This window comes from Pelobates fuscus, chromosome 6 (genome assembly GCF_036172605.1).
Source record: "Pelobates fuscus isolate aPelFus1 chromosome 6, aPelFus1.pri, whole genome shotgun sequence".
NCBI lineage: Eukaryota > Metazoa > Chordata > Amphibia > Anura > Pelobatidae > Pelobates > Pelobates fuscus.
Window position 1 is genome coordinate 15,252,232 of NC_086322.1, and position 72,089 is coordinate 15,324,320.

At 42.3% G+C, this 72,089-nt stretch overlaps 2 protein-coding genes across 2 annotated transcripts in view; both read left to right on the top strand.

Moving 5' to 3' along the window:
• Nucleotides 1-6,998, top strand: part of LOC134565994 (vomeronasal type-2 receptor 26-like) — a 13,022-nt gene extending 6,024 nt beyond the window's left edge. The window contains exon 3 of the mRNA XM_063425707.1: nucleotides 6,091-6,998. Coding sequence (XP_063281777.1) covers nucleotides 6,091-6,998 — 908 coding nt within the window. The remainder of the gene's footprint in view (nucleotides 1-6,090) is intronic.
• Nucleotides 6,999-19,634: 12,636 nt separating this feature from the next.
• LOC134565995 (G-protein coupled receptor family C group 6 member A-like) lies at nucleotides 19,635-47,155 on the top strand. The gene is made up of 5 exons (XM_063425708.1): nucleotides 19,635-19,702; nucleotides 20,151-20,442; nucleotides 22,757-23,551; nucleotides 34,585-34,708; nucleotides 46,248-47,155. Exons 1-5 carry the CDS (start codon nucleotides 19,635-19,637, stop codon nucleotides 47,153-47,155), a joined length of 2,187 nt encoding a protein of 728 aa, XP_063281778.1.
• The last annotated feature ends 24,934 nt before the right edge of the window (nucleotides 47,156-72,089 follow it).

Here is a 72,089-nt window from a genome sequence, read left to right on the forward strand (position 1 = left end):
CTGGGATGCCTGTTGTGGTTGGTCTTCCTCCTCCTCCTCAAAGCCACATTCCTCCTCTGACTCCTCTTTCTCACAATCCTCTTCCAGCGTTGCCGCAGGTCCAGCAAGCGATGCTGATAAGGCTGTTTCTGGTGGTGATGGTGACCACAACTCTTCCTCTTCACGCTCATCTATGGCCTGATCCAGCACTCTTCGCAGGGCACGCTCCAGGAAGAAAACAAATGGTATGATGTCGCTGATGGTGCCTTTGGTGCGACAGACTAGGTTTGTCACCTCCTCAAATGGACGCATGAGCCTACAGGCATTGCGCATGAGCGTCCAGTAACGTGGCAAAAAAATTCCCAGCTCCCCAGAGGCTGTCCTAGCACCCCGGTCATACAAATATTTATTAACGGCTTTTTCTTGTTGGAGCAGGCGGTCGAACATTAGGAGTGTTGAATCCCAACGAGCCGGGCTGTCGCAAATCAAGCGCCTCACTGGCATGTTGTTTCGCCACTGAATATCGGCAAAGTGCGCCATGGCCGTGTAGGAACGCCTGAATAGGCCACACACCTTCCTGGCCTGCTTCAGGACGTCCTGTAAGCCTGTGTACTTATGCACAAAGCGTTGTACGATCAGATTACACACATGTGCCATGCACGGCACATGTGTCAACTTGCCCAACTTCAATGCTGCCAACAAATTTTTTCCGTTGTCACAAACCACTTTGCCGATATCCAGTTGCTGCGGAGTCAGCCACTTTTCCACCTGTGCGTTCAGGGCAGACAGGAGTGCTTGTCCGGTGTGGCTCTCTGCTTTCAAGCAAGTCAAACCCAAGACGGCGTGACACTGCCGTATCCGGGATGTGGAATAGTACCTGGGGAGCTGGGGGGGTGCCGTTGATGTGGAGCAAGACGCAGCAGCAGAAGAGGACTCAGCCGAGGAGGTTATGGAAGAGGATGGAGTAGGAGGAGTAGAGGAGGTGGCAGCAGGCCTGCCTGCAAGTCGTGGCGGTGTCACCAACTCCTCTGCAGAGCCACGCATTGCATGCTTGGCAGCCATCAGCAGGTTTACCCAATGCGCAGTGTAGGTGATATACCTGCCCTGACCATGCTTTGCAGACCAGGTATCAGTGGTCAGATGGACCCTTGCCCCAACACTGTTTGCCAGACATGCCATTACTTCCTTTTGCACAATCTAGTACAGGTTGGGGATTGCCTTTTGTGAAAAGAAATTTCGGCTGGGTACCTTCCACTGCGGTGTCCCAATAGCTACACATTTTTTGAACGCCTCAGACTCCACCAGCTTGTATGGTAAAAGCTGGCGGGCTAATAGTTCGGACAAGCCAGCTGTCAGACGCTGGGCAAGGGGGTGACATTCTGACATTGGCTTCTTACGCTCAAACATGTCCTTGACAGACACATGACTGTGGGCAGATGAGCGGGAACTGCTCAAGGCGGGAGACGGAGTGGCGGATGGTTGAGAGGGGGCAAGGAGGACAGCAGTGGTAGACATGGCTGAAGATGCTGGACCAGGAGGAGGATGGCGGCTTAGAGTTTGCGTGCTGCTTGTACTCATGTGTTGATCCCATAGGCGTTTGTGATGTGCGATCATGTGCCTACGCAAAGCAGTTGTACCTAGGTGGGTGTTGGACTTCCCACCACTCAGTTTCTTTTGGCACAGGTTGCAAATGGCATCGCTGTTGTCAGAGGCAGACACACAAAAAAAATTCCACACTGCTGAGCTCTGCAATGACGGCATTCTGGTGGTGGACACAGCATGCGTTGATTGGCGTGCTGTCAGGGCTGACCCCGGGTGCCGATGCATGCTGTCTGACTGTGCCACTAGCTCCTTGCGACGACCTCCCCCTGCTTCCAACTCGTCTCTTCCTCCTCTCTGTCATCCCATCTGAACTTTCATCCTGTTCTTCTTCTTGCCGAGCGGGCACCCACGTGACATCCATGGACGCATCGTCATCATCAACTGCTTCACTTGTATCTGACAACTCAGCAAAGGAAGCAGCAGCGGGTACAACATCATCATCATCATCACACCGTACGTCCATGTGTGTAATGCTGCCTACCTGAGACATATCCCTGTTATCTACATCCTCATGCAATAATGGTTGCGCATCACTCATTTCTTCAAACGGATGAGTGAATAACTCCTCTGACATACCAAGTGAAGCGGCTGTGGTGCTAGTTTTGGTGGTGGCGGCAGGCGGGTGAGGCTGGAGGAGGATGGTGCGTCAAGGTTCCAAGCAGAAGATGTAGAAGATTGGGTGTCCTGTGTTAGCCAGTCAACTATGTCCTCAGAACTTTTCAAGTTCAGCATACGTGGCCTCTGAAAACTGGGCATTATTCTAGGGCCAAAGGGAATCACAGCACCAGGATCACGATGGCCCATGCGGGGTGGCCTGCCTCTGCCTTTCATTTTTTTTGGATTAGTGGTACTATGAGTGCAAGCTACTGTGAGACCAGATATGAGTGGCACTGTGCACAGTGGCACATTTTTTTCTTTTTAAATGTCAAGCTTAAGCTATTGTGACACCAGATATGAGTCGTGGCACTGGGCAAGTGGGCACAGTATCTACTGTGAGCCTGACAAAGAAGCTGGCAGACAACTAACTGCTATTCAATCTCTTACAGTGAAAAAAATATATATTTTTAAATGTCAAGCTTAAGCTATTGTGACACCAGATATGAGTCGTGGCACTGGGCAAGTGGGCACAGTATCCACTGTGAGCCTGACACAGAAGCTGGCCGACAACTAACTGCTATTCAATCTCTTACAGTGACATTTTTTTTTTCTTTTTAAATGTCAAGCTTAAGCTATTGTGACACCAGATATGAGTGGTGGCACTGGGCAAATGGGCACAGTATCCACTGTGAGCCTGGCACGGAAGCTGGCAGGCAACTAACTGATATTCAATCTATTACAGTGAAAAAAAAATATTTTTAAATGTCAAGCTTAAGCTAAAGTGACACCAGATATGAGTGAAAAAAAAAGCAGACTGATGTTCTAGTCCTACAAAGGGCTTTTTGGGGTGCTGTCCTTACAGCAGAGATCAGATGAGTCCTTCAGGACTGTAGTGGACACTGAATACCCTAGCCTAGCTATGCATTTCCCTATCTAATGAGCAGCAGCTACACTTTCCCTCCTCTCACTAAGAATGCAGCTTCAGAATGAATCTAAAATGGATGCTGTGAGAGAGGTGGGAGGGTCTGGAAGGGAGGGTCTGCTGCTAATATGCTGGAATGTGTCTGCTGACCGTGAGGCACAGGGTCAAAGTTTGCTCAATGATGACGAATAGGGGGCGGATCGAACCGCGCATGTGTTCGCCCGCGGCAGCGAACGCGAACACGCTATGTTCGCTAGGAACTATTCGCCAGCGAACAGTTCGGTACATCACTATTGACTATGTTTGGTAGTTTGTTCATTTTTAAACTACCAAACTAGACTGACCGCAAGCCCTGATTATCTGGAACTGCTTTGAGCATGGGTAGGTCAAATTATGACTTCCAGGAAATTCCTGAACACCTGAACAGATCTGGGTGATTTTTGGAGATGTTGGTCAACCAGATCAGGGCTATCTGCGGATGTAAATTTTTTTTACATATTTGTATGTATTTTAAGGTACTTTTGGGGTGTTTGGGAAATGTGGTTTTTTTCGTGCTTGGAGATAATTGAGTTTAATACAGTGTTTGACTCATTTATTTCCCAGGCACAGGGGAGGGATTGTTTTGTTTTGCATGGAAGTGTACTGGACCTAAGAAACAACGTAATCATGTGTATTTTTTTTTACTGTAGTCTACTCTCAGGTCCAGTTGGGAGTGCCTATTGCATGGGGACCTGCATATAAGGCCAGTTGTGGCTGCCGTTAAACATATTCCAGCTTGTACTCCCAGAACTATGTGTTATCTGGTTACTGATAGGGGAAAGGGCTATTCTTTAATCACTGTTCCAGTGTGGAGGATTCAACGGGGAAAGTCCTTTTAAGGACTAGAGCTCCCAGGACTGATGTCATCCAGTGCCTGGGGGTGTCTAGAGCGAATTCCCCATTCGACTCCAGGAGGGAGCGGTTCCAGGGCCCCAGTCAAGCCGAGGTGTCTGTGGGCAGAAGTGCTGCAGTTTGTCCTCTTTTCCAGCTAGCAAGTGGTTTATGGCAGAGGTACCCAGCCAGGGGTACAGGGAGCTCCGTTATTGCTATAAAACATTCCAAAAACATAATAAAACAGTACAGGAACCCCACAATCCCTGAATAGCCTGAGTGCACAACATATCCAAAAAGTGCTCAGATTGTTTATTTGTAACAAGATCGCTATTTCGGAGAAGATTTCACCGGCTGGCCATGAGGTGATGTCCCAAAAGAATTCCAGAGAATCTAAGGCTGAAGCCGGTCTTGGTTCGGAAGTTCCTGCACGAACACCGACAAATGCTCCCCCTGGCTCTTAGTTAGCGAATGCTCTCCCCAGTGAGTAGATTATATCTTCCGAACGTGGTTTGTGTAGTTGTTTGGGAAAGTATACAGGCAGCAGTACCATCTTGACCGGGGTTCGCAGGAACGTGTAGCCAAAATTAGTTCAGCGCACTCGCTGCCTGCGTTCGGGAGACAAAATGGCCTGAAACACGTGCATTTAGTTATATGAACAGCGGACACCCTTCAAAAGCACTAAAGTACTCCTTAATTGCGGTTAACAGCCAGGGGTGGTCGGTGTTCTAAGTCAATAACAGGGGGGACCACACAAGTTCTGTTCGGTTCTCGAACAGGGGGTTACAGATCTGCTCACAAGAACTCAATATGGGTTTCAGCAACCCCATGGACTGATGCCAGGTCTGCCACATACCGCAACTGCTTAATGACAGGATGGGATTATTAATCAAAAAAAAAAAATAATAATAATAACTTCTATGTCAATGGATGGAACCTGTGGCAGATTCCACTTATTCAAAAATATTTTCTTTCTAATAAACCCCAATAAATTATCATTAAACACTATGTTTCCTGTCCAATCAAGATATGGGAAAAAAAAGATGATTGAGAACTGCCATTGTTCACCCTCAACTTTCCCCTGTTAGTCACTACATGGTTTACCTTAAAGGACCACTATAGGAACCCAGACCACTTCAGCTTAATGAAGTGGTCTGGGTGCCAGGTCCAGCTAGGTTTAACCCTTTTTGCTGTAAACATAGCAGTTTCAGAGAAACTGCTATGTTTACCTATGAGTTAATCCAGCCTCTAGTGGCTGTCTCATTGACAGCCACTAGAGGCGCTTCTGCGCTTCTCACTGTGATTTTGACAGTGAGAAGACGCCAGCATCCATAGGAAAGCATTGAGAATGCTTTCCTATGGACTGGCTGAATGCTCGCACGGCTCTTGCCGCGCATGCGCATTCAGCCAGGGACGTCAGAAGAGGGAGGAGAGTCCCAGCACCGAGGGAGCCCGGTGCTGGAAAAAAGGTAAGGGATTACCCCCTTCCTCCCCCTTCAGCGCCACGGGAGTGGGACCCTGAGGGTGGGGGAACCCTCAGGGCACTATGGTGCCAGGAAAACGAGTATGTTTTCCTGGCACTATAGTGGTCCTTTAATGCAAATAGTTGGGATTTTAAAAAATGAATCCAGAATCCAGTATGCAAAATACAGACATTGTTAAATAGTGTGAACAATGTCTAAACTTTGACCTGTACAGAACTAACATGGAATCACCAATTTACAGTTTGACAAATCTAGCCATGTGTTTGTAGAAAGAAAAGGGAGTGTGTTATTCAGCTAAAAAATAAAATGTCCTCTTCCCTAGCTTCTGCCACAGTGGCAATCACTGACCAAATCCTAGTCACATTTGGCTTTAGTAAATATGAGAATTGTTAATGCGATTGGAATAAGCAACCTGAGGTAGCCAGAAATAGGCATTTACAGCTAATTCCAGCAGGTATCTTTATCAGCAAGAATTTAGTTTCCATTTCAATAGTCATTAGGAAACAGATGTAAATGTATAATATAATAATGCATGGTTAAATAGCTAGAATACATAATTCTTCATTCATTACTTTATATCAATTAATGTTGATTCATTGCTAACATCCTACATTCTTGATTTTTATTTTCTTGCAGAAAGCGATAATTGCCAGAAATGTCCAGATAATGAATGGGCTGACCAAAGAAAAGTAACCTGTATTCCCAAAATGTATGATTTCTTATCATATGAAAAGGAAATTATGGGTCCACTTTTTGCTTCCATATCTTCATTATGTTCATTTGTTACAATCGTTGTATTGAGAATCTTTTTTGTATTCCGTAATACCCCTATTGTGAAAGCTAATAACAGGAGCCTTAGCTTCATCCTCCTGGTCTCCATCATACTAAGCTTCCTCTGTGTGTTTTTGTTCCTCGGTAATCCTGTGGATATAACCTGCATGCTGCGCCAGACCTGTTTAGGAGTTATCTTCTCAGTAGCTGTGTCTTCTATACTCGGAAAGACAATCATGGTTTGCATTGCTTTCAAAGCCACAAAACCGGGAAGCTCCTGGAGAAAGTGGGTTGGAGTTAAAGTATCAAGTTATGTAGTCCTGATGTGCACCTCTGTCCAAGTTCTGATTAATGTTAGTTGGTTGTCTATTTCTCCCCCTTTCCAGGAGTTTGACATGCACTCTTACCCTGGGATTATCATCATTCAATGTAATGAAGGATCAGGTCTTGCTTTCTATTGTGTGTTGGGTTACATGGGAATAATGGCCTCTATGAGTTTTGTTCTGGCTTTCATGGTGAGGACATTACCAGACAGTTTTAATGAAGCCAAATACATCACCTTCAGCATGCTGGTGTTCTGCAGTGTTTGGATTGCAATGATCCCGGCCTATCTGAGCACCAAAGGGAAATACATGGTGGCTGTAGAAATCTTTGCCATATTGGCTTCCAGCGCTGGGATACTGAGCTGTATATATTTCCCCAAATGTTACATTTTGCTAAGAAAACCAGAGAATAATACTAGAAAGCACATATTAGACAAACATAATTCCTAATATCATTGTATATGACTTGCATAAATGTTTGATGTTATAAATTCATCATTAATAAATGCAAAGGTTGCTTGGGAAGATTGATGTATTATATAGCCAATTTTGTAATTTAAACTATTTCATCAATAATGTAGCACCCATTTTTTTTAAATAACTTGTAATTACATTGCAACGTGTTTTGTAGAAAAAAAAGAAGCATTGGAAATGTGAAAATGTAATGGTCTACTGGGTCCTATTTACCTATCTCACCAAAGTAAAGATAATGGAATGCCCAATCACCTGCTCCATGTGTATTTTATGGCCAGGTTTTCCACAAGCACCATGGCTCTAGTAACTTGACATCTCAAAATAAAAGTGGAGATAGTGATGTCCATTAATGGTAAACATAAGTTATACCTTTGGAGACTGCTTTTGAGGAGTGGGATATCTCCAAAAGCAGAAGATGGGAAGTGAGGGTGTAACTAGAAAAAGAGGCTCGTGGTGCTAATTACTTGTTAGAATTTGTACTACAGTACAGCGTAGGTATTTAATTGTCAAGGGTAGGATACTTAATTGGAGATTTTAAGTACCCAGACATAAATTGGGACAGAGGGACTAGTAGCTCAGCAAAAGGAATTAGGTTTTTGAACTTGTTAAATGACACCTTCATGTCACAACTTGTACAAGCACCAACAAGAAAGGACTCTTGTCTGGACCTGGTTCTAACAAACAACGTTGATCTTTTGACCAACATTCAAGTAGGTGAGCACTTGGGAAATAGTGATCATAATATAGTGTCCTTAATATAGTGTCCTTTGAAATAAACTAAAAACAAAAAAACAAAAGCACATGGGGTATACTAAAACTTATAATTTTGAAAAGGCCAATCTCTATAAGTTAAGGGCAGCTTTACAATATATTGACTGGCATAAACTCTTGTGAAAAGAACACTGAGGATAAATGGAACATCTTCCAATAAATATTAGAAAGGCACATTTCTCAGTATGTATGTACTTTTAACTGGAACAGATTCGAACATGTGTCGGCGGCCATCTTAAAGTGTTTTGTCGTTGAGTGTATGGAACTATTTTGGCATGTGACCATGTGCACAGTAAGGCAAAAATAAGACTTCCAGGAAATTCCTTAACCCCTGAACCGATCTGGGTGATTTTTGGATCTGTTGTTCACCCAGATCGGGGCTATCAGGGTATGAGGGGGTATGTTGTATTTTGGGGTACTTTTGAGGGTTTGTAAAAATGTATGTTTTTTTTTCTGCTTAGAGTTAATTAAGTTAGTCCATTGTCTTTGTTAATTGTATCACAGACAGAGGGGAGGGTTTGTGTACATTATCTGGGAGTGTTTAACTGTACCATACTGTTTTGATTGGCTTTGTGACTTTATGTACTGTGCTCCACAAGGTCCAACTGGGTGGTAACCTTGTGGGGAAAACTGTATAAAAGACAATAAACCCTCAGATCTGCTGAGTTCCTGTTTTACCCTCAACATAGAGCCTCGTCTTATGTGAGGGGGAAAAGGCTGCATCTACACTGGGGATTGCTTTACGCTGTATACTCCCGTGGCTATAATTATTAAGCTCTTTTAAGAGCTTGTTCCTGCTTCGCTCTCTGAAGGAAGAGAGGTTCACCCACTGGAGCCTGGAGCCTTGTTGTAGGTACAGGGTGGGTAGGAGACAGCAAGACCCCAACCAAGCTGAGGCAGTTAGTGGGGTCTGCAGTGCTTATGGTGTCTGGTGCAGTGCTGATAGTCTTTGGTAAGCACTAGGATCATTGATTGACGGAGGGTCTGTTACATAAGTGAACCTCTGTTTTTAATCGTTCAAGATTCTTTTCTTTCAGGGTTAACCGTAACAACCACAATGTTAAAGAGGGCAGAAAGGTTAACGAGCAGCACGCTCCCCTGCTGGGTGGCCTGCCATTCGGTAGTTCATTCGTATGTAGGTGAATGAAACGTAGAACCGTACGAACAAGGGGCAAAGTTAAATAGTAATACTCCCGAAACAGAGAGGTCTGTCACAAGAATATAATCTTTCACTGTAGGGTAATAACTGCTTGATCCAAGGATAAATCTGACTGCCATTCTGGGGTCAAGAAGGAATTTTGTCCCTAGCTTGTTGCAAAATTGGAAGTGCTTCAAACTGTTTTTTTGCCTTCTTTTGGATAAACAGCAAAAAACAAATGTGAGGAAGGCTGAACTTGATGAACTCTTTTCAGCTATGTAACAAGATGGGGGTCTGCACCTGCCTTTGCAGTGATTGTCGCCTCCCCCCAGGTGGTCACTGGGTTTCCTGGCGATGAGTTTGGCCCATGGATAATTTTAGCCCTCCTGGGGAGCTCAAGGGCTCTCCTGGGCTCAGGAGTGCCAGTGTGGCCTCGTGGGTCTAATGGTCCACGTCCGCAAGGCCTTTTTCACCTACCCCGCAGGCTACCGTGGCTACTCAAAAGGTGAGTCAGTCCACCGCAGCCAGACCCCGGTTCCATTCTCCTTCACTTGCCCCTCGTAGCAGGAGCCGCAGTCCAATATCGTTGGCCAGCTGGTCCACGGCTGTGCAGGTGTGTGTAGCTCCTGCGCAGCATGAATCTCCCTTACTGGGCACCACCTTCCTCCACAGTCCACCTATGATGTTCCTCCTGTTCAGGGTCTGGGCTGGAGGGGTATGAACTTACCTGTGTTATCTTCCCAGGTGGCTCCAGACAGGGCTATGATCCGGGCGTCCTTGGATTTGGTCCTTCCCTCTGGTTGCTGCAGCTCTGGCCCAGCCTTCCATTGGCTTGGTGCTGCTGCTCCAGTCGACTCCTGAATTGTCCGGTGAATCTGGTTCTGCTGATAGAGATGGGCGGGTTGGGGCTGGGGGTGGCACTGGCTTGTGCTGCAGCCTGAATGGGGGCCTTTGGTTAGTTGTATGTGGGGGTTCATAGATCAGTGGGAGCATAGCTTGGGGGTTGTGTCACTGTGCCCCCCTTCTCTGGATGTGCAGGTTCGTGCAGGGTGGAATGCCGCCCCATTTCTACTGCTGGGAGGAGCAGGGTATCCGGTCAGAGGGGATGTCTATGGCCCCAGCTCCAGTCGAAAACACTGCGTCGGAGTCAGTGGCAGGGTCGTCTTCCGTCAAGTCAGGTTTGGTGGTGGCACAGGCCATGGTGTGGCTTATGTGTGTTGGTCTGCAGTTGTGCCAGGACATCTGGGAGAAAATATGGAAGAGGGATTTCTGGAAATCATTTCTTTGCTGCCTTGGAGAATTTGAATATAATAGAGTAAAGAAAGGTATTGTAATTTTTAACCTTTTGAAGCGGGGGTGGTTAACCTCTAGTGAGACTAGTTACTATGGATGAAATGAGAAAAAAGAGAGAACTGCCAGGAGAGAGTGATAAATAATAACTGTATCGCTGGTGGTGTGGCAAATATCAGCCGATTAAGCTAGGTATTTCTGATGAACCAGATTGGTGAAACGTGCGTCAGGGGTTCTGATAAGCACACTTCATAGCCACTGTATCACGTGTGAGCTCACGTTTGGCTTACAATGGTGTTAACAGAAATTTACTAATACTTATCCCCGTATATTGGAGGAAAAAACGGCTATCATTACAATCTCCAGCTTTCTTTCATTATATCTATTCTAGGGGTGGGAGGAATTTCTTATACATCCATCTAGGAGTAACAGGCATTTGGGTAAAGGGGTGGTCTCGAAGGCACAGAATTAGTATTTACTTTTCCTCTCCCTGCCATCACTCCTATTGCTACAGACATGTTTTGGCTACATTGTTTGGCAGCGACTATTGGCTAATACAATTTTGCTTTTTTGTTCCCACTACATTGCTGGACTTTTTTTAGTTGCAATGTCTCTTGCAAGACCATGTAATCTGTATTACAAGCATTTTCTGATATCTTAGTATTCCTATTACAGCACTGCACATTATTATGTACTACTTTTTTTTTTTTTTTTTTTTTTAAAGGGAGGGAGACGTCCCCTTATCCCTTTGTTTGGAGTTTGTTTGAAAGTAGACTATTTAAAGTAGTCTCTTTTAAGTAGGAGTTGAAACAGGAGTTTAAACTATTAGCGAGTTTAAACCAAGAGGGTAAATATTGTTTTGCTCACTTGTGCTTTTTTTGGTAACTGGGGATGAGTGCTAGCAAGATTGCCAGTTTACTCAGTGCACATCTTGATGCATGTATGCATGCCTGGATAAATCTGTCCAGGGTCCATACCTCTGTGGCGGCTGTGAGCGAGTGGCTTTTTTGGAAGCTCAGATTGGAAATCTGGAGAGGCAAATTGCAACACTGAGGGAGATTGACAATCTTGAGAGGAATCTACTGCTCACTGAGCAGAGTTTAGTGGGGAGAGGTAGTGGAGGAGATGAGACAATTGGTGAACAGGCACATAGCTTGGTAACAGTGGGGCGAGGAAGCAGGGGAGGAGGGAAAATAAACAGCCGTGGGAACCCGGCTAACAGCCGTGGGAACAGCCCCTCTAGTACGGGTGGCGATGAGAGTGCAAGGAAGGCTAGACAGGTTGTGGTGGTAGGGAACTCTATTATTAAGAGAGTTGATAGGGTAATCTGCCACTCTGATCGCTTCAACTGGACAGTTTGCTGTCTCCCATGTACCAATGACAAAGTCAGAGGAAAATGGAAGGTCCTAAAGAATTAGTTCAGGGAACTAGGAAGTAAGATTAAGAAAAGGATCTCCAAGGTAATATTTTAAGAAATATTACCTGTGCCGCACGCTAGAGCAGAAAGGCAGCGGGAGATTAAGATTAGAGAGGTCAATGCATGGCTGAAGTCTTGGTGCAGGAAAGAGGGTTTGGGTTTTTTAGAGCACTGGGCCAATTTTGCGCTTGTTTACAATCTGTATAGCCATGATGGATTGCACCTAAACGTAAAAGGGTGTGCTGTGCTGGGGAATAGGATGGCTTGAAGGAGATTTTAAACTAGTAGTGGAGGGGGGGCAGGGGGTCATAGTAATCTAAAAAGTGGAGATCGGAAATAAAGGAGATGGGCTTTAGCTCAGTATAAGGGAGCGGAGACGGGGGAGGGGCAAGCGAAGAACAGAAGAGGTATGTAATATTGCTAAACATGTACAAAAAGTACAAATGACTCATGATAACATTAAATGTATGCTTACTAATGCAAGGAGCCTATATAACATCATGGGGGAACTAGAGGCAATAGCATATACTATGTTCGTGCAGGGTGGAATGCCGCCCCATTTCTACTGCTGGGAGGAGCAGGATATCGGGTTCAGAGGGGATGTCTATGGCCCCAGCTCCTGTCGAATACACTGCGTTGGAGTCAGTGGCAGGGTCGTCTACCGCCAAGTCAGAGGAAGAGCATACACTAAACAATATGACATAATAGGCATAACAGAAACATGGTGGGATGAGGCACATGACTGGACAGTTAACTTAAATGGGCACAGGTTATTTATGAAGGTTATGAAAAACAAAAAGGGTGGTGGGGTATGTTTCTATGTCAACCACGAGTTAAAGTCAAATCTTAGGCATGTGGAGTGTGACAAGGAAAATGTGGAAGCTTTATGGGTAGATCTCTGCTTGGGGCAAATGAAGGGGAATCAATTATTGGTTGGAATATGTTATAAACCACCTAATGTAAATATTAATGAGGAAGAACAGCTGCTAGAGCAAATTGGGAAAGCTGCAAATCGGGGTAACACGTTAATTATTGGAGATTTTAATTACCCGGACATAAATTGGGATAAAGGGACTCTCTGACACTTCTTAACACTCCTGATGATCCCGGTGACTGTTGCCGGGTGAAACGTGCGTTGAGTGCAGACTCTGGCATTCCTCGAGCTGTTCCTCTATTTTTAGTTGAGTTATACTCCTCCGCTCAGGACTCCATTTAGACTTTTAATTTATCTACTTAGTTTCTTCATTATTGATACAAAGTTAAGGAGGGGTAACTGGTGTACTATTATGTTATACTCTTTTGGATATCTCTTTCCAGTTTGGGTCAGTGACATGGAGGGAATGTGTGCCGACTGTCAAATATGCAGGGACTAGATATCATTTTGGTTAACGAATACTATTACAGGGACCAGCCGACACAAGCACCCTTCCTGTGATCCCACACATTAAGTGACAGTCTATAGACTGCTGGTTTGAACTACATACCTGCTCACTAATGTATACATATTTGCATATTTGTTTATAGTAGACTCCTAGTCCACCCGGTACATTATACATGTCTCATATTATTTCGTTACGGGGTGTTGGTATGTGGTATTCAGGAACACTTGGCGGCAGTTAGATTCATTGCCACATACTATTTACACTAAACAACTTGCTTCTGGTTGCCACTTCCTAACTATTTACTGCCATTAACTGGATATTTTTGTAATAAATATATTTTTCTCATAATTTCTCCCAACTCACTCATTGGGAGAAATTTGTTGGAACTCGGCCCCTAGGATTTTTTCCTTGGGTTTCCCTATGGAGTTTTCACTCTGAGTCCCAGCTTGGTTTTTTTCCTGTCGCAGGACAAGATATTTTATTTCTCAATTGTACTCTTAAGTTTCATATACCTAATATTCTCACTTATTATTTTACTTTATTCCTCCTATTATGAGTACATAAATGTTATATTTATATATCCATCTTTTGGATATGTTTTTACTAGCTTCAATTAAAGGTTTTTTTATTATACTATGGTGTTTCACCACATTCTATTTACCTTGCCCTGATATATACAATGGATTTTGGACACACATTGCTTTGGTACATAACATACCACCTGAGTGCTGTGAATTGAGCAAAATCTTATTTTTGCTCCTCAGTTGTGAGTACCTCTCCAAAATAATTTTACCAACTTATATATTATCAGTGAGCACTATATGTTTATTTCTGTTTTTATTTATATACTTAAAAACTGTCAGACACCTGCAAGACCCCATTGTGTGGTGTTTACCATTCTGATCTACTGTACCTGGCTGAAGGTTCCATGCACTAAGCACTTTATCAAAATAAGACACCAGTTATCCCTAGATGGGGACCATACCACCCAAGAGCTTCATAGCTATTCAAAGGTCTATAATCTGTAAGTGCACATTTTTTTCTATAGAATCTACCTGCATGAGACACACTACATTATAATTTGTTGTTTTCATCTCTTTGTGCATACCCAACTGTGGTGGAATCTCGGTAAAAATAAATTTAGTAGGCCGAGATTACCACGTGGCATGTGTACGTGCATATACTGGTGTATCGGTCGGTTGGTTGCACGTGGCAAAGATACAATCAGTAGTGTACGGAGCATGTGCGAGAATACAGGATGTAGTATTCCCCTCCTCCATTGTACTGGGCAAGCCATGTGGTCAAACAGGAAGTTAGTTCTTGTTCGTTTGATTGGGTAAGAGTATGTGTGGGTGGAGCTTATTATGGGAGGAGTTACATGCCTATATAAGGAGCCTACACTATTGTTCGGGGCTCAGATCTTGTTGTATTTAGTGACATTAGTCCCTCTGAGTCCCGGTCGGTGAATCGAATAAAGAATCTCTTCCTTCCTGAAGAAACCTGTGTCCATCTCTCTGTGCTTGGCTTCCGTCAGTTCTCCGGTATCACAACTACTAAGGACATATTTGCTTCAGAAAATAAAACAACGTGGTATGCCCTCATCTCATTGCACATATCTTCTATTGGACAGCCCAAATATTTAAGTTGAAAGTGCTAGAAACCTACTATCCAGAAATTGTACAAACAACACAAGGCACAAATGACTTCCTGTAAGCTATACCCATACCCTACAGAATCATAACTTTTTTTTTTTGCATTGTGAAATAAATTAGAAGCAGGTCTTTTCAAGACAGAAAAATTTTCACTGTAGGCTGCAGTAGTTATGGTGTTTGGATTTGTAGCGGAGTGCAATATTAGAATCCACGATCTCCGCTGGTATAAAAGGTAAATCCACAATCAGCGCTGAAAAGTAAGGCAATATCCCCAATCCTCCCAATAACCGGACGAAACACAGTCTGGGAGTCAACTACCAGCTTTATTCAGAACTTCCAGTATTTATGCAAGTCCCCATGCCAGGGGTTTCCTTACTGACAAAGCAGGGGTGATACAGTAAGGGACTACATGGGGGACTTAACATTTGGTACATTTTTCCCATCAGGCACCGCTGCACGAGAGGGATACTCCCACTGAAATATACTGTTAAGTGGATTATCCCCTCGTGCAGCAGAACCGGCATTTCACATTAAAATCTGTAACTTGAACAATATTCATCTATTTTGCACGAACAGCCGTTTGGTAGATAGCTGGGGTCTGCGGGTACATTTCGTGGGAATACCGCTCAGATCCCAGCTAAACTAACCGAACGCCGCACGAAATACATTCATCTATTGAATTTGTTTAGAAAGTACCGAACACCAATGGGTCCCCCAATAGAAGAAGACCGGAGCTCCCGAACAAACTGGAAGTACAGCGGTGTTCGTGCCGTCGAGTAGCCGTTTTTAGTTCCATGCACTCGACGACCAAACACCGCTGGGGGAGACAAAGGATCCAAGATGGCCGACCGCCGCGTGATCGGTAGCCGAACGACGGCCACCTATGAATCCACTTAATTACCAATTGCAACAATGTTGCAATCGGGTAATTGGTGCCACATGCCTCTAAGTGTGTGGGCTTGCGTTCGGTACCTAATTCGTTTCACGAACAGCCGGTAAAGTTGCTGTTCGTGAAACGACCATGTAAATGCTAGCGGCTTTCGGCTCCTAGCATACGAATACCATAGGAATACATGCAACCATACATTTACAGGCAGAATACAAAGTACATTCAATTACAACATATTAGCAGTGTGTAGGGCAACCTTTAGGGAACTAGTTCCATAGTCTGAAGTGGCTAGGTTTGCCACAGGATTGTTTCTTTAAATGCTATTAGAAAAGCTCTTATGATTTCATGACTAATATCAAATTCACTATTAAATAACAAGACTATTTTTGTGAGGTGGATCATTGGGTATAGTTTTGCTATTTTGTTTGGGGAATTGAAGTTGTGGTGTATAAAAAAGCATCATCATAACAAGACAGCATAAAATATTTAAATACTTTGAGAACATTCCCAGGAAATAAAAGAGAGAGAGAGTCCTAAACACAGTTAGTCACAGCACTTTGAAGGACAGAGTCTCAGGGTTTAATACAGAGAGAGTCCTGAACACAGATACACAGAGAGCCTGCAGAGCTGCCGCTAATCACAGCACTGAGAAGGACAGAGTCTCAGGGTTTAATACAGAGAGAGCCCTGAACACAGATACACAGAGAGCCTGCAGAGCTGCCGCTAATCACAGCACCGAGAAGGACTGAGTCTCAGGGTTTAATACAGAGAGAGCCCTGAACACAGATACACAGAGAGCCTGCAGAGCTGTCACTAATCACAGCACCGAAAAGGACAGAGTCTCAGGGTTTAATACAGAGAGAGCCCTGAACACAGATACACAGAGAGCCTGCAGAGCTGCCGCTAATCACAGCACTGAGAAGGACAGAGTCTCAGGGTTTAATACAGAGAGAGCCCTGAACACAGATACACAGAGAGCCTGCAGAGCTGCCGCTAATCACAGCACCGAGAAGGACTGAGTCTCAGGGTTTAATACAGAGAGAGCCCTGAACACAGATACACAGAGAGCCTGCAGAGCTGCCGCTAATCACAGCACCGAGAAGGACTGAGTCTCAGGGTTTAATACAGAGAGAGCCCTGAACACAGATACACAGAGAGCCTGCAGAGCTGTCACTAATCACAGCACCGAAAAGGACAGAGTCTCAGGGTTTAATACAGAGAGAGCCCTGAACACAGATACACAGAGAGCCTGCAGAGCTGCCGCTAATCACAGCACTGAGAAGGACAGAGTCTCAGGGTTTAATACAGAGAGAGCCCTGAACACAGATACACAGAGAGCCTGCAGAGCTGCCGCTAATCACAGCACTGAGAAGGACAGAGTCTCAGGGTTTAATACAGAGAGAGCCCTGAACACAGATACACAGAGAGCCTGCAGAGCTGCCGCTAATCACAGCACTGAGAAGGACAGAGTCTCAGGGTTTAATACAGAGAGAGCCCTGAACACAGATACACAGAGAGCCTGCAGAGCTGCCGCTAATCACAGCACTGAGAAGGACAGAGTCTCAGGGTTTAATACAGAGAGAGCCCTGAACACAGATACACAGAGAGCCTGCAGAGCTGCCGCTAATCACAGCACTGAGAAGGACAGAGTCTCAGGGTTTAATACAGAGAGAGCCCTGAACACAGATACACAGAGAGCCTGCAGAGCTGCCGCTAATCACAGCACCGAGAAGGACAGAGTCTCAGGGTTTAATACAGAGAGAGCCCTGAACACAGATACACAGAGAGCCTGCAGAGCTGCCCCTAATCACAGCACTGAGAAGGACAGAGTCTCAGGGTTTAATACAGAGAGAGCCCTGAACACAGATACACAGAGAGCCTGCAGAGCTGCCGCTAATCACAGCACTGAGAAGGACAGAGTTTCAGGGTTTAATACAGAGAGAGCCCTGAACACAGATACACAGAGAGCCTGCAGAGCTGCCGCTAATCACAGCACTGAGAAGGACAGAGTCTCAGGGTTTAATACAGAGAGAGCCCTGAACACAGATACACAGAGAGCCTGCAGAGCTGTCACTAATCACAGCACTGAGAAGGACAGAGTCTCAGGGTTTAATACAGAGAGAGCCCTGAACACAGATACACAGAGAGCCTGCAGAGCTGCCGCTAATCACAGCACTGAGAAGGACAGAGTCTCAGGGTTTAATACAGAGAGAGCCCTGAACACAGATAAACAGAGAGCCTGCAGAGCTGTCACTAATCACAGCACCAAGAAGGACAATCTCAGCAATGAAGCAGTTTCTGTCCCGACTGATTTCTCGTGTGTTTGCCATGATTTTCTGCCTGATCATCTTGCAGGTAATATCTCAAGTATCTGCCATTCAGAAATGTCATCTGATTACGTGTGATTTTAGATTTGAATATAAATATTATCAGGAAGGAGACATCATGATCGGAGGACTGTTTACTGTGAATACTGGAATAAAAAGATATATGTCTGAAAAATTACACTACACAGAGTGGCTTATATGTTCCTAGTAAGTGTATATCATTTTCTTCATACATACGCTATTGGTAATGTTCCTGTGATACTTTGTACAACAGGCATGATATAACATTGCACATATTGCTCTCTCTATTTTATCATGGACACAGACAGTTTAATTGAAAATATAGACTATGCTTTCTAATTAACCTCTTATGTGAAAAATGATTTCAGAACACTGTACTTCCTTCTAGAGTACGTCACATTAACTGCAGAAAACAACTCAGTTTTTTGACATGCCATAGCAAAATGTTTGCAATATGGATTTCTGAGAAGAAAACATTGTAGCCAGGACAAGTCTTAGGGGTGTGAGAAAGCTACAATTGCACAGGGTGCACAATAAGAGGGGGCACCATCACATTGTCCTGATCAGTGTTCTGTTTAGACAAGCACTAGCCCTTCTGTGTTAATTGTGATCTTTGATTGGCTTTCAGCTCGACATTCTCCACTGATTGGCTGGTGAGTCTGAGCGGGAATGTGCATACAGCGCATTCCTCTTGTCGTGACTCAGGAGAGGAGGCTGCGTGTGAGAGGAGAGGTGGATATGTAACCTCCAGTACCTCTGTCAAACCATCAAGTTACTGGTTCACATGGATGCAGGGTTCCTCAGCACTTGCAGTCTGGCCCACAATAGCTGTATTGTGAAGATAGATATTATCTCCATCTAATAACATACCAGGCAGCGAAGATGTTAATTGTGTTGATCCAAAATTACACATTAAGGAGTTTTTTAGACCCGGAGTGTCAGCAACCTCTTTTAAGCAATTGCTGCCTACTCTCACTGGTACTCTGTAGGCATCATACCTGTCATTGCGGGCCGGGTTGCCAGCACTATGTGACCCTGCATCTCTGTGAAATAGTAAACAAATGGTTCAATAGGAATACAGGAGATGGTAAATGAAGACTCCAGGTACCATAACTATGTCAATTAGTTGAAAGAATTGTAATATGTACAGTGTCCCTTAAAATGAGACCATTCTATTTGTTCATTTTCTGGGACAAGATAAGACTTTGTTTTTCTGTATTTTGCATTCTTAACAGTTTTCAACCAATTAAACCATCTGCTATAGTGATCATGAGTTGAAATGACGTGTTTGTTTTTTCTTGACTATTTATTAAAGGGACCCACACATGTTGAACACCTCATTGGTCTGCCTTAGTTAGGAGGACAAACCTAATATTTTTAATGTGAATTTAGCTGATAGCAAGGTTCTTAAAGTCAGAAAAGAGCACAAAGTACAATTCTGGTATTTTGATTTGGCATGGATAAAAATCAGCCAGTTCTAGTCTTGGTTGTAAACTGTCAATCAATGCACTAAATCTCATTTGGTCGCACTCCACCAGCAGATGCTTAGGGTGACATAAAGCTTTGTGAGCAGCTTGTCTGCCTACAAACTAGGATACTGGATCTCTGTGTAGTTACGGAGAGTTGCTGACCCCTTGGAGCATTTATTCTCTCTGTCTCTTTTTCTCCATTTCAACTGTGCAAACAACCACCAGTCTCTCCAGAACCTTTGCATGTCCTGGAAATATGTCAGCTTCCTCCTTAAATGACATTCTCAAAGTCTTAAGGGCCATATTTGGTATCTGCGGCTACCTGTAAGTCAATCTAATGCCTCTTGCTCATTTTATGTATTTATATATGTTATGAGGGTGACCTGGGCACACAATATTAGCTATTGAGCCTAGTGGATGCAACTTCCTTGACAGACACACCAATAGTCACTAGCCTCACGGAGATTGGAAGAAAGCATTTCCTATTCTGATATGTTTATTGAGTTTAAAGAAGGCAAGGCAATTACATAAATGATTGAGCTATTTAAATCTTTGCTCTTCCTATTACAGTCTAATTCAGAAAATATTGGGCTCATATTAGCATCATATCGGAAATTTGGGACTTACTTATCATTTCATACAAAGTCTCATATATGTCACATGTCTTATAAATAATGCAATACTATGATACGTATTAGTTTTAATACAAAACAGAATAAAACAAAATAAATAATATAATGTTTGGTTAATTTAGATGTTTGGTTTCCTTTAGTATTGATCATTTAGAATACAGAATACTACTGACATTTATCTTTGCTATTAATGAGATAAATGGAGATCCGGGCATTTTACCCAATGTCACTCTGGGTTACCATGTGTACGATTCTTGTGGAGATATAATGAAAGCCATAGATGATATTCTTAAAATTCTATCTGGAAACAAGAGGGATGTTCCGAATTATTCCTGCTGGGAACAAGGTAAAGTGGCTGGATTTATAGGTGATCGTCAGTCCATCACAACCCTTCCAGTGGCACAAATTCTTGGACTATATGGATATACACAAGTAAGGGACAGCTATTAAACATGTTTATAAATAAAGGATAAAGGTTATTGCTTGCAATGTATGTTTTACAAGAACAAAAGTAGTTTTCTTGAAATATTTTTTTGCTCAATGTGCTATGGCTTGTTTAATCTAAAATTAGTGATACGTAAATTTTAATTAAATAAAAAGTCATAATATATATATACACACTGAACAAAATTATAAACGCAACACTTTTGTTTTTGCCCCCCATTTTTCATGAGCTGAACTCAAAGATCTAAGACTTTTTCTATGTACACAAAAGGCCTATTTCTCTCAAATATTGTTCGCAAATCTGTCTAAATCTGCGTTAGTGAGCACTTCTCCTTTGCCGAGATAATCCATCCACCCCACAGGTGTGGCATATCAAGATGCTGATTAGACAGCATGATTATTGCACAGGTGTGACTTAGACTGGCCACAATAAAAGCCCATTTTAACGTGTGTGATAATCATTTTTATACATCTACCTAATTTTGGAGTTTCTGCTTCCAGTTATTCAGCACCTCCTGGGACCCCAACAGCTAGAGGCATTTATTTATATGCTCCATAAGTCCAGAGCCAACTTTAATGGGCTCAGAAAATTGTGCGTGTTCTGAATTCTAAATCTTACTCACGATGTATCCTGACAGATTACACTATGTTGTGTTCTATTACTGTTTTTATATAGGATTAATATATATAATTCAAAGTTGAGAAGAGACTACCGTATATACTCGAGTATAAGCCGAGTTTTTCAGCACATTTTTGTGCTGAAAAACCCCAACTCGGCTTATACTCAAGTTAATGTCTGTATTATGGCAATTTACATTGTCATAATACAGACTGGGGGCTGTGGGGGCTGCAAAGCTCTTACTTACCTTTCCTGCAGCTCCTGTCAGCTCCCTTCTCCTCCGCGGCGGTCCGTTCAGCACCTCGGTCAGCTCCCAGTGTAAGTCTCTCGAGAGCCGCGGGGTCATAGTGCGGCTCTTGCGAGACTTACAGTGTGAGCTGACAGAGGAGCTGCACGGACCGGTGCGGAGGAGAAGGGTGCTGACAGGAGCTGCAGGAGAGGTAAGTGCTCTCAGCCAGCCCCCCTCCCCCCCACTGAACTGCCAATGCCACTGGACCACCAGGGAAGGAGAGCTCCCCTCCCTGCCATGTATCAAGCAGGGAGGGGGGACGAAAAAAAATAAAATATAAATAATAATAATAATAATAATAAAAATAATACAAAAATAGAAAATGATTTAACCAAAAATAAATTATTAAAATAATAATAAAAAAATAAATAATAAAAATGCCCACCCCCCCCACCAAGGCTCTGCAACACACACACACACACACTGCATCACACACACTGCACTCATACACACTGCAATCATACACACACACACACACTGCATTCATGCACACACTGCACTCATACACACTGCATTCATACACACACTGCACTCATACACACTGCATTCATACACACACTGCACTCATACACACTGCATTCATACACACACTGCACTCATACACACTGCATTCATACACACACTGCACTCATACACACTGCATTCATACACACACACACTGCATTCATACACACACACTGCACCCATACACACACTGCATTCATTATATACACACACTGCATTCATTATATACACACTGCAAATAAATATTCAATTCATATAACTTTTTTAGGATTTTATTTAGAAATTTACCAGTAGCTGCTGCATTTCCCACCCTAGTCTTATACTCGAGTCAATAAGTTTTCCCAGTTTTTTGGGGTAAAATTAAGGGCCTCGGCTTATATTCGGGTCGGCTTATACTCAAGTATATACGGTATATGTGAGGTAATTGATGATCTTAATGTGTGCACACTTATCACCTTGTTTGGTTTTATACCAGTCTAATAGACATTGCTCTGCCAAAGAGCAGTTAACTTAAATAGCTTAATATTTATTATTTTAACACTGGTATGCTAGCAATCATTAGATATTTTTATGTATTTCACTTTCAAAATCCCTGCAAATGAACATTTTGTAAATTGTCAAAATATGACAAAAATTGGGGGAATATTACTGTCAGTTTGGTGTTTGATAAATGTCTGAATTATTATAGTTAGGACATTTTTGGTGACTGGCTCAGAAAATAAATGAATATCCAAATGGCAATTTCTAGTGAAATTCCAGAATTTTCTCTGAGATTTCAATGTTTTGACCATTCATACTTGTTAAAATGTTTGTACTAGTCAGTGCTTTGTGTTTTTTTTTTTTATCAATAATTAATTAGTAAAATGTAAATATATTACAACTTTCTCTAGATCAGTTATGGAGCAACTGACCCACTACTCAGTGACAGAGTACTTTATCCATACTTCTTTCGGACAGTTCAGGATGATCATATCCGATATACAGCTATTTTAAAGTTGCTGCAATATTTTGGTTGGAACTGGGTCGGAATAATAACATCAGATGATGAAAGTGGAGAGAAAGAGCTTCGAGAGCTGAGCCAGAAGATCACCAGACATGGCATCTGTATTGAGTTTGTCATTAAGATATCTTCCAGACAAAAACATAGTGAACATTATTTGGCTTCTATTGAGAAATCAACCTCTCAAGTTCTAATAACCTGTGGAACATGCTCTGCACATTGTGTTCGTTTTGTTTTAACTTCTGAATCAATATTCCAAAATATAACAATTATCCTTAAAACTTCATGGACGTATGTTTTATATTTAGATCTGAAAACAGTGAAACCGTTCAATAACAGTTTGAGTTTTGTATCTCCTACAAATCAAGTCCCTGGTGTGAACAATTTAATGCATAGTTTCCATCCTTCTAATCGCCCAAATGATTCATTACTTGAAGATATTTGGCTAATTAGATTACGCTGTTTATCACCAAACCTATATAAAAATAAAGTATTTCAATATCTGTTTAATTTTACTGCCATGAATTGCACTGGGAAAGAACGCAGTTTAGATTACATTGACAATTCTCAAAGTCTTGTGTACAATGCGGTCTATATCTTGGCCCATGCTTTACACAATATGCATGCATTTTTGGAAAACAAGTATCCTGAAATTGACCCATTAAGATATGATTACAAAAATAAGGTGAATATTTTGAACATATTTTGAAATTGAATACATTCAAACAATGTCTTAAAGTTGTATTGTACAATATTTAATATCAGTTCACAGGGTTGTTATAACATCATTCTTGTGTTAGAAAAAGTCCCTGATATTATTTGGGCATCACACTAGGCTACCATATATTTATAAACAGAGAACATTTGTGTGACGGTCCGTTTCAGCAGACAAGGGGTTAAAATCCGTTTAGGCGATATGCCCCTTTCTGAGAGACAGGCACAGCTACTGCAGAACACAAATGTCCCAAACTGGATACAAAATAGCACTCCGAACTGGAACCTCACGAATAGCTGCTAGCAGACGGATAGGAAAAGCAGACAATCAGCTTACACTCCTAGCAATCAGTCTCCAACAGCATACAGTGAATCCCCCCAAGAACGAGACAAGGCTCCGTGTTGAGGGTCAAGCAGTGGTCTGAGGTCTGGAACACCCAGCCTGCTTTTTATTACAGTTGTGCACATACAGGACACACCCAGGGGGAGGCATAAAACAACCAATCAAGTAACAGTACAACCCACACATCCCCTCCCCTCAGATAAGCAATTAACATAATTATTACATACAGTAAAAATACAGTTTCCACAAATACTCGGTAACTTTAAAACCATACATCACATTCACATAAAAATACATATCCACAATCAATCCATTCAGGGGAACAACATATTAAAAAATGGCATGAATCAGACCAGGGGTTCAAAAGTTAGTAAAGTATCTTTTAAAACCCCTGTCAGCATGGCTTACAGTTTAGACAGGTTTTACAGAGTCTTCTCTCCTGGAGACACAATGGAGAAGTAATCCAATTACCTCCCAGTACAGAGACAGACTCCATTGAGCACATGGGGAAACAAAGACAGTAAAACACGTTAAAATACATAAAGTCCCCTTTTACACATAACACACAGACATTTCACATATCCCCAGATAGCTGGGATCTGGGCGCACAAAACTACCGAATAGTGCGCAGATCCTATTCACACAGTTCAATTGCCATGGAGCTAAAATCTTTCCCATAGTCTTTCATTATATGAATAGGCTCCATGGCATAGCTATCTGGGGTATCACCGCTCACACAGGGCAAGTACCGAATGGCCCCACTGTATTTAAAGGGCCAGAATGAGTGACATGCACTCTGTTAGGGCCGAATACTGTTTTTAAAGGGCCCAATCTCCCAGGGACCATAATCACATGGCAAGAGGCTGGCAAGCAGTCCTCTCCAGGCCCAAGTGGCGAAGGGCACTTCGTCACAATTTGTTCTGTCCTTTTCCCGAAAAAAGCGTGCAGTGAAGGATGTAATGTTCGAGGTGATATATCAGTACAGTTGTTTAGTTCTGAATTTGTAACCAAATTGGATAAACAAAAAAAATATATATGCATATTTGAATAAAATGTACACATTTTGCTGGGAACACTTCAGTTTCTGCAAAAAAATATAATAAACTTGGAGAAAAAGATAACAAACAGTTCCACAGGAAGAAAAAGTATATCAGCAGTGATATAAAACTCCACTTTAATGTATTCATTAAAAATAAATAATTAACCCCACTTTTGACAGTCATGGTATTTTCATGGTACAAACAACAGGTAGCCAACAATATTGCATTAGATGCTTTACGCATATCTCACCTGCTGATCCTTATTAATAAGTAGTAAAACACTTAGTTCAATTATATTAAATAGACATTATCACCCACATTTGTCCATTAATGTTTGTCCAAATTGCTATTTATCCATAACTTGAATGATCAGTGGGTCATCCGAATTCCATAACTCTAAAAAGCCGAATAACCGAATCTTAAAGCAACAGAACTGGGCAATGGATGATCTGGTTCAGTTGTTTAACAATTCAGTGTTATGAATGAACACTTAACAATTCACAACTGAATGAGTAAGTGAACATTCTAAAAACCCATATTATGGTATAATACAGTCAGAATTTCATTAGAATTCTGGGGAGCAAATTTCAACTGGAGTTTTATATATATATATTATATTTGATCAAGTCCACTATAAGACTGACTTGTTGAACTTGTTGCTGTGACACGAAATCTGCTTCAATAAAGGCAGCTATATTCACCTGAAATCCGTCCTGTAAATGCTCTCTTCATTTGTTTAGTTATCGGACAGAGCAGTACCCAGGTATTGTGGTTAGTGATTTTAGATGAATTTGTTTGTGCAATTCAAAGGGTTTCACAATAACTACTGTGTTCAACTTTCAGGTAGCTGAAAACTGTGCTTCAAAGAGCATTACGATGGCCACCAGTCATGATTCCTGGTGTAACCTAGTTACACTATCAATAGACATCACTTAATTAGACTAACAATAGTGTTAATGGAAGCCCAGACAAGTTGACAAGTTGACAAGTTGACAAACCAGACAAGGTGGACACACAGGAACATAGGGGTTGATGGCCCTGCTCAATGAGCTTACATGCTAGAGCTTGGGTGGAGGACGATGAGACCTCAACCAAGCTGCGGCAATTCGTGGGTTCTACAGTGCTTTCGGGGCCTGGTGGAGTGCTTGGAGCCCTCTGTGAGCACTAGGATCATCAATTGACGGAGGCACCCAGTCGGGGTGGCAGGCGGTCTGTCACATTGTGTATTAGGGAGGATAGATAGGTGGGAGCAGCATTATGTAGAGATTTGAAAGCAAGAACCAGAATTTTAAATTGAGCCCTATATCTTACATGAAGCCAATGTAGGGACTGACAGGTGTGGGAGGTGCTCACAGACAGGAAGATGAGCCTCGCCGCCGCATACATTATGGACTGTAATGGCACAAGTTGGGAGCACGTAAGACAACTGAGAAGCGGATTACAGTAGTCAAGGCGAGAAAGGACAGTGGAATGGACCAGCACCTTAGTCGCATCTGGCGTTAAGTAGGGTCGGATGCGTGCAATGTTTTTGAGATGGAAGTGGCAAGATTTGACGATAGACTAAACATGAGGCGTTAAGGAGAGGTCAGAGTCCAAGAGAACACCTAGGCAGCAAGCATGCATGGTGGAGCTGATGGTAGCACCGTTGACTTGGAGGGAGACAGACAGGAGTAGCAACACTTACAGTTGAGTCTGGGAGTGTGAGAGAATTGTAGCGCACCAAAACTTAAAGAGGCAGTGCTATCGGAGGGGGACAGCCAGGTCTCTGTAAGTGCAAGTAATGTGAGTGAGTTTGATTTAATGTAATAGATATATGTTTTTTATGATATATTTAGATCAGATCTAAAAAAAAATTACCTTTTTTTTTTTGTTTCCATGTACTCAATTAATTGAGTTGTGTATGTATATTGCCATGGAAAAATCCAAGGCATGGACTCCTTTAGGGACTTTTTCCTCGGGACGTCGGCTGAAACACATGACAGGAAGACGCCCAGCAGAAACACATCGCAGGAAGTTTCCCCAATGCCCTTTTACACAGTGGCTAAAATGCAGAAAGACAAACCAAGCATTCTGCCCTATGTATATTGTTTGTATGTGTTTGTAACGGACCGTTTCACTCACAAGAGGATAAAAATCGTTTAGGCGATAATCCCCCTTTCCCATAGACCAGCAGCTACTGCAAGCACCAATCTCCCGAACTGCAAACTGTACGAATTCGCCAACTCCCGAACTAGAAACACACGAACCCTGGAATCAGCCGAACAGGAAAAGCATACAATCCGCTTACACTCCTGGCAGTCAGCATACAATCCAATTCCCCCAAAAACGAGACGACACATCGGTTTGAGGGTCAAGCAGAATCTGATTTACTGAGGGCTACCTGCCCAGTATTTATGCAGGTCTCCCACCTGGTGGATCCTCCCCTAAGGGACCAAATGGGAGACAGAAACAGCAGACAGACACGTATCATTTTAGTACCTACAGCCACAATACTTTCCCACAATGCATCCTGGCTTCCTCCCCCTGTCCTGGAGATAATTAGAGAAGCAATTCAATTATCTCCCAGGACAGAGGCAAGACTCCATTATGCACGTGGTGATACAAATACAGTATATCACTTTAAAATATACAACAGGACAAATGGTACAGAGAATATACACATTTAACATATCCCCAGATAGCTCAGGTCTGAGTGCACATTATTAGGTGAATGGCACTCAGACCACACGAATACAGTTTAATTGCCATGGAGCTAAAGTCTTTAATTACACGAACAGGCTCCATGGCATGGCTATCTGGGTTAAAACATTCACATAAAATAAACTACCGAATTAACATGCATTCGCTCAATCCATACGAATTAGAACCAGGGGCTGGAGGTTCAGCGGTGCCTGCACGTAACAGTGTCCGGGTTTGGTGCATGAAAGCCAGGCAGAACAGCGCTGGCTGCCCGGGGAGCTCCAGAACACAGCCATCGTGTGGCGGCTAAGTGTAACCGCGACCACCCAGTAACAATCAATTAAGCTGCGGTTAACCGCAGCTACTGGGTAATCAATTGCCGGCACACGCTTGTTAAGCCGCGGTTAACCGCGACTACAGGGAGGTAGATGGGAGGCACACGCCAGCCTCTGGGTGGCCCATTAACAACGCCGGCCGGCTTCCCACAGCTCTGGGGAGGTTGGTAAACGGCTGTTTGTTCGGTAGATGGAATCTACCGAACTGCTGTGCAGAAAGGGAGAAATAAATCCTTCTGCACAGTGAAATTAACCCTTTAGCTGCCGGTCTATAATCTAAAGGCAGCAGGCGGGCAAACAGGCTCCTCCAGTTCACAGTGGCGAGGTTGTTTTCGCCACACTTCTCCCCTTTACCAATTAGACTAACAGGGTACCTGACCTCCTGCCGGTCAGTGCCCTGTTTAGTCCAGCAACCCACCCACAAAACAGACACAGCAGTACAGCCCACCCACAATAACTGGTTACTACACCTGGGTAGAGGAGAACTGTGTCCAGGTCCAGGTGTCTCATCACGGCTGTGTGGGGGACTGGTAGTCTGCCTTGGTGGGTTGCTGAGTGGGCAGAGACCAGCGGTACTCTGCCCTGGTGCCAGTACTACCGTGGAATTAGCCTGGTTGGAGCCTGGTTGTGGGAGGGAGAGACCGACTGTCTCCCCTCTGGATACACCGCTCTGTGGCTGGGGAACAGGACCGACCATCCCTACCCCTTGTGTGGTAAGCGCAGAGACTACGGTCCCATCTGCACTGTTGTGGGGCTTAACATCTCCCCTTGGTGGGTTAGGCTGCCGCTGGAGAGAGGGTGTAATAAGCCCCTCTCTCTGGACGGTAAACTGCCGCTGGGGAGGGGGGTTAACAGGCTCCTCTCCCTGACACTCTCTCTGCTGGTGGAGAGGGGAACCAGCTGTCTCCCCTTTCATTATTTTGTCCTGCTGCTGGGGTGTGAGACTGACGGTCTCTGCTCCCTGCAGGACACTCTGCTGCTGGGTAGGAAGGATAGCACCTTCTGCTCCCTGGGGTACACACTGCCGCTGGGGAGGAAGGATGGCACCTTCTGCTCCCTGGGGTAAACACTGCCGCTGGGAAGGAAGGATGGCACCTTCTGCTCCCTGGGATACACACTGCCGCTGGGGAGGAAGGACTGCACCTTCAGCTCCCTGGGGTACACACTGCCGCTGGGGAGGAAGGACAACACCTTCAGCTCCCTGGGATACAATCTGCCGCTGGGGCAGAATGACGGCACCTTCAGCTCCCTGGGACTTACTCTGCCGCTGGGGAGGAAGGGCGACACCTTCAGCTCCCTGGGATACAATCTGCCGTTTGGGAGGAAGGACTGCACCTTCAGCTCCCTGGGATACAATCTGCCGCTGGGGAGGAAGGACTGCACCTTCAGCTCCCTGGGATACAATCTGCCTCTGGGGATCCTCGCAGGACCCGTCTAGGAGGTCCACTACCTCAGGTACCGCTGGTTGCTGTTGGGAAAGAGGACCGGTTGTCTCTTCCTGGGCCTCATTGATGAGTCGCAGGTAATCCCCCTCCAGGTTCCATTCCTTGGCGACCAAATACCATAGGTCTGCCTCGAGGTCAATAGCGCTAGGGAGACCCAGCATGTCTTCTCGGTCGTAACACAGGTCCCAAAAACGAGAGTCGGTAGCTTTCCCAAAGTCCTCATCGTCAATATTATCCCAAAATAGGCCAGGGCCAGCGTAATCTCCGCCTTCTGGGAACTCATACTCTGCTCTCTCGGGGACACACTGAGCTGTATACCACTGTATCGCCTGGTATGCGTCGTCGAGCGCCAGTTCTGCATATACTAGAATCTCGAGTCTAGTCACCCACGCTTCTTCGGTCTGTTTTCTCAGGAGGGCCATCCGCTCTGCCATTCGAGCCAGGATTCGCTGCCTTCTGCTGTGGCGCCGATCCCCTCGCGAATACTGTACTTCCTCTAGGGCTTCGTCCCACAACCCGGCTCTGGCAGACTCTCTGTACATAAACATGTCCTCCTCTGACACTGCTTCAGACCCCAGGGATACGTAACTGTACAATCTATCTTGCGACTTCTCCTCCATTTTCTGAGTTCCTTTGTAGATAGGGTCACTGTACAGGTACTAGCGTTGCCCTCAATTGTAATCCAGGAATGGTGTTGTCTGTAGCTGTCCCTCTGGTTGTAGGAACGATCCTGCCGCTTGCCACCAATTGTAACGGACCGTTTCACTCACAAGAGGATAAAAATTGTTTAGGCGATAATCCCCCTTTCCCTTAGACCAGCAGCTACTGCAAGCACCAATCTCCCGAACTGCAAACTGTACGAATCTTCCAACTTCTGAACTGGAAACACACAAACCCTGGAATCAGCCGAACAGGAAAAGCATACAATCCGCTTACACTCCTGGCAGTCAGCATACAATCCAATTCCCCCCAAAACGAGACGACACATCGGTTTGAGGGTCAAGCAGAATCTGATTTACTGAGGGCTACCTGCCCAGTATTTATTCCACCTGGTGGACACTCCCCTAAGGGACCAAATGGGAGACTGAAACAGCAGACAGACATGTATCATTTTAGTACAAACAGCCACAATACTTTCCCACAATGCATCCTGGCTTCCTCCCCTCTGGAAGAAGTAATTCAATTATCTCCCAGGGCAGAGGCAAGACTCCATTATGCATGTGGTTATACAAATACAGTATATCACTTTAAAATATACAATAGGACAAATGGTACAGAGAATATACACATTTAACATATCCCCAGATAGATCAGATCTGAGTGCACATTATTAGGTGAATGGCACTAAGACCACACAAATACAGTTTAATTGCCATGGAGCTAAAGTCTTTAATTACACGAACAGGCTCCATGGCATGGCTATCTGGGTTAAAACATTCACATAAAATAAACTACCGAATAAACATGCATTCGCTCAATCCATACGAATTAGAACCAGGGGCTGGAGGTTCAGCGGTGCCTGCACGTAACAGTGTCCGGGTTTGGTGTATGAAAGCCGGGCAGAACAGCGCTGGCTGCCCAGGGAGCTCCAGAGCACCGCCATCGTGTGGCGGCTAAGTGTAACCGCGACCACCCAGTAACAATCAATTAAGCTGCGGTTAACCGCAGCTACTGGGTGGTCAATTGCCGGCACACGCTTGTTAAGCCGCGGTTAACCGCGGCTTCAGGGAGGTAGATGGGAGGCACACGCCAGCCTCTGAGTGGCCCATTAACAACGCCGGACGGCTTCCCACGGCTCTGGGGAGTTTGGTAAACGGCTGTTTGTTCGGTAGATGGAATCTACCGAACTGCTGTGCAGAAAGGGAGAAATAAATCCTTCTGCACAGTGAAATTAACCCTTTAGCTGCCGGTCCATAATCTAAAGGCAGCAGGCGGGCAACCAGGCTCCTCCAGTTCACAGTGGCGAGGTTGTTTTCGCCACAGTGTTCATGTGTTTGGGTCATAGCCGGAAGTTCCGCCATGTTAGAGATGGCGTAAGGTACATCCGGCTTGGACCATATATGGGAAGAAGGGGAGGGCTCTTATCTCACATGTATCTAGTTCCAGGGTAATTTAGAGGGGTATATATTCTCCCAAGTGACCGGACACACATAACACCTTATGAAGACCTACTGAGAGGTCAAAACGTGTTTTGTTTTAAGGAATCTGTGGCTGAAGGCTGTGTATTTCTATGTAACATTTTACTGTTCTTTCGTTTAATATATTTCATATTTTCATCTAATCTAATGCCTTACCATTTACATATGTTGAGAGAGAGGCTATTTGTTGGAGTGAACATCGGATAACCATCACCACTTCAAAAAATGCTTTTACCTGAGCCAGTTTCTAACAGGCTCTAAAAATGTGAGTGCGAGGTGAACATATAATCTTATACATAAGTATATGAGATATTTGTTCCTTGACTATACTGCTCTATGTCAAGTACATTTCTTACAGCCATTTACTAAGAAAACAAACCTGATTAGGTATTAATTTATTCTGCACTTGCACTTTTGTTTGCATGTTGAGTGTGCCACCTATTGAATTTCTGAATTGGGTGATTAATTCACACTTTGGTTTTTGGCGGCACCTTCATAGCGTCAATTATTGCACATTCTTTGTTTTTTTTTCTGCACAGAACACTTAAATACACAGGCACACACACAGAAATAAGCACACACAGTTCATAGACATACAAAGAGAGAGACGCTGCAAAAATAATGTATTTTGGTTGTGAGTTATGCAGGGATTCTACGGTTAGGTGGTGTACATTTTTGCATGGCCAGTGGCTACATGTTTCTCCTTCTATAGCATGTGCATAGTGAGAGCAAAAAGGAAGTAAGTCACTGACCTTGTACTTCTAGCCCCCAAATTTCTGGTCTACTGTGCTACTCTCTCTGCCTGGTCTCCTTGTTGTATTTTAGCCATGAGCAAAAGCAACACAGTAATAGTGGTGTGGGAATGTGATTGAATGTCATATTCTCTGTGTCACTATCTAAACTGTGTTAGTGAACTGCTTCTGCCCCCGGCAAAAACTACAAAAGGAGGCAAGGGAAAGCAACATGGCAGCAATAGCACTTTGATAACATAGAGATCTGCGTTCGGCCCCCCTTGCTAAGAGATTGGAGATACAGAATTTCATATTTGCGCCTTAACCCCCTAAGCCCCACTTAGTGATTCCCCTGTATCTATGCATGCTTCTCATTTCATGTGTGCAATAATTTTGTCATTTAAAGCTTCATCACTATGTAAGAAGACTGAATTACACCGATTTCTCAGGAAAGGAAATTTTCTTTAATGAGAGAGGAGAGGTTCCGGGTAAATATTATCTACTGAACGTCAGGCTCATAGACAGGAAGGAAAGTTATGGTGTAATTAAACAAAGTGTGGGCTCCATAGAGACATCACATATTGAGGCTCAGACACTCAATATTAAACAACATAAAATACTATGGAAAAACGGCAGAGTAAGTCATTTAATAAATATTTGCAATGTATAATAATCTGATAAGCTATATAAACAAATGCAATTTCTGTTGAATAACTAAACTAATAAGAATATTTACAATTAGAATGGAGTTTGTTCTTTGTAACTGTTTTGATGATCCATGGAAAAGAAAACTCAGTAAAACAAACCTTGTATTAATAAAGCCGCTGAGGAGTTAAATCATGTGGTATACATTCGCAAACTAATGTTTGCTTGCTTTTAAGCATACAAACGATCATTTTAAGTACTATTTACTCAGTGGCAGTGCTAACATCCAATGGTGATGGTCTGCAAAGTGAGGGATCTGTGAAATTGTATGCTATGTCATCTATTAGACTGCATGCGAAAATGTCCTACGCTATGTAATATCAGTAAGAGTGCTCTGATTGGTTGGCTTATAAAATTACATAGCGTGGGATATGTTCTCACACAATGCAACACTAGGTCCTTCTCCTTTAATGCTAGAATTAGGGCCCCCACCCACTGCCAATGGGTTGGAGTGGGTGGACTCTAGACCCTATCCATTATATTATAATATCCCCCACACACTGGCTATAGGTTGGGTCAAGGTGGTGGACAGTGTTCTGTTCACTCCTCATTATTTATTTTAAAGTTCCCCACGCAATGCCCACAAGTGAAGACTTGGGGTTGACTATTCCTGAAGACTTGGGGTTGACTATTCCTCCCCCTTACCTGTTATTTGACCTTTCTAGCAACTAGGCAGCAATAGTTTTAAATATTTAGTAGATATGCCCCCACCAGCCACATTGCAAATGCAAGCATGGGGGTGTGAGGGGTTAAACTTACTTTATAGTTATATAAGAGTCTTTATGATCCACATAGACACTTCAGCCATCCGTCAACATTTGATCAAGCTGAAATTGAGATGAAATTCAGTCCTATTCAGGGCATAAATTGGAAAATCCAGACTTTGTAAAATAGTGTGAACAATGTGCAGTCCAAATGGCCCCAAATGCAGGTAAATGGTTTTGCACCTTTCAGACTTTATTGAACAACCTTGTTACTGTAGTTCCCTTATTAATCATACTCTGGTTTTTAATACTAATCCAATTTCTGGTAAATAAAAAAGTTGGGATCCAAATCCTTTTCTGCAAGGTTAAATTAGCATGTATATAAAAAAAATATTATCTCAATTGCTGGCCTTATATAGTCAAGTGTTTCATTCACTGTGCTACATAGTTTTAATATTGAATGTCTTGTTGTATTTTGGTAAAAAATAATCGAAACACAAAGTAAGTAACCAAATTCTAAGCACGTTTCAATTGTTCTTGAAAATAGGGAATTAATATTTCTTGATTGGATAATTTGTAGGTCAGATTTATTTTTGGACCAATAAGCTGTCATCCTACATATTAACTATAACATCCTTAAATAAGAAAAAAAATACAATTCGGACCATTTTTGTTGGTTTAAGAACATGATAACACCAATAAAACTACATTTTAGGCACATATGTATTATTCTTGCTATAAAGAATACTTTCCATTGTCTCAGGCAAATTGTCTTTTCTTCATTTCTCATAGAACGATCTTTGTTCCTTTGAAACATTTTGTTAATAAATAGATAATTGAAAGGTTGTTTATATCCATCATGTTATCTGTGATACCTATTCCAGATTCCCAGAGCAAGATGTAATGACTATTGCCTTCCTGGATTCAGAAAAGCCTGGATTGGAGCACATCACACCTGCTGCTATGACTGCCTCCCATGTTCACAGGGAGAAATTTCCAGTATAACAGGTATTATTAATTATACAAAGCTGTTTAGTGGGTATGATGGTATTTCCAGAAGATTAATTTCCTACCTTATAACTCCCTCAATCCCACCTTTGTCCTGTGACTGAAGCCCAAACTGTAATAGCACAAAGGTCATTTCTCTGAATGTTGCCTTCTTACTTCTTCCCAACCTCTGTCTGCTGAAACTTCTGGCAGAAACTTCCTGAGTTCTAATATGTCCCAATGACTGAGCTCAGACTGTTTTGATGATCCATGGAAAAGAAAACTCATTAAAACAAGAGGGTCCTGCTCAAACGAGCTTACTGTCTATAGGAGGTGGGGCGTAAAACACAACAGGACTGGAGGAGAGAATAGAGTGCTGCCCTTTAGGAGAGAGCAAGGGACAGGTACGTGAGGTAGAGGTTACTCTGGGAGGCCATAAGCTTTCCTAAGGAGATGGGTTTTGAGGAACTTTTAAATGACTGAATCGTAGGGGAGAGCTTGATGGTCATAGGCAGACTATTCCAAAGGAAAGGAGTCACCCGCGAAAAGTCCTGCAAGCGTGAGTTGGCCGTACGGGTGCGAGCAGTGTATAGGAGAAGGTCATGGGCAGAGCAAAGAGACCAAGAAGGGACATACCTGCGGATCAGTCAAGATATATATGAGGGGCTAGAATTGGTCAGTGCTTTATAGGTGTGGATTAGTACCTTGAATTGACTCCTATAGGATACAGGAAGCCAATGTAATGACTGACAGAGGGGAGAGGTGTGAGAGAAGCGACAGGAGATGAAAAACAGTCTAGCTGCAGCTTTCATTACAGACTGTAGCAGGGCAATATGACTTCTGAGAAGACCTTTTAGGAGAGAGTTTCAATAATCATGTGGGAGATTACTAGAGCAGTGACAAGCTCCTTAGTAGCATCTTGCGTAAGAAAGTGGCGGATGCAGACTATGTTTTTAAGGTTGAACCTACAGGATTTGGTAAGGCTGGATGTAAGGCTCAAATGTGAGGTCAGAATCAAATATTTTTTTTTTATAATACATCTTTATTAAGATAAATTTTTCCATAGACAAACAAATACTAAAAATAAATTGTATATATTGTGTCAATATAAATAATTAAGAAATATCAATATCTGTACAGCAAAATTATAATGCACCGAAAAGTCAATGGTATTGGACATACACATCACAAGACATTAACTTAACAAGACAACCCAACACCCTATCAGAGCAGGAGAATTTCCTTTTATGTCATAGCAACTTTATTATCTGTAGGAATTACAAGGATTTATTTTCCATTGCCACCATTTGTAATCTATACCACCCCATTTATCTCTAATGAGTATATATACACTTATTAATCACTGTACTGACTAGCCTGATTAAATTCTCTAGCGTAATTGTATCTGGAGATAAAGGTTAGTCATATATTTGAGAATTTTTTTGTAATAATTTGGAATAGATATCTTCTTTCTTTTTAGAGCAAATTCCTATATTATTTATTAAGCCTTTTTCCATTGTCAACTGGAATCTAATTTGCTTAATTAAAAGGCATTTTTGGAACGAGATAGATGATCTCCAGTTTCTGGCAATTATAATTTTTACAGCCACTAAGCAGTGGGTGGCTATGGAAGAATCTTTTAGAGATTTAAAGTTCCAATTTAAGTGCAAAAGCGCTGTTCCGGGTTTTGTTCTAGTCTACTATCAGACAGTTTTTGAAAAATATCAAAGGCCCATGACCACAAGGGTCGGACTACTGGGCAGGACCACCAAATGTGTATATAAGACCCTGTAAAACTACCACATCTCCAGCATGTGGGATCGTAATTCTCATACATTTTGGCTATTCTTACTGGGGTGAAATACCATTGGTAAAGAACTTAAATGACATTCTACCAAATTTAAACAATCAATATGTTTACTAATATGTGTTAATGAAATACATCAGTCCTCCTCAGAAATCCCAACTTCTAACTCTTGTTCCCATGTTTTAATGAGTTTATGGGGAATAATAGTTAGGAGATCTACCAAACGGTTTGCGGCCGAAGTAACCTTGTATAGGGACCTATAATTAAAAATATATTCTAAATGCATAGCAAATGGAGAAGAGCTTTTGATAACATTCTTATCAATATCATTTTTAATTCGAAGATAAGTAAAAATTTCCCTAGATGGAATATGAAAAGTTTCAGCAATCTGTTGAAAAGGCATTAAGCTATCGCCAAACATAAGATCAGAGATCCTTAATTTGTCAGTATCTGCCCAGTGCCTTAAAGAGAGGTCATCAATATTTATCTCTAATATCTTAAGACTACACGACCTTGGTATAAATTGTAGATTATGCTAGCTTTAGTGTACCTATAATCTTAATTTTATTAATGACAGGAGGCGAATATTTGTAAGTCTCTCTTTACTATAACTCCACAGCAGCAAAAAAACACAAGAGTAAACAACCAATCAGAAAATATAACTCCCTTCCCAACATTCCTCCTCTTTCAAGCTGCGACAACTAACACAGTCAGGGAAAAACATAACACAATATAACAATAACGGTCCATCTTGACGGGAATAACGATTCACGTAGAAACTGTTCAACCGAATCGAAGACGTGGACTTGATCTCATCTTAAGAACTTTAGACTGAAACGAGAGAAACAGAGTCGAAAAGAGTGATTAGCCAATTAAATGTACGTCTAAAGTCATGTAGCCACCCAACATCACTTTATTTAGGAGAAAGACCACCAAGTCTATCGGGCCCGCCCCAGGAATAGAAAATACCGAATAAATAATCACTAGAGAAACTGACTAATATTATAAATCTTTATTCAAATACACATATAATACAAACGAAAAAACAAGGGACGGGACACGAAAAAGGGTGGGAAATATTCGCCTCCTGTCATTAATAAAATTAAGATTATAGGTACACTAAAGCTAGCATAATCTACAATTTTATAACGTGACAGGAGGCTTCATATTTGCTGTTTCAACGCTCATTCAGTAGAGCTAATGATGCATGTTCCGCTGGTCTGAAATAGAATCTCCGGAAGGTGTCCTCTCGAGACCAGTCTGCTGAACGTAGAATATCGGATAGGGAAGCACCCGCTATCAGTGCGCCTGGCGCCACTGCAACCCTAACCGAGTGAGCACTGAACGATGATCCCACGCCGGCCAACGATAGTAGCCATTGGATCCAGCGAGTCAGGGTAACGGTCGAAACCGGTCTGTGAGGGCGGACGTAGGAAATCAACAACTGCCCCGATTGAGATGGTCGAAGCGGTTTGGTAATAGCCACATAACGAGACAGGGTAGAAACTACACAGAGTCTAGGTGCTTCTTGAAAAAAAGTGTAGAAGACTGCAGAGGAGTCATATTTGGTACGCCTCGATACCGAAAAAGTCACCCCATCAGGAGAAAAGGAGAAGGCGTTAACGTCAAAAGCCCTAACGTCGGAGACCCGACGAAATTACACCAAACACAACAGAAGTGCCGACAGTTGTGATAGAGAGAGATCCTGATTCTCCGGCCAAGACTGAATGAAATCCAAGACCCGGTGTACGTCCCAGAGCGATGTATATTTAGGAGCCGGAGGGCACGACAGTCTGATCCCCCTCAACAATCTACAAACCAAAGGATTCTGTCCAATCGGCGTCCCTTGAAGAGGAACATGAGCCGCTGATATGGCCGACCTGGCCACGTTCACCGAACGATACGATTTTCCTTGATCAAATAGGTGTGAAAGGAAATTCAGGACGTTGGAAACAGGTGCTGTAAAGGGATCGACACTCCGTTCCAAGCACCAACGACACCAAACGTTCCAGGCGGATAGATAGCATCTTCTCGTGCCTGGGGCTCACAAGTCCCATAGGAGGTCTCTAGCCGATTCCAATAGTTCATCTACCTTCCAGGTACGCCGGAAAGAGTCCAAACCACCAAGTGGAGATGGCCTTCCAGAACGAGGGGGTGATGGTTGCCTCGAGTGTCCGACAGGAGCGCCGGTAGAAACGGGAGAAGGAGTGGATCCCGACAAGACAGCTCCAGTAATTCCGGAAACCAGGCCTGGCCCTGCCAAAGAGGTGTCAGCAACACTAACGATACCTGTTGACGCCGTAACTATAGTAGGACCCTGGAGATCATAGTGAATGGCGGAAAAGCATAGGCTCCCTGTGATGGCCAGTCTTGAAGGAAAGCGTCCACTGCTGTGCACGTCGGATCCGGGAGCCAGCTGAAGTAACTCGGAACCTGGAAGTTTGTTCTGGAGGCGAACAGGTCCACCGTGAAAGCGCCCTTTTTCCGTGCTACTTCGAGGAAGACTTGTCGATGTAGTCGCCAATTGCTGGCATACCTCCAGTTTCTGGAGAACCAGTCTGCCATCAGGTTCGATACTCCTCTGCCTGGAGAGTGATATTGCGTTGAAGGCAAAAGTTGTATATCTCCTTTGTGACCTCCGTCAGTGCTCGAGAGCGGGCCCCCCCAGGCGGTTGATATACTGCACCGCCGAGATATTGTCCATCCTCAGTAGGATGCAGCAATCCGACAGATGACCCGCAAGGCTGCGTATAGCGAATGACCCAGCAATCATCTCTAGGCAGTTGATGTGGTATCCTGCCTCCGTGTTCGACCAGGGGCCTCCCGTGGAAGCAGTCGCGCAAGTCGCACCCCAACCCCACAGGCTTGCGTCCAACTCTAGGACAAAGTCCGGGGATGATCCGAAAATCGCCTTGCAGTTCCAGGCCGACATGTGTAACAGCCACCAGTGGAGCTCGGTCTTGACTTCCTGGTGAGAGGAATTCGCTGGTTGTATGAGGGAGTCCGGCGCAGGAAGAGTGCTTTCAGGCGCTGCATGGCCCTGTAGTTAAGTGGACCCGGATATATGGCTTGAATGGAAGCGGACAGGAGGCCCACTACCCGCGCCAAGACCCTGAGGGGAATCGTGTCCTGGCGTAGAACTTTTCGAATCTCTTTCCGAATGGCCGTGATCTTCGTCTGGGGGAGTCGTAGGATGCACTGAACTGCATTTATCTCGAAACCCAGAAATTGAACCACCTGCGTCGGCGTCAGGGCCGACTTCTCGTGGTTGATTACGAACTCCAAAGATTCGAACAAGGATACCGTGAAGGCAGTCTGAGATTTCAGCCTGGAGGCGTCCTCGCAGAAAAGAAGCAGATCGTCCAGGTCCATCAGGCATCGAATGCCTCTGGAGCGCATGCATGCGGTCACCGGTTTCAGCAGCTTGGTGAAACACCATGGAGCCGAGCTGAGGCCGAAGGGGAGGCAGGTGAATTGGCATGGCCTTCCTTTCCAAACGAATCGTAGAAAACTACGGTATTCGGTCGCCACCGGGACGGACAGGTATGCGTCCTTTAGATCCAGTCGAGTGAACCAATCTCCTTGATGTAAGAGATCCCGTAGGAGATGGATGCCTTCCATCTTGAAGTGGTGGTAAGAAATTAATGCGTTCAGATTTCTCAGGTTTATAACCGGGCGGAATTCTCCCATCTTTTTCTTGACTAGAAAAATTGAGCTGAAGAAACCGCCTTCATCCGGAGCCCACTGAACTGCCCCTTTGTCGTATCTCGGCATCCACCAGGGTCTGTGATTCCCTTGATGATACTGGAGCCCGGGGGCGGGACTCCTGAACAGGTGGCGAATGGAAATCTAGAACATAGCCCCGGACCGTTTGGAGGATCCATGCGTCTGAAGAGATGTCTCTCCACCTGTCGAGACAAAAACGTAACCTGCCGGCATGCAAACGCCTTTGATAAACATGTGGTGTCATGTGTCTCACCTGAGGGCAGTCTGCCTCGACCACGTGCATGGTTTCCTCTGCCACGGTCCGATCTCCAGGAGGCGAAGGACCCCGAGCGGTAGCTGGGGAAGAAGGATGGTGAGCGGGAGCCTCGTTGACCCGAAGACCAGAAACGGCTGGAGGCACGACCCCGCTGTCTACCAGCCCTGCCAAAAACACGTGCAGGTTGAGAACAAAACACCCTTCTCATCGAAGACTGTGCCTTATTCAGGGTAGCGTAGATGTTAACATGCCTCTGGAGCTCCTTGATGAAGGGTTCCCCGAATAACAGGCCCTTGGCCAACGGGCCCAACTCCTTAGAACCTAGCTCCGACAACTTAGCGTCCATGCGCATGAGGACCGCTCTTCTCCATTCCGTGCATAAGGTCGATTTGTAGTTGCCCAGCAGGCAAACGTAGCGCAACGCCCAATCTCTGACGGCAGTAGTGTCCAGGGGTGTGCCCTGTGTGACAGCCTCATCCGCCAAGGTAAGGATCCGCGACAGCGGCCCCAGGATGTCCAGCACCTTATCCTGTGCGAGGCGGAGGTTGCGTTCAACCCCTTTCTTGGGGTCACTACCCGTCCGGGTCAAGTAGGTGGAGACCATCGGGTCAAATTCGAGTGTCACAGCGACCTTGTCAGGCAAGGTGGGTCTGGGGCATTCCGCCCTCAGCCTCTTTCGAACAGCCCAGTCGAGGGGTCTGCGAACCCAATAATGAAAAAATTGGGCCAGATGTTCAGGCAGAGACCACTCGGGAGACCGGTGGTGCCGGATGTTGCGTGGATCGAAGAGGGGTTCGACCATGGCATCCAAGAACACGTCCTCCCCGAGGGGGGCGTGAAGGTTCTCTGAGGTGGTCTCGCCGGCTTCCTGTCGGTATGCCCATTCCTCCGAATCCTCCCCCCCCCACCAGCCCTCATCCTCCGAGGGGGACTGATCCACCCGCCATTCATCCAGGATGGACAGAGGCACGGGGAGGGTGAAATCTTCCTCCTCTTCTGGGAAGTATCTTGGGCGCGCTGGAGATGAAGCGGACGCCCGCTTAGGTCGCTTAGCAGGAGCCTTACACTTCCTTACTTCCAATAGCGCTTAGGTGCGCGTGCCTGGCTCCTGTCTGGAGAGTCGGGGTCGGACTCAATCAGCGTGCGCTGAGCCTCCGATATATCCCTCTCTTGGGATGATTGGGGCATAGCGCGTGAGAGCGCTTTCTCCACTGAAGCGGCCATGGCTGCATTGATCATTGCCTGCAGGTTCTCTTGGGTCATAGCGGCCATCTCTTGGCAGTAGCGTAACCCTGGGGTAAAAATGACAGGCGAGACCCAGTTAATATGAGAGCAACGTATGTGGACACAATTCCCGTGTCAACAGTATGGCCACAGTGTACGCCTGTATAAACTCCCCGTAAACAGTATAGGCCAGCGGCCATTGAGGTTAGGCGCGTTCAGCGCCGGCTCCTTAACGGAGTATAGCCAGGGCGGTCCAATCGTTAAACACGTAAAGAGCAGGCCGGTATAAAAGGCACAGACACAACAGGCCGATCTTATGGGCACAGCCAAAGCAGGCCAATCTTATGGGCACAGCCAAAGCAGGCCAATCTTATGGGCACAGACAAAGCAGGCCAACCTTATGGCCACAGACAAAGCAGGTCAGTGATATGGGCACTGGCGTAGCAGGTCAGCAATATGGGCATTGACACAGCAGGCCAGTAATGTGGGCACAGACTTAGCCGGCCAATAACGTGGGCACAGAGTTGGCAGGCCACATGTGCACTAGGTGCCATACATGCATGAGCTCTCAATAATGGAGGATGAGATAGGCTTAGGGCCTACCATAGTAAGAAACAATCTAAAATCCTGTGAGCAGTACCATACACATTTAAAAGGGGTAAACTGAAAGTATGTGTACACAGCAAGAAAGCTGAATGTGTATTATACACAGTAAGGAACTAAATGTATATACCCCAGCATGAAACTGAATACCTTATACCTTGAAATAAACTGAATCTAACTTTAATAAAGTGAGGGTAAAACAGAAAAAGCATAAATAAATATATAAAGAACGGGGGAGGGGGTTTCCCAGACCACTCGCAGGCCTGCGGTTGCGGTCTAACTGAGTGGGAAAAAAACCCTCGCCGAGCACACAGGAGAGCCCGGCGTCTAAGGCAGTAACCGGGCGGGGGAGGGGGTGAGAGCAACAGGAGCTCCCTTCTCCGCCCGCCGAACACACGCGGCCGCAGATCCAGGCAGCCGCGAGGTGCGGCCACGAGTAAAGAGCTCCGGTCGGCGGACAGAGCGCTCAAAGCGAGCGCCCCGCGACCGGAGCAGAGATAACACACGGGACCGCAGGAGACGTACTCCGCGGTCCCGAGGGCTTGGGGGGATCGGAGGAGGCAAAGAAAAACGGCCTCTCGAAACCCCCGAGCGGAAATAAAGCCGCACGGAGAAGAAAACGTGAAAGCAGAGGGGACAGCAATAAGGGGAGTGAGATCCCCAGAGAATGCAAGAAAAGGAAACAGAAAGTCCCCAAACAATAAATAATACAATAAATAAAAGGCACAAAATACCAGATACATAAAATATATAAATCCCAAAGCCACCAACTAATAATAGCAGGAGGCAGTGGTACTCTGACCTGTACTGATGCGCAGCAGCAAAGAAAGAGGAAATGGAATGTTGGGAAGGGAGTTATATGGTCTCCTAACTATTTTCTGATTGGTTAGGAGACCATATAACTCCATAAAACACTCTCTGTGTTTTTTTGCTGCTGTGGAGTTCTAGTAAAGAGAGACTTAAGCAAATATGAAGCCTCCTGTCATGTTATAAAATTGCAAAAAGCCCAAAGCTTTTTTAATTTCCTCCCAAGCTTCTAAAGATTGTGCTAAAAGAGTAGAGTTAATTTGAGACATATTTATTTTATTCCTACCGGGAGTCCACATAAGATATTATAGATTTGAGGTGTGGGCGGCTTCAGGGTTCTTGGGCCATCGAAGGATCTTGTAATAGATATATATGTCTAATCATATTGGCATAGTAGTTATGGGTAATATTTGGGAAATTTAAGCCTCCCTTAGATAGTTTTTTTGATAATTTTTTTTGGCTAATTCTGGGAGTTTTATTTTTCCAAATAAACTTTGAAAAACTTGTTTGTATCATTACCAACCATGATTTTGAGATTTTGAGCGGAATCATGGAGAAGAGATACGACCACTTTGGCAGTAAGTATGAATTAATAATATATATTTCACCCAACCAAGAGGTCTCCAGATTTTTCCATTTTTTTTAAATTAGCATTTGTATTTTTCATTAGATTTAATATGTTCCTCTCTGCAGGGATAATTAAACCTAAATAGTTTAATTAGTTTTTGGTCCAAATAACCTCTCTATAGTTGGTTTGTCTATATTCATATGCAGAGCCATCGATTTCACAATATTTAACTTGAAATTTGAAACCTTTAAATATTTATCATTCTCCTGCATTAGGTGAACTAGAGAGTCTGAATCAAGTATAATGCCAAGACAGAGTGCTTGCAGGAAAGGAGAAGCGCAGCCACCTCTTGTTCAGTAGCCTGGAAGAAAGTCTGAAGGGTAGGAAAGGCATGTGTGGTTAAGAAATAGAGGAGCAAGGTAGTGAGAATGCTTTCCTTAGCTTTTCAATCTTGTCGGTAAAGTAGCATGCAAAGCTATCGGCTGTAAGGTTAGTTTGGGGGATGGCAACAGCAGGGCAAAGAAGGGAGTTAAAGGTATTAAAAATACACCTAGGGTTGCGGGAGCATGAGCTAATGAGGGAGGAAAAGTATGACTGTTTTGCAAGGGCAAGGGCTGTGCTGTATGAATGCAACATGAATTTGTAGTGGAGGAAATCCGACTGGGTGCATGACTCCCTCCAGCAGTGTTCAGCAGAACGGGAGCATCTCTGCAGGTAGTGTGTTGATTTAGTGTCCTCCTCAAGGTGCATGTTTGGATCGGGGCTGCAGTGTCCAGGGCAGAGGTAAGGGTAGTGTTATATGAGGAGATTGCCAGTGAAGGACAGGAAAAAGTAGGGATGGATAGAAGTTGGGAATCAATATTAACTGATAGCTGCTGGAGGTCAATACAATTCAGATTTCTTCTTAGTTGGGGGGGGGGGGTTGGTTGAAGATCATGGGGTGGGGATCTATTGAGAGCAAATTATAAGAGGTGGTGATCTGAGAGAGGAAATGGAGTGTTGCAGAGCATAGAGATTGTACATTCATGAGAGAAAATAAGATCAAGGGTATTGCCAGTTACATGGGTGGAGGACTTAGCCCACTGCGATAGCCCAAGGGAGGAGGTCATTGAAAGTAGTTTTGAGGCTATTGAGGACAATGGTAGGTTAATGGGAATGTGGAAGTCCCCAAGAATTAGGGATGGAATATTAGAGGAGAGGAAGTAGGGAAGCCAAGCAGCAAAGTGCTCAAGGAAGAGGAGAGAGGAACCAGGGGGACAATAGATAACAGCAATGTTAGCAAAGGTGGATTTGAAAAGGTGAATTTAATGAATTTCAAATGATGAGAAAGGGAGGGGAGGGGAGGGGGATGGTAGAGGTTGAAGGAGCAGTGAGATGAGAGCAGAAAACCTACACCACCACCTTTTTTTGCTTTTGGTTGAAGACCACCAAAGGATAGAGAGGCAGGGGTAGCAGTGTCAGAGCAAGAGAGCCATGTTTCAGTTAGTAAGTCTAGGGTACAAGAGATGAAAATATCTTGCACAGCAGTGGATTTAGTAACACTGCAAATAGAGCATGCATTCAAGAGGGCAGAATGGAAGGAGGCTTTAAAGGAAGAGTGACATGTGATGGGTATGAGATTTTTGTGATTCCTGGAGTTAGCACATGGTGGGTTAGTGGAGATGGGACCAGGATTTGGAGAGATATCACCAGCTGCTAGGAGCAGAAGGATAGAAAGTAAGAGAATGTGGGATTTGGATTTTTGAAGATTAAGAAATAGCAGGGGCTAGTACATATTTTTGGCAAACCCCACAGACTCTGCCTGCATCCTATCCCCAGGCTTAATTAATCGAACAGCTTACTACTTACAACAGTGCAGTACTCTTATAATAAGTAGCCAAGTTTCCATATTAGATACTTTTTATGCCACTAGAACAGAAACAGCTTATATTGTATCCACTGGGTTACATTATGGATTATCTTCGGGAACACCCAAAGTCAGAAAACTGCAGAGCTCTCCATAATAGTTTTACATCAGCTGTATCCGCATCATAGCCAACTTCATGAACTGTCGGAATTATCTATTCGCCTTACCCATGGCCATTGAAATAGAGACACTGTTGAGCTACCCATATCCATAAACTGGGTCAAAAATTAGCTTAATAAACTGTAGCCACTTCGGCCAGTACAAATTGAATGTTCATTTATATATGCATATTATTTTATTTTCACTGTCTTCACTTATATTACTTGTTTATAGAGTGCCATGTGTTGTATGTTTTTTGTCCGATTTGGACTTTTAAAACTACCCAATAAATATTTGTTTTTAGATATATTTCTGTAGATTATTTACAAGTTATAGTTACCCCCCACCCCATCCTTTTTTTCTTTTTGGTCATTCTCACAATGGTTATCCCCTATAAGGAGAGGTGTAACACCCTGGCTCCAATTCTTTTTCTCTTCTTTCAGATGAATAGATGTAATGTGTAATGCCTCCATCTTTTTTTCTGCTTCAAACTTATATTTAGGACTCCTTTCTATTAAGGTAATTCATATCATGCTGTTATGCCTAATTATTTCTTTAATTTAGACAGCAATAACTGCCAAACATGTCCTGATAATGAATGGCCGGATAAGAGAAAAGTAAAGTGCGTCCCCAAAACATATGAATTCTTATCGTATGGAAATGAAATTATGAGTCCAATCTTTTGTTCCATCTCTCTGTTTTTCTCAGCTATATCGTTCCTTATATTGAGAGCATTTATTCTATTTCATGACACCCCAATTGTGAGAGCTAATAACTGTAACCTCAGCTTTTTACTCCTTGTTTCCATCATGCTGAGCTTCCTCTGTGTGTTTTTGTTCCTTGGTCGTCCTGTGGATATAACCTGCATGCTGCGTCAAACCTCTTTTGGAATCATCTTCTCAGTAGCTTTGTCTTCTATACTGGCCAAGACGATCATGGTTTATATTGCATTCAAAGCTGCAAAACCGGGCAGCTCCTGGAGAAAGTGGGTTGGAGTCAAAGTTTCACATTCTGTAGTCCTAAAATGCACCACTATCCAGATCATGATTAATGTTATTTGGTTGTCTATTTCTCCTCCTTTCCAGGAGTTTGACATGCACTCTTACCCTGGGATTATCATCATCCAGTGTAATGAAGGATCAGTTATTGCATTCTATTGTGTGTTGGGTTACATGGGAATTCTGGCTGCTTTGAGTTTAGTTCTGGCTTTCATGGTGAGGACATTACCGGACAGTTTTAATGAAGCTAAGTACATAACCTTCAGCATGCTGGTGTTCTGCAGTGTTTGGATTGCAATGATCCCAGCCTATCTGAGCACCAAGGGGAAATACATGGTGGCTGTAGAGATATTTGCAATACTGGCTTCCAGTACTGGGATACTGGGCTGTATATTTTTTCCAAAATGCTACATTTTGCTAATAAAACCGGAGATGAATACTAAAAAGCACATATTAGACAGACACAAATTCTAATAACATGATTTTTTTTTATATACTTTTAATGTCAATATTACACCCATATTATTGGAAACTATTTTTAAAAATAACTAATAATTAACAAATTAAAACAAAACAAAAACAAAATAAGAACTTTGGATCTCCAAAATATGAAGGCAGCATGGATTTAAACAAACAAGAAGGAAAAAAAATGGATAAGGAGGTCTCATTTACTTTTTTTTAATGTTGAAAAATTGTTTTAAAAATACTTTTCCATTCAAAGTTAAATTGAGTACCAAAAGCATAATTTGTTTGTGTTTTTAATATTTTTTTTAGTTTTTTGACTGTATCCGCATCATAGCCAACTTCATGAACTATCGGAAATATCTATTCGCCTTACCCATGGCCATTGAAATAGAGAGACTGTTGAGCTACCCATATCCATAAACTGGGTCAAAAATTAGCTTAATAAACTGTAGCCACTTCGGCCAGTACAAATTGAATGTTCATTTATATATGCATATTTTTTTTATTTTCACTGTCTTCACTTATATTACTTGTATATAGAGTGCCATGTGTTGTATGTTTTTTGTCCGATTTGGACTTTTAAAACTACCCAATAAATATTTGTTTTTAGATATATTTCTGTAGATTATTTACAAGTTATACCTTTTTTTTCTTTTTGGTCATTCTCACAATGGTTATCCCCTATAAGGAGAGGTGTAACACCCTGGCTCCAATTCTTTTTCTCTTCTTTCAGATGAATAGATAGAATGTGTAATGCCTCCATCTTTTTTTCTGCTTCAAACTTATATTTAGGACTCCTTTCTATTAAGGTAATTCATATCATGCTGTTATGCCTAATTATTTCTTTAATTTAGACAGCAATAACTGCCAAACATGTCCTGATAATGAATGGCCGGATAAGAGAAAAGTAAAGTGCGTCCCCAAAACATATGAATTCTTATCGTATGGAAATGAAATTATGAGTCCAATCTTTTGTTCCATCTCTCTGTTTTCACTTACATTACTTGTATATAGAGTGTTGTGTGTTGTATGTTTTTTGTCCGATTTGGACTTATAAAACTACCCAATAAATATTTGTTTTTAGATATATTTCTGTCGATTATTTACAAGTTATAGTTACCCCCCCATCCTTTTTTTCTTTTTGGTTATTCTCAAAATGGTTATCCCCCATTAGGAGAGGTGTAACAGAAAACAAAAACAAACAAAAAAACAACTGGATAAGGAGGTCTCATTTACTTTTTTTAATGTTGAAAAACTCAATGTTTTGAAACTGCTTTTCCTTTCAAAGTTAAATTGAGTACCAAAATCATCATTTGTTTGTGTTTTTATATTTTGTTTATTTTTTGATTAAGCAAATACAAGTAGCCTTACATAATATAACTAGAAAAGCTACAATTTCTGGGGAAATTGTGTAAAGTGTTCTTGCCTCCACAACTGGAGTGGGCGCAGTAACTGGGTGGAGTGGCTTGAGTAACTGTTGTGTGGTTGGAGTGGCTGGAGTAACTGTGGGAAGGTTGGACTGGGCAGAGTAACTTTATGAAACATTGATTAGCTGTATTGTTGTAACATTGTATGTTACTGTTTTTCTGTTGCAGGTATAACAAATTGATAGAGATATATTTATTAAATGTGATAGTGTTCACTTTTGTGTTATCAAAACTGTAGGAATAACAGCAGATTAGAGAATGTGTTTCATCTAGCAGCCTCTGTGTTCCGGAACACTCTGCTGGCTGATCACACACCTGGGTTCCTATGGCAACTCACTCTACAGCAATGGCAAATTGCTCACTTCACTGGTGGTTGCCATCTTCAAAAGGCTGTCGTTTTAAAAACTATAAATCCTACAGCGAAGAGCTTTATATTGTGAGAATCACAAGACCAAGACCTACATTTTAATGCATAGTATGTCTCTGAAATATTACAAATGAAGGCATAGTCGCAGTTTAGAAATTGCCCTTCAAATTTGAGGTGGCTAGAGTGGAGTTTCAATGAATGTCAATGGACGGCATGAGTTGCAAACAAATGGTCATATTGTAAAAACTATCAGGACTATGGCTTAGCCATTGACATTTTTAGTGGCAGCAGTGATAGATGATCGTTTTGATATAAGATTTGTGTTGGTGGGCTTGAAAATGAGGGAGTGGTGGCAGTTTAGAAATCATGTCCTGATTTTTCAGCTCACACTCTAACATTTGTCAGCTCCCACTCTAGTTTTGAACATTCCACCATTCATTCCTATGGGACCAATTTTGCCACAAAAATGACAATATTTTGTAAACCATTTGGCGAAACGTTCCACAAAGTAATAGCACACCGATCTGGAACAATCCGCACATTTTGGTATATTACTGTCTATGTAGTGTAAAAACTGTGGGAGGAGTTAGGGTGGTAAATTTGGCTATAATAATAATAATATATATGTGAGATAACATTAAGTGGTCTTGCCATGCAAGAACACTTAATAATATATATGTGAGATAATAGTAAGTGGGCTTGCCATGCAAGAACACTTAATTATATATCTTGCTATGAAGAGATTCCTCTTTAAATTTATATTTGTAACTATCTCACTGCAAAATATTTCCTTTTCTCTATTTATTATTATGTGAAGGACAATGATGACACTAACATAAATATCCATACCTCCATTCATTCCATAACTTTCGGGGTGAATTAAACATTATTATATTTGTACTTTCTCTTTTAAATGCATAATGTATCAAGGATTTGGTTCTTTGTTATGTCCCACTCTGACCATCTTTTTAATTTTTTCCCTAGATTTAAACTGTTATTTTGCCAATATCCTTTTTCAATAAGGTATTGATGTTCTATTTTCTCATATAAATCTTTAACATTCACTTATTTTTTTTCTCCTTTTTGTTTCCATTTTCTCACCGTTAACAGTTTAAATGCTGCTAAAAAATGGACCACAATGTATGTTGTTTCTATCGGGAGGACATAAATACCTATATGGAAAATGGCATATGCTGGATCTAAACCCCATTTTTTTTTTAGTAGAATAGAAATGATATTAAAAACTTTAGACCATTGGAATTGAATCTTACTACATTTCCACCATATGTGGATTAGTGACCCTTTTTCTTCCATACATCTCCAGCACATCTCATTTTCATTAGGGAAAAAATTTGAGTGAGAGGCATGGACTGAACATTCTATTGATACAGAGATGAAACGGTCAGGGATCAAGCTGCAAAAACAAACACGGTTGGATAGAACCATAAAGAGTTACTGAAGCATGGACTAGTGAAGGAGTGAGAGCAGTGTTTGATAGCAGGATGGGAGCTCCTGAACCCAGAGGAGACTAAGTTGCCTGAAACACATGGAAGCAAAACCAGCACACAGCAAACAAAGTCAGCTAAAAAGATAAGTAACACTATTATCCTAAAAGACTTTGATTTATTACAAAAGAACATCTGATATATGACATCTGGCATACAAAAGGAAGGGGGAAGGAAAAAAATATAATTGGCTAGTATTAATAGCTGTCTCACAATACCTAGGCTCCGAAAATATTACTCTGGTACATAGAACTCCAAGAGCTTGGTAAAATAAGAGGGAAAGACCAAAAAAAAAAATACAAAAAGAAAAAAAGGAGAAGGCGGGGTGGCGGTGGGGGGGGGGGGAGGGGAGAGAAATAGGTTTCTCTGTCTGGAAATACAGAAAATCAAGGAAGAGAAAAGGAATTAGTAACAAAAAAAGGGAAACAGGAGAATATTACAAACTTCAAAAGTCTAAACACCTAAAAACAATCAAAGTCTAAAAAGATAAAAACTAATAAAAGTCTAAAAACCTAAAAATAATCAAAAGTTTAAAAACCTAAAAATTAAATGAACTGACTGAATCTGACTGAAATCAGAGAATCATAACTCTGAACTCTTAAAACATAAAAAGCAAATACTGCTATATATTGGTTAAAGCATTAATATTTTCACTGGGAAAGAAAGGAAAGGAAAGTGTTTGATTTTTCCTCCAGTCGCCTCCCCTTTCTTCTCTTCCCCTTTAAAGAAGAAGGAAAATGTGATTGCTGTAAAAAAATGGCTACAAAGAAAGGCCAAGAAAATAAACAAATATAAAAAGGATAAAGAAAGAAAAATGGAGAAACGTTTATCTTTTTTCTCGCCTCAATCATCAAAAGAAGACACAGAGCAATCCATGATGGAAGATCAGACAAATGTTAAACATTCAGGTGAGGAAGAATGAGAGAGAAGAAGACTAACATCCTCTGAACAACATCCAGTATCCTGAGAACAACTACTGGAAGCGCTGGACAGCCAATTCGAAAAAAAATAATATGAAATCGAAAATGAATATCAAAGAAGTTAAAACTGAGCTAACAAATCTTGACAAGAGTAATTATAAATGAAGAAAAGACAGATAATCTAGTGTTCTTGTTGAGCTGCACACAGCAAGACTTACATAAACAAAACAGAAACAGAATTGAGGTTTTAGAACAGAAAGCAAAAGGGAAGAACATAAGACTTAAAGGAATCCCAGAATGTGTCTTCAACGAACATCTAGAATAATATCTACATGACCTCCTCTCCAACTTAGAAGTACCAATTGAAGGATACCCACATTACCTAGAAAAATGGCACAGGACTTCAAGGTCCACACATCTTCCAGATAATATACCAAGAGATGTCCTAATCTGCTGCTCCTCATATCGAATTAAAGAAAATATAATGAAGATCGGAAGAGAAAACTCAATGCCGGCTCTACATGGTAAAATTAAAGTGTTTCATACATAAGACTAATGTGGGCACTACAAAATGTTTATTTTTTTAATGTGTACTTTATTTTAAATTATTTATTTGTATTTTTTTAACCCATTAAGGACCAAACTTCTGGAATAAAAGGTAATCATGACATGTCACACATGTCATGTGTCCTAAAGGGGTTAAATACTTATTTCTCTCCCTTTCACAAAGGTGATTATTATAAGAAAGAAACCTTGCTAAGGGTGAATAATATAAATTTGCAGTGTAAATAGGTTATAGTAATGTGAGCAGAAGGAAAAGAAAAGGAAAATACAGTTTGAAGAATTTAATAGTAGACAAAAACTAGTTTAGGATCATTAACAGGTGCATTATAAAGGAGAGAGAGCAAAGGATTAAGGGGGGTCATTAAGGGTAAACTTACAGAGGAAACTGTATTGTATTGTATCTTTTTTTTTAATTTCTAAAGGTATGTAAGAGGCACACAAGACAAACAGAAAAATATAATGTAAAAATGTAGAAAAATATGTTTTGTGGCTGTTTTATTTCCCCCCTCCCTTTTACTAGGCGAATACAACAAGAGGAATGCCTCACTGAGAGTAGAAAATTAGAATTCAAGAGATAAAGTAGAGACACGTAATATAAATAGGAAAATATCAGGAAGAACGCCCAAAGGAACACAAACATAAGATTAACTAACATGGGCGCTACAAAATATCTATTGTTATTTTTTTTTTTTTATTTTTTTTTTTTATTTAATTCGTATTTCTCTCCCTTTCACAAGATCAAGAATAGAAACCTCACTGAGTGGATAACACAAATTGGCATGGTAAATAAGTGACAGTAGTTTGAGCAAAATAGAAAACAAAATAGTTTGAAGAATTAACAATAGAACACAAGTAAACAAGTTTATCATCATTGATAGGCACACTATAAAGAAAGGATGGAAAGGATTATTGTTATTATTATTATTTATAAAATATTTTACCAGGATTAAGGGAGACCATTAAGAGTAAGCTTACAAAGCAAACTGTACTATAATGTATGCTATTTGAATAATGTATAAATGTATAGAGGCACACAAGACATGCAGAAAAATATAATGTAAAAATGCAGAAAAAGCATTTGGATGTGACTGGTTTTCTTTTCTGTCTTTTTTTTTCTTTATTATTATTTATGCATTTATTATTTTTATTTATTAATTTGTATTTATGTATTATTATTTTTCCCTTCTTCTCTACTTTTGAACATGCCACACACATCTCACCAGGTCCCAGGCTTGATAGGCCATACTAGATATGATCTCACCAGGTCCCAGGCTTGATAGGCCATACTAGATATGGCATTTAATTTCCATACTATTGAGTACTATATAAAAGCATGGAAGTCCACCTACTCCCATGAGAGGAGCTTTGCACATAAGTTTTTGCTTTATATGTACATAGGACTTGGTGAACGGGGAGATGAGAGAGACTGTCTTACCTAGGTTAGAATGATTCGATTTTGCACGTTATATGACCAGGGCTTTATATCTCCGCAAAAAAATAAATACATTCTCTTCCAGTTTTTAAAAAGGGAAAGGGTAGAAATATGTGGAATTAAAGAAACACATTGGAGGAATATAGACAATTTAAATATAAAATCAAATAGATACCGGCAAGTGATAATTTCTTCCCTACCTGTATTGATTATGGGCAATAATTGTTCTATTATTGTGTTCCCATTTATGTGCAATAACTTATGATACTTATAGCAGGTGTAGTGAGCTATGTGACATTAAGAGCAAGAAGATGGCTGCTGCATATTTAAGACCTATTTGAAACATGTGCTTTAGGGAGGTGGCCTAGTGAGCACTGTGACGTGGAGTAAATAAAGATGGCTGCTGCATAGTCAATGAGACATGTGCTTTAGGAAAGAAATGAGAATCTGTAGTATCCGCCTCCTAGAGATGACCATTAGGTATTGGTTATGTTACCTCTGTGGGTGGATACTAGATGGGAGGTTATTTAAGGGGTTACCAGAAACTAGAGAGCAATTTCTTGACTGGGTCGGAAAAAGCCAGGTGTCTTTAGAGCTGCACATGTAAATCCATTTAACATGTGGCAAGGAACTCACCTCATTGTTCTGTGTGTTATGCTGATTCAATTATCCTGTGTAAGCTGCTGAATCTCCATGAATAGAGCTAAGTAGATTTCTTACCTGAATGTATTGTTTATAGCAGTGTGTGTTTTTAAAGTATGTTTTTTGTGCTTGATAATTGTATTCCCAGTAAAGTTTTGTAAAGTTTATACTTTCATCAAAACTTTGCCTCTTGTCTGTTCATTCAAGATATTCACTAATATTTATGTGATTGACCAGTATACCTTTTATTATTTTATTTGTGGTATTATTTCATATTTATGAAATTAAGAACTTCATAAAAATAGAGAAATTACTTAATTTACCATTACACTATCCAATAAAAAAAGTGGTGTAGCAATCCTCTTCTCTAAGGAAGTAGAGCTAAATGTAAAATACCAAGAATTGTAAAATATATAATACTTGTGGGTGAAATAAACGGAAAATTAATGACGTTAGTAAACATCTATGCTCCTAATAAAAACCCTTTGAAATTCTTTCTGAGAATATTAAATAAACTGGAAAATGTCAAACTGGGTGTCAGGATTCTATCCTAACAACCAAGGTATTGTTTTATTTTATTGCTGCAATACCTGTTTCTCGCCTCTAGTGGCCTCCTTAACCACTAGTCAATCCTCAGCTTCTCTCACCTGCCTCATATGAATTTCCAAGTCTGCTATAAAAGGCCACACCCAACTCTTCTCATGGCCTTTACATTGAAGTCAGTGTTCTGCCTGAAAACATCCTGTATCCTGGCTCCTGAAAACATCCTGATCCACTATGGAGATTCCGTGTGTCCCCTCGCCGGAATCCTCCTGAAAACTCCTATCTTTAACTTGTGCAACTCTGCAAAATCCTGTAAGCAACCTGTATTTCCTTTTACTACAATCTACTTACCTGTCTCAACTGCTGAAACTCTGCACAATCCTTTAAGCGACTTGTACTATATTACACTGAAAGTACTTACCAGCTTTAACCATTTCAACCCTGTATCATCCTGAACTTGACTGCAGTGTGCCATTCCACAAACTATTAATCTACTTGGAAATAACTTCAAACCTACTTGTATATAAAATACTTTATTCATTTACTTCAATATATCCTTTTTATTGTATATTGATATATGGCGAGTATTTCACGCAGAAGAGAAAGAGTATACATGCTTTTCAAAAACATACTGTGCCTACTCAAGAACTGATTTAATATCAGGTAAGGCAGGAGTGATAAACCAAACACAAAAGGTTAGGATTCAAGACATAGCATGGTCAGATCACAATGTTATGATATTAGATCTCAGAGAGAATTTTATTTTTTTTAATAGAGATTGGAGATTGAATTATTACCTGTCAAAGAATCAAGAAAACAGAGATTATATAAACAAGATGTCAGAGCTCTACTTCCTGGAGAATTAGAGAGAAGATACTTCTTTAATTACAGTATAGTATGTTTACAAGAGTGTAACACAATGCCTCTTTATGAAAGTTGGAGCTCAACTAAAGAAACAATCTGGAAAAAAACTATCCAAGCTATATATATATATACAGTTATTTACCTTGGTAAAAGAAAACAAACAGAGTAACTCTATAGATATCTTCATTAATATTAACGATATAGAAAATAAAACATAAATCTCCAATTGATAGAAAAAGCTAATTTTGGAGATAATGAATAAGATATTATAAAGGTAATAAGGCTGATAAAATGCTTTCGGACGGGATTAAAAAGAAAATAAATGAAACAAGTACTTGAAAAAAATTATCTATAATGGAGAGACATGTTTGTCTCCAGACAAAATAGGAAAAGCATTCAGCACTTTCTATCAAACTCTATATTCACTACCTAAAGGGGCTACTCGAAGAGAGATTTCAGAATACTTTAAGACCACAATATTTCCAAAGCTATCTAAGGAGGCATTGGAAGAGATTAAGAAACCATTCTCTATTCATGAAATTATTCATAGAATAGATAACCTGAAAATTAACAAGTCCCCTGGACCAGATGGCTTTGATGCCTTTTTTTATAAAACAGTTAAAAACATGTTAGCACCACACTTAATGAAAACATTCAATGAAATTGTAGATTAAGGGGAATGACCAGAAGAGATGTTAAAAGGGAACATAACCCCTATTTTAAAATCAGGGAAAGACCCTACTGACATAGTTAACTACAAACCTATTTCACTATTAAATACAGATTCTAAGCTATATGCAGGCATAATTGCAGATAGGATCAAAAATAATATACAAGATCTAGTTCATACCGATCAGGTAGGTTTTATTAATGGGAGAGCCTCTTCAAACCATATTAGGAGTCTAATGAACTTATAACAAAATGCAGAAAAAAGACAGATATCCCAGCTGACACTGTCATTAGATGCAGAAAAATGGTGTTTGACAGGGATAGCTGGGACCTTGCAGGCTTTGGGATTAATGGCAGAATTGTTAAGGCTATCATGCCAACAGGAAGAGTGGTAGGGTCAGGTGCCCTCTATCACCCCTCCTGTATATTCTGTAATTGGAACCACTAGTTAGGGAGATTAGAGACAATAGGGATATTAAAGGACACTGAGTCTCAGAAAATCAAAAAATGTAACTTTACACAGATGACATCTTATTGATACTGGAAGACCCTATGGATGAAATTTAAGAAACAATGAATAAAATCACAAAATATAGCTAATGTATCAAATTACAAGTTATATATAGGGAAACTGTTGCATTATCATGACATTTAAAACAAGAATAAATAACACAATTGAACAGAATGTATGGTTTTATATGGGCTAAATCACATCTCAAGTATTTGGGAATAAACATTTCTTTAGATCCAAATAACTGGATAGCTATAAACCTATTACCCTTAATTAAACAACTTAACAGATATGGAAAGGCCTAAGCACATCATAGTGGGGGAGGATAAACATAGTAAAGGCATGCTTACTCCCAAAGCTGACATATATCTTTAGAATGATACCCCTAATAGTACCACCAGCTTGGCTAGACTTGATACAATCAGCTTTTAATTGTTTTATTTGGGCAGGATTAAGTTTAAAATCTGAAAAAGGATGCTTAGGGATACCGATTATAACGGAATATGCTCAATCCACATTACTGACCCATGCAATAATAACACAAAATAAAAAGTCTAAAACAGAAGGGTTATGCATTAGAACAAAGGGCGGAAGATATAGACAAGGAACTATCATGGTTATTTTGGTAACCTCATAAAAATAAAAAGGCTCTAAGAGTAGAAGGAAGTCTAGCCCTTCGTAAAATTTTAGCTAACTGGAAGACTACCAGAAAGAAACTGGACATCCAAAGTTCAATTGTATCTTGCCTCACACTTAGCTACATTACCTACCTAACTGAAGACCTAGACCTGTCTTTATGGGAATTTAAATAAGTAAAATATATGTGATCTCCTGGAAAACAAGGAAATAAAACCCTTGAACACTATACAGAGACAATTTGGCCTAACACTGAGGGAGAAATTTAAATATCTAAGAGAGAAGGGTATAGTATCAAAATATGTAATTAGATAGGATACTTCTAAAGACCTCCAACCTTTGAGCTAACTAATCCATCAGGAAGACTATAATAATTTAGTAACTAAGTGCTTAAAATTGAGAAGACTATTAAAAAAGAATCGATTCCTCGACTCTTAAAAAATGGGAGCAAGAACTACAATTGGTAATAACGCTACCAGACTGGAATAGATCCTTAAAAATGACCTACAGCAACATCCATTGTCTAAACTTAAATGAGTTACAATTTAAGCTGAAAGAAAGAATTGCTAAAATGTATGTAAATAATACAGATTTATGCTGGAGATGTGACACTTTTAGAGGCGATCAGACTCACATTTGGTGGTCACGTCCTTTATTAGGACAACTATGGAAAAAGACAGAAGAGTTCTTCGCAAAATGGATCGATCACAAATATGAGTTTTCCCTAATAAGAGTACTACTGAATATGTCTCTTAATAATATAAATAGAAATGAGACTTCAATATTCTTACATCTTGTAACGGCGGTAAAAACTTTGCAAGAAATTGGAAGTCTACAGTAGTAAGCAACTGGCCAGTTATTAAGGCACAAATGACATACCTATGTAGAATGGAAAGAGGTATAACTAATTTTATTAATAATATAAAAAATGAGCTCCCATTCTGCAATAGAATATTAAAGGAATTAGAAGGAGAAATATAATATGTTATATATATATAAATAAATACAGAATACTTATTCTGATGGGTAGAATCTGGAGCGAAGCAGAAAATAAAGAAAAGGGCACAACATTTACAACAAAGTTCTGACCAGTGTAGTACAGATATCTATCTATCTATCTATCTATCTATCTATTTGTACTAGCGTATTGACATTCTTTACAGTAGCACCTACCGACACCAAGTCCTATTTTATGTCTTGTTTGTAATTATGTTATGTGATATGTGATTATGTTGTACATATTTACATGTATGAAATAAGTGTATAAAGAAAACTAAATAAAAAAATAAAAAAAGATTAGATTAACAAAAGCTCCAATTTTGCTGAGTTAGATACTTTTTGTGGTTGTCTTACATTTTGTAAGTCAATTTTCAAAACACCACAGTTTGCTATTTAGTGAATAAATATTCAAATGAAAAGGAATACAATATGAATAATTTATTCAGTAATAATTTTATTGTTGAATTGATGAAAGCCTTAGAGAGGTGCAGAAACTGTATGTTTACAATAGAACTAAAAAAACAAACAAAAAAACAAAAACACTCTAGACCATTGGGATTGAATCTTACTACATTTCCACCATATGTGGACACGTGACTCTAACATTTTAGTTAATCTTTATGGTGTTAAGTACCATCTATTATGAATAGCTGTTTTTTGTAAAATTGATTGATCTAATCCAAATTTCTTATTCCACCGCTACACTGCCGCTACACTGCCGGTCTTTGTCACGATTCCGGGAACCTAACACGCTAACACACACACACAGAAAAGGTGCAGTACCGGACCTTAGAGTGGCCGGGCTAAGCACACAGAGAATAGTCAGGAGACAAGCCGAGTAAGGGGAACCAGAAGACAGAATAACGAGGGTAGGAGAAAGTCACAAAGTCAGATAAACAAGCAAGAGAGTACGTAACCAGAAACACAAGTTCAGTAGTAATACTAGCAAGCAAAGACCACAACAGGGCAGAGAGGAACAGGAAAGGTAAGTATTTAAATCCATAGGTTAATTCTTATTGGATAATTTCCAATCAGAATTAACAATCACATGTGGGAGATATCTAGACCTCCCACTGTGATTGAGGCACTGTGCCTTTAACGCCGGGTCAGGTGGCTGACCCCGGCGAATATTAAATTGGGCGGTCTCCCAGCATGCAGCGCCATGCATGCTGCCGCTGGGGGACGTAGAGGAAGATGCGGGTGGCATCCGTGGCTGGGAGGATGCCGCCCGCCGAGCGCATGCCAGGAAGGGGACCGCGGACGGCTGGAGGGTGAGTGCCGCGAGCGGACTGCAGCCTCCCCTCGCAGCCGCCCGGAGGATCCTGACAGTCTTCCACTTCCGGTTCCGACGTGGGCTTCGTGACGTCAACCCGCGTCCTTACGTCCCGACGTCCGCACTTCCAGTACAAACTGCATACTTCCGGAAAAGACGTCGGGACGTCTAGAGATGGCGTACAATGTCCCAACATGATATTTTCAAACCTACATTCTCGGAATGTTCCACAGTCCCTTAATATTCAAGGACATATACTCATAGCTAATAAAAAATATTATTGTGCATTCAACAAAATATTAAAAACACATATACACATACTGTATATATATATATATATATATATATATATATGTATATATATATATATATATATATATATATATATATATATAAAATGGTGCATATAAACATTAATATTAAAAAGAGAAAAAGATGAGAAAAAATAAGGAGAAAAATATAAAAACAAAAATTTTATTATAGATCATACCAATAAAATATAAATATTAAAACTCCATACAAATATAATATAATTAATTATGTCTAAAATATATGAAATATATAAAAAAATATAAAAAATATAAAAAATATGGTAAAATGGGGAGAAAAAAGGGACACACAAGGGGATGAGAAATCATAATTAAACAAATGAATTAATCTCAAAATCAACATTTAACCCTTGTGGAGTTAATGTGTCCAATTCAAACATCCACCTCATTTCTGTTAAGCCTAAAGTGCGGTCTTTATCTCCACCTCTCCAGTGAATGTGAATTTTATCTATACCTATAAAATCAATACCTTTAGGATCCACATTGTGTACCTCTAAATAATGTTTGGATACACTATGGTTAATAAACTTTCTTTGAATATTATAGATATGTTCCCTACTTCTTGTTTTTAAAGGGCGTGAAGTCTTACCCACATATTGATAGCCACACTGGCAAATCAACTTGTAGATTAGATCCTTAGTGGAACATGTAATAAAAGAACGTATTGGATATTCTTTGTTTGTACATTTCTCTACTTTCCTCCTTACATTAGATCTAAAGCTGCAATCCCTGCAGTTGCCACAATAATAAAACTAGTGATGTACCGAACTGTTCGCTGGCGAATAGTTCCCGGCGAACATAGCGTGTTCGCGTTTGCCACTGCGGGCGAACAAATGCGCGGTTCGATCCGCCCCCTATTCGTCATCATTGAGCAAACTTAGACCCTGTGCCTCACGGTCAGCAGACACATTCCAGCAAATTAGCAGCAGACCCTCCCTTCCAGACCCTCCCACCTCCTGTACAGCATCCATTTTAGATTCCATCTGAAGCTGCATTCCTAGTGAGAGGAGGGAAAGTGTAGCTGCTGCTCATTAGATAGGGAAATTGAAAGCTAGGCTAGGGTATTCAGTGTCCACTACAGTCCTGAAGGACTCATCTGATCTCTGCTGTAAGGACAGCACCCCAAAAAGCCATTTTATGGGCTAGAACATCAGTATGCTTTTTCATTTTTTTCTTTTTTTTCTGTGTAATGTAATTGCAGTTGCCTGCCTGCCTGCCAGCTTCTGTACAATAGCTTAAGCTTGACATTTAAAAATACATTTTTTTTCACTGTAATAGATTGAATAGCAGTTAGTTGCCTGCCAGCTTCTGTGTCAGGCTCACAGTGGATACTGTGCACATTTGCCCAGTGCCACCACTCATATATGGTGTCACAATAGCTTAAGCTTGACATTTAAAAATATATTTTTTTTCACTGTAATAGATTAAATAGCAGTTAGTTGTCTGCCAGCTTCTGTGTCAGGCTCACAGTGGATACTGTGCCCACTTGCCCAGTGCCACGACTCATATCTGGTGTCACAATAGCTTGAGCTTGACATTTAAAAAGAAAAAAAAAATTTTCACTGTAATAGATTGAATAGCAGTTAGTTGTCTGCAAGCGTCTGGGTGTCAGGCCTTCAGCATGTGCTCTGCCAACCTCAGCAAGTGTACTTTGCCACTCATATCTGGTGTCTCTATAGCGTGCCTATACAAAGAAAAAAAGATTTTCACTGTAAGCTAATAGCAGTCAGTGTCCTTAAAGCGGGTGTCAGGAATTCAGCGTGTGCTCTGCCAACCTCAGCAAGTGTACTTTGCCACTTATAACTGGTGTCTCTATAGTGTGCTTTTACAAAGAAAAAAAGTTTTTCAGTGTAAGCTAATAGCAGCCAGTGTCCTTAAAGCGGGTGTCAGGCCTTCAGCGTGTACTCTGCCAACCTCAGCAAGTGTACTTTGCCACTCATATCTGGTGTCTCTATAGTGTGCCTTTACAAAGAAAAAACTTTTTTCACTGTTATAGATTGAATAGCAGTTAGTTGTCTTCAAGCGGGTGTGTCAGGCCTACAGCGTGTACTCTGCCAACCTCTGCCACTGCACAGTGCTACTCATATCTGGTCTCACAGTAGCTTGCACGCATAGTACCACTAATCCAAAAAAAAATGACAGGCAGAGGCAGGCCAACCCGCAGGGGCCATCGTGGCCGTGGTGCTGTGATTCTCTTTGGCACTAGAATAATGCCCAGTTTTCAGAGGCCACGTACCCTGAACTTGAAAAGTTCTGAGGACATAGTTGACTGGCTAACACAGGACACCCAATCTTCTACAGCTTCCGCTCGGAACCTTGACGCGCCATCCTCCTCCAGCTTAGCTTCAGGCACCTCTCAAGATTCCACTCACCAGCCTGCCGCCACCACCAAAACTAGCACCACAGACGCTTTACTTGGTATGTCAGAGGAGTTATTCACACATCCGTTTGAAGAAATGAGTGATGCGCAACCATTATTGCCAGAGGATGTAGATAACAGGGATATGTCTCAGGCAGGCAGCATTACAAACATGGACGTAAGGTGTGATGATGATGATGATGATGTTGTATCTGCTGCTGCTTCCTTTGCTAAGTTGTCAGATACAAGTGAAGCGGTTGATGATGACGATACGTCCATGGATGTCACATGGGTGCCCGCTCGGCAAGAAGAAGAACAGGACGAAAGTTCAGATGGGGAGACAGAGAGGAGGAGGAGACGAGTTGGAAGCAGGGGGAGTTTGTCGCAAGGAGCTAGTGGCACAGTCAGACAGCATGCATCGGCACCCGGGGTCAGCCCGACAGCACGCCAATCAACGCATGCTGTGTCCACCACCAGAATGCCGTCATTGCAGAGCTCAGCAGTGTGGAATTTTTTTTTGTGTGTCTGCCTCTGACAACAGCGATGCCATTTGCAACCTGTGCCAAAAGAAACTGAGTGGTGGGAAGTCCAACACCCACCTAGGTACAACTGCTTTGCGTAGGCACATGATCGCACATCACAAACGCCTATGGGATCAACACATGAGTACAAGCAGCATGCAAACTGTAAGCTGCCATCCTCCTCCTGGTCCAGCATCTGCAGCCATGTCAACCACTGCTGTCCTCCTTGCCCCCTCTCAACCATCCGCCACTCCGTCTTACGCCTTGAGCAGTTCCCGCTCATCTGCCCACAGACATGTGTCTGTCAAGGACAAGTTTTAGCGTAAGAAGCCAATGTCAGAAAGTCACCCCCTTGCCCAGCGTCTGCCAGCTGGCTTGTCCGAACTATTAGCCCGCCAGCTTTTACCATACAAGCTGGTGGAGTCTGAGGCGTTCAAAAAATTTGTAGCTATTGGGACAGCACAGTGGAAGATACCCATCCGAAATTTCTTTTCACAAAAGGCAATCCCCAACCTGTACTCGATTGTGCAAAAGGAAGTAATGGCATGTCTGGCACACAGTGTTGGGGCAAGGGTCCATCTGACCACTGATACCTGGTCTGCAAAGCATGGTCAGGGCAGGTATATCTCCTACACTGCGCATTGGGTAAACCTGCTGACGGCTGCCAAGCGTGGAAAGCATGGCTCTGCAGAGGAGTTGGTGGCACCGCCACGACTTGCAGGCAGGCCTGCTGCCACCTCCTCTACTCCTCCTACTCCATCCTCTTCCATAACCTCCTTGGCTGAGTCCTCTTCTGCTGCTGCGTCTTGCTCCACATCAACGGCACCCCCCAGCTCCCCAGGTACTATTCCACATCCCGGATACGGCAGTGTCACGCCGTCTTGGGTTTGACTTGCTTGAAAGCAGAGAGTCACACCGGACAAGCACTCCTGTCCGCCCTGAACGCACAGGTGGAAAAGTGGCTGAATCCGCAGCAACTGGATATCGGCAAAGTGGTTTGTGACAATGGAAAAAATTTGTTGGCGGCATTGAAGTTGGGCAAGTTGACACATGTGCCGTGCAAGGCACATGTGTGTAATCTGATCGTTCAACGCTTTGTGCATAAGTACACAGGCTTACAGGATGTCCTGAAGCAGGCCAGGAAGGTGTGTGGCTATTTCAGGCGTTCCTACACGGCCATGGCGCACTTTGCCGATATCCAGCGGCGAAACAACATGCCAGTGAGGCGCTTGATTTGCGACAGCCCGACACGTTGGAATTCAACACTCCTAATGTTCGACTGCCTGCTCCAACAAGAAAAAGCCGTTAATGAATATTTGTATGACCGGGGTGCTAGGACAGCCTCTGGGGAGCTGGGAATTTTTTTGCCATGCTATTGGACGCTCATGCGCAATGCCTGTAAGCTCATGCGTCCTTTTAAGGAGGTGACAAACCTAGTCAGTCACACCGAAGGCACCATCAGCGACATCATACCATTTGTTTTCTTCCTGGAGCGTGCCCTGCGAAGAGTGCTGGATCAGGCCGTAGATGAGCGTGAAGAGGAAGAGGAAGAGTTGTGGTCACCATTACCACCAGAAACAGCCTTATCAGCATCGCTTGCTGGACCTGCGGCAACGCTGGAAGAGGATTTTGAGGAAGAGGAGTCAGAGGAGGAATGTGGCTTTGAGGAGGAGGAGGAAGACCAACCACAACAGGCATCCCAGGGTGCTCGTTGTCACCTATCCGGTACCCGTGGTGTTGTACGTGGCTGGGGAGAAGAATATACCTTCATTGACATCACTGAGGAGGAGGAACGGGAAATGAGTAGCTCGGCATCCAACCTTGTGCAAATGGGGTCTTTCATGCTGTCGTGCCTGTTGAGGGACCCTCGTATAAATAGGCTGAAGGAGAACAACCTGTACAGGGTGTCCACGCTACTAGACCCCCGGTATAAGCAGACAGTGGCGGAAATGTTACCGAATTACAAGTTGGAAAGGATGCAGCATTTGCAAAATAAATTAAAAAGTATGCTTTACACAGTGTATAAGGGTGATGTCACAGCACAACGGGAATCTAACAGGGGAAGAGGTGAAAGTCATCCTCCTCCCACGACCACGCCATACCTGCCAAGTGACCCTATGTATGGGGAACAATCTCTATTCTGCTCTGTGTCAGTGTGTATCAGGGATCCTTAGGATAGGTGTCAATCCATATCTGCCAAGTGACCCTATGTAGGGGGAACAGTCTCTATTCTGCTCTGTGTCAGTGTGTATCAGGGGCTTTGAGGACAGGTGTCAATCCATATCTGCAATGTGACCCTATGTAGGGGGAACAGTCTCTATTCTGCTCTGTGGCAGTGTGTTTCAGGGATCCTTAGGATAGGTGTCAATCCATATCTGCCAAGTGACCCTATGTAGGGGGAACAGTCTCTATTCTGCTCTGTGTCAGTATGTATCAGGGGATTTGAGGACAGGTGTCAATCCATATCTGCAAGTTACCCTATGTAGGGGGAACAGTCTCTATTCTGCTTTTGTCAGTGTGTATCAGGGATCCTTAGGATAGGTGTCAATCTATATCTGCCGAGTTACCCTATTTGGAGGAACAGTCCCTATTCTGCTCTGTGTCAATGTGTATCATGGTCTCTGAGGACAGGTGTCAATCCATATCTGCCAAGTGACCCTATGTAGGGGGAACAGTCTCTATTCTGCTCTGTGTCAGTGTGTATCAGGGATCCTTAGGATAGGTGTCAATCCATATCTGCCAAGTGACCCTATGTAGGGGAACAGTCTCTATTCTGCTCTGTGTCAGGGTGTATCAGGGGCTTTGAGGACAGGTGTCAATCCATATCTGCCAAGTGACCCTATGTAGGGGGAAGAGTCCCTATTCTGCTCTGTGTCAGTGTGTATCAGGGATCCTTAGGATAGGTGTCAATCCATATCTGCCAAGTGACCCTATGTAAGGGAAACAGTCCCTATTCTGCTCTGTGTCAGTGTGTATCAGGGTCTCTGAGGACAGGTGTCAATCCATATGTCGAGGTGTCAATATGTCAGGTGTCAATCCATATCCATTGTGATTTAGGAATGTTAGGTGATTTCTGCCCTTTATGGATTAAAACCAGACTCTGCATCAACTGTGTAATTTTCCATGTTTTGCCATGGATCCCCCTCCGGCATGCCACAGTCCCCTTGAAACAACTTTTCCATCACTTTTATTGCCAGAAAGAGTCCCTGTGGGTTTTAAAATTCGCCTGCCCATTGAAGTCAATGGCGGTTTGCCCGGTTCGCCGGTTCGCGAACGTTTGCGGAAGTTCCTGTTCGCCGTTCGCGAACCGAAAATTTTGTGTTTGCGACATCACTATTTAGAATCAGGGTCATCGCCTACACACTGTGGGAGATTGCTAAGCTCGGTAAGGGTAAAGGGGGGATAGCATGTATATTTCTTTATATTTCTTCACACAATAGCATAAGTGAAATAATGCTTCTTTGATGTACATATTATGCGAATTGCTCATTCATGTAAAAAAAGTATAAAAAAAATAAATATTAACACGTACGTGGAAGAGCAGTTTTACTTAGAAGAAATACTTCACTAGGAAAATCACCATTAGACCCAAATACATAACTTACGGTGCACAAGTGTAAATACGAACGATTGCAGAGATCCGTAACACAAACTAACATTCCAGCAGAAAAACATGATTGGAAGCCACAATTCATTCTTTGATCTCACAAAATAACATACTTAACACCCCAAGTAACCGAATAAGGTTACGAGCGGTGCACTAACATCTTTTACACTATCAGATACATATTCCTGACTCAGCAACTAAGGCTGACGGCGAAAGAAACTAAGCTCCAACTTCTGTATAGTTAGTGAAGATACTAACTGTAATACGTGATTTCGAGACCTAGAATTCACATTTTTATAAGTTCATTGTTAAAAAGTTATACTACTCTTCAGTTTAGTTATTTTGTTGCTTCTTTACTTTCAATTGCACACACTGCCAGGCTCCTACGCCTCACTGTAACTTGACACTAACCATGGACACAAGAGATACCGCCATGGCATCTTCCAGGAAACACTCACCAACCATAGATACTATAAAAATACTCTCATTCAATGTCCGGGGACTTAACTCTCCCGAGCACTTAGGGATTTCCATAGACTACAAGCAGATATAGTATTCGTGCAAGAAACACACTTTAAGGGACTTGCGGCACCTAAACTATCAAACAGGCAGTACCCCCACGCATATTACAACAATTTTACACATAGCAAATCTTGCGGGGTTGCAATTCTGATAGGGGCCAAGATACCATTTGTATACCGCCAACACTATGCAGATGAATCAGGCCGATACGTTATTCAACAGGGATTGATTAGCAATTTTCCTGTCACCCTGGTCAATATTTATCTTCCTAACACACGACAATGTCACACCTTCCGTCGAATATTAAACAAAGTCCAACAACACACCCCAGGGACCTTAATCATAGGAGGTGACTTTAACGTATCTATAGATGCCCAAAAGGACAGCACTGCACGACACCCTAACCATCTACAACCGACCAGAACACAAATCAAACGACTTCTACACAGCCATCAATTAGTAGACTGTTGGAGAGCACTCCATCCCACCACAAAAGACTACACATTTTACTCCAGACCGGCATCGACCTACACAAGAATAGACTTTTTCGTCACCACACATAGAGATCTCTCACTAGTAACCTCCTCGGCATCAATCAGCAATATCACCTGGTCCGATCATGCCCCGGTCCATATACAACTGAAAATTCCCTCCCTGGCTCAGGGTAAAGGCCAGTGGAAACTAAACACCACCATTTTACATGACGCAACAGCGAAACAGGCTATTGCCAAAACCATCTCCCAATACTTCCAAGACAATACCACACAAGACACAACCCCCTTCCTCCAGTGGGAAGCACATAAATGTGTAGTAAGAGGGGAACTAATAAAATGGGGATCCTTTCTTAAAAAAACAAAAATTAAGAGACAGACAGAGTTACTGACGGACATAAAAAACTTGGAAGAGGCGCATAAGAAAACCATGTCTGAATCTGATCACCGAAAACTCTTATCCCTTAGGTCTGAACTAACCCTTTTGTTACAATCAAAGGCTAAACAATCACTGGTGTGGACTAAACAATTATTTTATGCCCAAGGGAATAGGTGTGGAAAACTCCTAGCCAACGCACTAAAGCATAGGCAGGAGAGAACGTTCATTCCCCAGATTAAAACAGCAAATAACAACATCGTACAATCAAACGAAGAGATAGCAAAAACATTTAGGGAGTTCTACCACTCACTATACAATATAACAAAGACTTCACAGGACAAGGACATGATCAAGGCATACCTAATTGATAAATTTGACAAAGTACTACACCAAGCACTGACCAGGTCCCTAGATGAGCCCTTTCTTTTTCACTGAGCACATGTGCGCGGTCAAAACCCCCCCTTTCGGACAAAAGTCCAGGCCCAAATGGCTACTCGGCTACGTACTATAAAACGTATCTGAAGGAACTAGGCCAACACCTACTAGATGCAATTAATTCCATAGGCCCAGACAAACCCATTCCCAAATCAAGCCTGGAAGCCAATATCACCCTTCTCCACAAGACCGGGAAGAACCCTGATATGTGCGGCAATTACAGACCAATCTCGTTAATTAATGTAGATATAAAAATCTTTACAAAAATGCTGGCACTACGATTAAAACCTGTGCTCCCAACCTTAATCCATCCTGACCAGGCGGGATTTGTCCCCTGCAGGGAAGCCAAAGATAATACTACAAAGATCATTGATCTGATACATGGAGCTCATGGAAATAAAGCCCCCTCCATTATGTTAGCTATTGATGCGGAAAAAGCGTTCGACAGGGTGGACTGGAGTTTCCTCCTGTCGACGCTGGAGACACTAGGCTTTGGAAAAAGGTGGATGCAGTGGATCCAAGCAATCTACTCTCACCCTTCGGCAAGGCTAAAAATCTATGCTCCTAATGATAATCTTGGACCATGGAATTTCCCCATAATGCAAAAGCTTCCCATATCTTATGGTAAGTAGAGGAAGTAGATGACTTTCTGGACCATAACAGGGTCAAGACCACCTGGTCCAAAAGGCCTTGCTTAACTAGGGATTGCCTTTTTAACAGCCATGCATGAAGTCTGAACTTGTGTGGTTCCGGTTGAAACACAGGACCTTGAGTCAGCAGATCCTCTGAGACAGGAAGTTCCCAAGGTTGGTCCCTTGTTAACTGTTTTAACAGAGGAAACCAAGGGCAACATGGCCAGACAGGAATTACAGCTAACACCTTGCAATGTTTCTTGGAGATCCTTCTCAGAACAGTGTGGATGAGAGGAAATGGAGGAAAGATGTAGGCTAGATCGAAGCCCCATCTGATGGATAGTGCATCCTGTGCAATCGCCTTTGGATGGTATCTCCTCGAAACAAAGCACAGGACCTGAGTATTCTGAGCAGTGACCATGAGGTCCAATTGGGGAAGACCCCACTTCTGCACCAATAGTGTGAAGATCCTCTTCGAAAGTCGCCATTCCGATGCTTCTATCAAGTGTCGGCTGAGAAAGTCTGCCATTACATTCTCTTTCCCTGGGAGATAGTTAGCACACAGGCCCTCCACATATGTCTGTGCCCATGTCATAATGGAAAGAATTTCCCTCATCAGGGCTACACTCCTCATCCCTCCTTGATAATTTATATAGGCAGCAGCCGCCTTGTTGTCCACTCTCAACTTGATCCAGGAATGATGGATGATGTGTTGGAAATGAAGAAGTGCAAGAAATGTAGCTCTCAGTTCCCTGATGTTGGAAGGTAAGCATTGGGTCCTTGGAGGCCATTTTGCTTGAAAATATAGACTCCCTAAATGGGCACCCCATCTGGACTGACTGGCATCTGTCGTGATGACCACCCAATCTATTTCCATCAAGGGAAACTAGCTGTCGTTGTTGAAGCATGGACTTTAAGTCTGGAGGCACTACCAGGATGTCGTCTTGGTAGTGAAAAACTTCTACACCTTCTTTCCTGAGAAGAGCAATGATGGTGACCAGAATCTTCAAGAAGGTCCTCAGGGATGTACTTATCCCAAAGGGAAGAGCCTGAACTTGAAAGTGTTTGTGGCGAAACCGACCTCGCCACGTGTCCTTGGAGGGGGCTGATTGCCCGCCTCTTGCCTTTGGACTATGGACCAGACTTTATGGGAATGTGATACCCCAGATAGCCATACCATGGAGCCTATTCATATAATGAAAGACTATGGGAAAGACTTTAGCTCCATGGCAATTGTACTGTGTGAGTAGGATCTGCGCGCTATTCTGTAGTTTTGTGCGTGCAGATCCCAGCTATCTGGGGATAAGTGAAATGTCTGTGTGCTATGTGTAAATGTGACTTTATGTATTTTAAAGTGTTTTATGTTGTTTTGCAACCATGTGGTTAATGGAGTCTGGCTTTAGTCCTGGGTAATTGGATTACTTCTCCAATTAACTCCAGGGCAGAAGGGAGGAAACCAGGGTGCATTGTGGGGATGTTTTTCTGCCAGCCAGAAAGGAACAAAAGATACTTTTAGTATCTTTTGAACCCCTGGTCGGATTCATGCCATTTTAATATGTTGTTCCCCTGAATGGATTGATTGTGGATATGTATTTTTATGTGAATGTGATGTATGGTTTTAAAGTTATGAAAGTTGTGTAAAAGTATATTTTACACTGTATGCATAATGGGATTATGTGTCACACTAAGGGGAGGGGATGTGTGGGAGGTAACATCTATGTCATTGGTTCTTTTATGCCTCCCCCTGGGTGTGGCCTGTATGTGTGAGTTGGAAATAAAAGCCAGGCTGGATGAGCCAGTCCAGAGTTCCTGTTTTACCCTCAACTTGAGTCCTGTGTCTTATTGGGGGAATCTGCTACAAGGGATTGCTATGCTAGGCATATTCCCTTGCTATAATCACTGAGCTCTTGTAAGAGCTTGTTCCTGCTTCGTTCTGAAGGGAGATAGCTGCAGCCTGCGGTGCTTATGGTGTCTGGTGGAGTGCTTGGAGTCCTCTGGAAGCGCTAGGAGCATCTTTCAACGGAGGTACCCAGTCGGGGTGCCAGGTGATCCGTTACAGTGTTCTTTCCGGACACAAAATCTGAGAAATATCTGGTGCTTGACTGTGATAGGGACATAAAAGTATGCATCCCTTAGGTCTACCGAGATTAACCAATCCTTGTGATGAACAACGGGAATGATGGAACGAATGGATTCCATTTCCCTCGTGGTTTCTTGACTAAAAATAGGGGAGAATAATATCCTTGGAATCTTTCTCCCACAGGCACAGGAATGATGACCTCTTCTAGAAGAAGATTGCTCACATAAAGAATTAAGACCTCTCTTTTCTGACTGTTGGTAGGAAGCCTTGTTTGGATGAATCTTGGTGGAGGAGACATTTCTTTGAATTCCAGATGATATCTTCCGGTGATTATGGATTTTACCCATGCATCTGGAATGATTTCCCAGGCCCTCTGAAAGAATGACAGATGTGCTTCCACTCGAGGTACCTGGAGCAAGCCACCTTCAGAATTGCTTGTTGGGATAAAGGAAGAAGTCTGTGGTCTGACCACTCTTCCAATTAGAATGCCTAGAATATTCTCTACCCGGTCTGTAGGTTTTACTTTCCCTAAAATAACCTCGATCCCTGAAAGGTCTACGGTCAAGATGAGGTCTCTTAGGACCTGCTTGACATCACCAGCATTTTTAATAGCTTCATCCAGTGCTTTACCAAAAAGTACCTCTCCCATAAAATGAAGGGTACATAAATTATTTTTAGAGGAAAGGTCTGCTCCCCAGGACCTTAGCCAAAGTGCCTGTCTGGCGGTGACAGAATGAGCCATAACCTAGGAGAGAATTCTAATAAGATCCGTAGAGGATTCCAAAAGCCAGTCACTGGCAAGTTTAATATGCCTTAAGGATTCCGCCATCTGCTTACCCCTCTATCCAGGTCTTCCTCCAAATCTAGGATCGAGGAATGCAAGGCTCTGGATAAAGCTGAAATGGATACAGCTGGATGGCATCCTAGTCCTGCTGTCATGAAGACCTTGGATAAATCAGCATCTATCCTCTTATCTATGGGTTCCTTTAGGGAAGCATTGCTATCAATTGGAAGCATGGATCTTTTTGCTACCTTACTGATAGGAGCATCTATTTTTGGGACCGCTTTCCACATTCTAGATTCCTACTCCTTAATCGGATACAACTTAGAAAGTCTTGACTAGTAATTATTTTTCCCGGATTCTGCCATTCGGTACGCATCAGGTCTTTAATAGAGCTGTGAACCGGGAAAGAAGGCCTTCTTTTGTGTAAATCACAAAAGTGTCTGTCAGAAGCT

What these genes read in the sequence shown, in the direction of transcription:
- LOC134565995 (XM_063425708.1), top strand. Translation starts at nt 19,635, where the DNA reads ATGTCAGCTTCCTCCTTAAATGACATTCTCAAAGTCTTAAGGGCCATA. An exon ending in TTTGGTATCTGCGGCTACCT is followed by an intron (nt 19,703 to 20,150) that starts GTAAGTCAATCT and finishes GGTTTCCTTTAG; the next exon opens with TATTGATCATTTAGAATACA. An exon ending in AGAAATTTCCAGTATAACAG is followed by an intron (nt 34,709 to 46,247) that starts GTATTATTAATT and finishes TCTTTAATTTAG; the next exon opens with ACAGCAATAACTGCCAAACA.